Consider the following 60,948-nt stretch of genomic DNA (forward strand, 5'->3'; position numbering starts at 1 on the left):
ACACAGTCAGATATTTCACCAGGATGATCCTTGCCAAAGCAAGTGTCACAAATAAAATAAAAACGGTTGAAAATGGATAACATATAGCCTATACATTGGGAGGGGGAACAGCATTGTGTAAAGCTATGTCGCATTGTGACATTTTATATATTACAGGTAAGCTTTTGGAACAAATAACAGCATTTCTTCTCAAAATGCATTTAAAGGTAGCAGCTCTGTTTCATACTGTATGTGCAGGTGTCAATCCATGGTTTATTCAGTTTACTCTATTCACGTCTGTAATAAAAACAGCAAAATATTGTTGAACTCAAGTCTCCATGGTGTGAGTATAATCAATAGAAGAAAAGTCATTTTGAGGGTGAACTATGAAATACATTTTATTTTTTATGTGTTAAACGGACGAGGCTTGCTTAAAGGGGTGGTGACATCCAAAAATACATTTTGAGTTTTTTTTTATGTTTCCTGGCCTCAATTACACCAAAAAAACACCAACTTTTAACTTGCAGTCGTTCCCCTGTTATCTGTGGTTTTTTGACGATTTCTGCATAATGAGGCTCTGATGCTGATCATTGGCTCTCGGACAGTGTCGTCACTAGCAGTTAGTGCACCCCCCCCTCCTCCTCCTCCTGGGCTCTACTCTCTCCCTGTTTATATTTCTCCACAGCCCACGTTTTGAGGAAGTAATCTCTACATTATATTGTCCTTTAATCGTAAATATGGGCATATAAAATACATGTGTCCATTCAAATATCTTATTTACATCAATATCCTTCATATCAAGTAGTCAGTTTATGCTTTTGTGAAATAGTGAAAATCGCTATGTATCGCTATGTATTTTCCGCCCTGGCTGCGTCCTTGGACAGCGCCTCCCTCCTCATTACCGAGGCAGACGACAGCGCTCTGCTCCCGGAGCAGCAGAGCTCCGTGGAGAGCCTACTATAACTCCACGCTGCCCTGGGCTCCCCCCCACACACACGGGCACGGCGACCCGGCGAGCAGACAGTAAACGCTATGATAACACAAGCAATAGGTGGTTCTCTAAACGGAGGCATTTAGCCGGTAACCTCGGTCCCGGGGTAAGAAAAAACATTCGCGACTCTCGATGCTGTTCGTGTGTGCCTCTTCAGGGCTCAGCTCAGCCTCTGTGTGTCAGTGTGTGTGTGTGTGTGTGTGTGTGTGTGTGTGTGTGTGTGTGTGTGTGTGTGTGTCTGTCTGTCACAGTGTGTGTTGTACCAAAGCAAAGCAGCGAAACAAATGCATCGCGTCTGCGAACAATGCATGCATCTCTCGGTCAGTGTTGGAGCCGGGGCGGTCCTCTGTGTGTGTGTGTGTGTGTGTGAGTGAGAGAGAGAGAGAGAGAGCGTGCGTGTGAGAGCGTGACTGCGTGTGCGTGTGTGTGGCCAGTGCAAGGGAACGTTTGGGTACCATAGTTTGAGAACTGCTGGCCTAAAGGGCTGAAGTGAGTGATTTGTATTAATAATCAAAATCAAAATGATTGTAGTGGAGAGATAAAGTGCATTTGCCTCTGAGATGTAGTGGAGTAGAAGTATAATAATTGAAAATTGGAAAAACTCAAGTAAAGTACAAATATTCAAAATTGTACTCAAGCTATAATAATATTTGTTAGAATGAGTGGGAGAGAGAGGCTCCCCTAGTGGTGATTATAGAGTATTTCAGGTGACAGACCGTTTTTCATGACACCTGAACAGAGAAAGAGACCATGGCTCCATGGAGTGGATTTTCAAGTTTAAACATTTTAAAACATGTTTTTAGGACCAGGGCAAAAACTTTTATGATTGGTAAAAGGGTCAGTGACGTGACGCCCCAAAAAATGTGTTTTTAAAAAAACTTTAAATTGCAGGCATAAAAGTTATTTACTTTTGTTCTACTCACTCTCAACCTTATGGAAATACATTTTGTTTTTAGATATTTTATTGGAATCAGACTTTATTCAGCAGTTTGTTGTACTTGTGCCTAAAATCGTCATATGGTGTGACATGAAAATAATTGTTCATAAAATGAAAATGGAGTACATCTTTCTTAAGTTACTCACTTTATCAAAGTCCTTTATCATAACTAACCAGTGATCCACTATAGTTTTTTGAAAATTAATTATATCTGTATATTTTTTTCATAATCGACACTCTGTGTGAGGCCCATGTTCATGATCTTACAACATATTTTAAATGTATTCTCTCAAAACTTTCTCTAAAATTACACAAATATTTGTGACTCTTCCTGATAATATTATCTATGTAATCCATAAACATTTTTTTGGTTTAATCATTAATAAAGGTATGATTTCTCACTATTTGGAATGTCACACCAAATGATTTAGTGTCACACCGTATGATCATATCGTCATGTGTCAAAGCAAACTGTGTTTTAACCTACCTATTAGTGAGTACTGAACTTTACTGATTGATTAAACAATTACCCAGGATAACATGGCCTTAATATTTCTGAACAGGATATTATTGTAGGGCTTTAACATGGGATAAGAAAGAATTGTAGTAGTAGATGGATGATGAGGATGTGCACAGGAATGCTACGCACACCTAAGTCTTCTGCCGGCCCACGGCAGAAGGATCCTAAAGGGACAATAAGGCGCATAGCCACACTTGGAGCCAAGGCATTGAAGGCAACATTTTATTAACACCAATTAGTGGAAACAGAACTCAGCATTCAGGTAAATTGCTTTTTTCCGAAGTCTCCTGAACTTGAACACAGCATTTTGTGTTGAACAAATGTAATTAGGAATCATGACATTACACCACATCTCCACTAGCTAAAGAGTGCTGGGTTGCGCAACTCTGAAAATAGCTGATCTACAAGCTCTCGCAGCACAACGTCTAGTTTTGTCTCGGGTCCTACCTTAACACTGTCCACTGTCCAGTCCAGTGAGTGAAAGTACAAAAGTATTAGATCAGATTAGATTATACATTTAGACTGTATTGTACATCAGCCAGTCGTATTTGGTGAGGGTAGCAAACCGGCTGCCTTGTTGCGGTTCTGCTATGCCACAGACAACCTCCTGCTCTTCGTAGAAAAGGCAGTCTCGCCCCTTTGGCTCCTCTCTCCTTGCTGGGTCATTGTTTAGTTTCTCCCTGTACTTTCTCGTTCTCTCAGCACTTGTCATTTTCCAGCTGACAAAAGAAAATGGAATGTATAGTTTAAGACAAAGAGAAAATATTGTTTAGATTGAAACAATATGTTAAGGTTTCTGTGAAGGGGTTTCTGCTCTGTCTGATGAATTTGAAGTATCACTGAATGAAGCTAAATTACATTTTATGTAAAAATGTTTAAAACAAATGTTTAAATGTACAAAAGAAACATGGAACTTTGTTATTTGTTGTTATATCTGTAGTTAAATACAGTATAAATCATATGGTGTGACAGTCAAGTCATATGGTGTGACAAGCAGACATGTCACACCATATGATTAAGTGTCACACCATATTACTGTTTTCTCCATTTAGGTTTACCTTGAGGCTACTATGTACACATTAGCATGCTAACAGCATGCTAGCTATAACAAAGCAGCCTAGATCTACATGGAAATATGACCAAAACTTCAAATAACTTAAGCTTTTTTTAAAGAAAAGGTGTCACACCAAAAGACATCCAGAATGGTGAGTTTGTCAACGTTTCAACAAGATGGCATTTCATGAAAATGTTAAAATCATAACTCACCTCAGACACCTGTCTTGCAGTTGTGCTGGGAGTGCTGAATAGCCTTACAGAAGAAGGACCTCTCTAGCCAATAGGTGTCCAAATAATTGCCTGTTTAATTTTTCCAAACTAGTGTCACACCAAATGATTTTGGGTTGGGGGACAAAATGTTTTTGATCAGAAATGACTGAAAACATTATGCTTTGACTTTGAAAAGATATAGGCTCAAAATAGACATTTTTTTTTGCCTAAATTCATTTTCAAATGATTTTTAGCAATTCTTTTTCTTAGTTTTATTCAAGTTCCCACTTTGAGAAACAAGGTCAGGACAGTCACACCATATGAGTTTTGCCATGTTTGGTTGAAGATTCTGAAGAAATGAGGAATGAAATGTTTTAATCTTGAGTAAGTTCACATAAAGCTTAATGTCCTGCACAATATTCAGAAGGTTTTTGACAAATATATTTTTTATTTATACATGTTTGACACCGAGGACAGCGAAAACATTACGTCACGTCACCCACCCAAAAACAGAATGTCATTTAACCTTTAACGAGTTTTAATATGCTACAGCTGGAGAGACAACAAGACGAGACGACGTCAATTATCCAACTTCACCGCGGTTCTTAACCCAGCAGTGCTAGATTTAAACAACACAATAATCGAATCACGATCATCACATATTGTGTTTGGAAGCTGTTTACTTACTACATTAAGGACTTTATTAATTTGGAACAGAGGATATCCTACAGGTAGGAGGAAAGCAGAGTGGACTAGTGTGTTATTGTCTCTGTTGTTGCGACTTGAGTTAAATGGCCATGGCAGCCCACATTTACATCTCTAAAAGCATAACACTTTCTCAATTGCCCGGCCGCTTACTATAGTCAATGAATGGAACTGGTTGAGCGACATTCCTAGGCCTAGGTCCTCTCCACACTGTACTGTCCAGTCAGGTCTTTACACAATGGAAATAGAGATTTATTTATGTTTTAATTTAGGCGAGATCAGCTCTCAGTAGGCGGGCGCCTCGTTCGCCTAACGTTCCCTACGCTTCAGTTCATGATATATCCATCCATCGATCTATCCATCGATCTATCCATCCATCCATCCATACAGACAGACATAAGTTATGTCTGTGCTCACATGCTGTCTGCTCTCATTTAACACGGATCTTTGAGGGTGCGCAGCCTCTTTCATACAGGGTTGTCAACATTGGAATGTCAGAATCCAGGAGTTTTTTTTTTTGATGTGTGTGTGTGTGTGTGGGGGGGGGGGGGGGGGGGGGGCGGAACTCCCCAACCAGGGTCTGGGGGGGTGCTCTCCCCAAAACGTATTAATATTTTCCTGTGTTCTGTTGAATTTTGTGCATGTTTGATACATTTATCAGGCTTACTTTACTAGCATGTGTACAATTTCAGCCTAAAATGCCAAATGTAGTGTACAGATTTGATGACTGAAGCAAAGTAAGACATCTTTAATAATGACGTCTCATCTGTAAGTCATTACTTAAGTGAATATTTATATGATCTAGCATGCCCCTAAAGCGGGGGGTCTGGGGGTCCTACCCCAGAAATGTTTTAACATAGTAGATTTAATCTCCTGTGTTCTGGTGAATTTTGTGAATTCTTTTGTGATACTTTTATCAGGCTTTCTTTACTAGCATGGGTACAATTTCAGCCTTAAAATGCCAAATGTAGGTGTACAGATTTAATGACTGAAGCAAAGGACATCTTTAATAATGATCTTTCTTGGATGCATTTCCCCCACCCCTAAAACAGGGGGGTCTGGGGGTCCTCCCCCATAAAAAAATTAACATAGTAGATGTCATTTCCTGTGTTCTGGTGAATTTTGGGAGTTTGATACAAAATCCAGGAGAAATCCAGGAGATTTGCCAATCCAGGAGCATGCCAGGAGATGGGGTCAAAATCCAGGAGACTCCTGGGAAATCCAGGAGAGTTGACAAGCCTGCCATACTGTATGATAAGTTTGCGACAGAGCCAAATATCAATTGCTACTAGATATCTAGAAACGCTCGGGAAGAAATCGCTGAGCGATATATTTTCTTGCGGCCAGATCTTGTGATGATATTTAGTAGTATGTCCTTATTTAGTAGTACTAACACTAGCCCCATTAGAACCTCACCCGTCGCTGCGTCCTGTTGTGCTCCGAGATGAGGTCCTAGAAACATGGCCGCTGGAATCGGGCGACAGCCTCCAAATCACAGTTGGGAAACACACAAAACGAAATTTTGTCTAAAAAGTAACGGCAGTTCCGAGCTCCCAGACTGTAAAAACCTCACATCGGTACATAAAACATGAACTGTGGCATGAAACAACCCCTTAAAATCGCTAGTTTTGTCAGCCGGTAATGTTTACAAGCCTGGAAGTTGCAGCTGGAATGGTAGCATTAGCGGCCCCTCTGGTCGAATGTCTGTTCGAATGCAGCGACGGTTGGGGCTACGTTTGACCAGAGGGGCCGCTAATGCTGCCATTCCGGCTGCAACTTCCAGGCTTGTAAACATTACCGGCTGACAAAACTAGCGATTTTAAGGGGACAAAATTTAGACAAAATTTCGTTTTGTGTGTTTCCCAACTTAGTAAGGGAAAGTTAGCCTATTGCTACATCAATCTGGGAACTAAATCTAAATCACTAGCTTTCTTCACAAATGTGTTCATAAAGGTGTCTACTATCACCTCTGAACTTTGTCAAACCCAACTCCCTTTACATACTTTGTGGGAGCCAATCAAAGTTGGGGTTATCGGGATACCCAGGGCCTGGGATTAAAGGGGGAAAAATAAGAAACATGCCAATATTAACGTATGAGGTGTGTAATTAGGGTATTGTTGTGCTGCTGAATCCATTCCAACCATTAGTTATCAGTAAAAATGACTCCTTGGCCATAAAAAAAGGCCTAATTGGCTATAAGGCTTAGCCAATCATGTCATTCGAGTTCACCTGTGTCCTGTTAGTCCCTGTTTTAAACCCTCTGAGTGTTCCTTGTCATATTGTATCATGTTATTCTGTGTGTCATGAGGTGTGCTTACCCACCTGATCTTGAATAGTTTTCATGAATTCAAAACCTACTCCAACTTTTCTTTTTATTGCCAATATTATATGCTCATGGACAGACAAAAGTAGCTGTGGCCTATTTTATGGCCAAGGAGTCATTTTAACTGAAAACTAATGGTTGGAATGGATTCAGCAGCCCCAAAATACCCAAATTACACACCTCATACATTCATATTGTCCATTTTTTAGTTTTCCCCCTTTAATCCCAGGCCCTCGGGATACCCAATAACTTTGATTGGCTCCCACAAAGTATGTCAAGGGAGTTGGGTTTGACAAAGTTCAGAGGTGATAGTAGACACCTTTATGAATACATTTGTGAAGAAAGCTAGTGATTTAGATTTAGTTCCCAGATTGATGTAGCAATAGGCTAACTTTCTCTTACTAACTGTGATTTGGAGGCTGTCGCCCGATTCCAGCGGCCATGTTTCTAGGACCTCATCTCGGAGCACAACAGGACGCAGCGACGGGTGAGGTTCCATATGGGGCTATACTAACACTAACCCTATCAGTTAGTGTTGTGTTTTACAGTGAGCATTATTATCAGCTTGCGTATTCTCTTCCATGGGCCACGCTATTGTTGTTGTGACGTTCTACGTGCTTTCTGCCCGACAGCATGGAGGAGGGGGGCAGGGGGCGGAGTCACTGACAAGTATGAATCATAGAGTATATATAAAATAGAGAGCGGACGAGCCCCGCCCCCACTATCATTTCAATGCAAGTGCTCAGTGGCGTTTTGAAGCAACGGCTACGTGCTAGCATGTAGCTAAATCCAGGTGCATTCTGGGGATTTTGGAACCAGCGTGGTTCCAAAATGACGTCACGCTGCTCTCCTCTCCTGTCTGGAGTGGAGGGGGCGGGGCCAAAATGCGCGTTTAGGCTGCAGTTCCAACTTTGGCCACCATCGGGGTTGCTTCAAATCTGGGGGCTTGGTATGAATACATGAGAGACGAGCGTATCTGGGTATAGAAAACCTCAAGGGATTCGTCCATGACGTGTGTACCATGCGACCACCTAAACTTAAGATTTCCAATGCTAGCACTTTTGACTCACAGATGAAGTATATTAAAGTATATTGTAGGTAGTGTATCAAGATGACAGATATGACACTTTAAAAAGGCAAAATTAAACTCATGGGACACTTTATTAGAACACAAAAAAAAATGCTAATGCCTCAGTAGTCAACCACTGAAATTATGATATTTCACGATGCCTCTCATTGGGATAGAGACACACGGGCGCCTACAAATATGGCCGTCCTATTGTGATAGCGACCCCACTTCGGGTAAGGGAGAACGGTGCACTGCAAGCCAGCCCATAGAAAGTCATTGCAATTCAGCCTTGGTTAGCCTAATATTAAAATAATCATACACGAACTGAAGACTATCTTGATTTGAATAAAAATATGTTTCCAGATGTATGGCCTGACCCTGATAACATATCTTCTTGTTTTCTAAATACATGATGTGTGTCACATTTAATTTGCCACTTGAATGGGTTACCCATAATGTTAACAGAGAAGAGGGGAAACGGCAGACACAGAACCTGTCGCTTTTCAGTGACATCACTGTCTTTACTGCTGTGCGTTTATGAGCGCCGACTTTGAAGATCCCGACCTTTTCAACTTCAGAGTGGATTCTCCAGGTTAGTATTAACCAAAAATAGCCTGCAAGACTCCGTTTGGAAAAGGCGAGATGCGATCATTTCCCAAAAATAAACAGCCTAATTATACATGAGAGACGAGCGTATCTGGGACCTGGGTATAGAAAACCTCAAGGGATGCGTCCATGACGTGTGTACCATGCGACCACCTAAACTTAAAGTTGTACCATGTAACTTTTTTTATAAAACAAATCTTAAAATTGTCCTAACTGTTAAATCGCTAAAGTTTTAGAACACCCACTCCGTTATTTTCAGCTTCTGAAGCCTTCTCTTTATATGTTTTCTATGATCCTGGCCGTGGACCGGATTTCGCGCCAAAATGACGTAATCTGCATCATCTGTATACGTTGTGTATACGTTGCCCAATCACATCGCCGATCATGCACACATGGTACACTACCGGCCAATCACAGCGCATCTTGAAGTGGGGTCGCCATATTTGTAGTCGCCCGTGTGTCTCTTTACTCAAAAGGTAATCTCGCCTACCAGGCAGGGTGAAGTAGTCCGTTTCTCCGGAATGCCTGAACGCACAGGAACCAGGGACCCCTCTAAAGATAGCTCTCGGCGTTGTGGAGGCAGACGCGGGGGTGTGAAGGTACGAAAAACGGGCGAAAGACGCGAACGCGACCGCGGTTTGCTATAGGGCTACTGACCACTAGTTGAGCATCTTACACAGTATAGCTTTAAGATTTCCAATGCTAGCACTTTTGACTCACAGATGAAGTATATTAAAGTATATTGTAGTTAGTGTATCAAGATGACAGATATGCCACTTTAAAAAGGCAAAATTAAACTCATGGGACACTTTATTAGAACACAAAAAAAATCGCTAATGCCTCAGTAGTCAACCACTGAAATTATGATATTTCACGATGCCTCTCATTGGGATTGCATTGGCAGCTGCAGTTCACCGTTCATCCTTACCCGAAGTCGGGTCGCTATCACAATAGGACGGCCATATTTGTAGGAGCCCGTGTGTCTCTATTGCATTGGCAGCTGCAGTTCACCGTTCATCCTTACCCGAAGTCGGGTCGCTATCACAATAGGACGGCCATATTTGTAGGAGCCCGTGTGTCTCTAGCAACACAAGCCATTCGGGCGGAAGCAAGCGCTCTTCCTCGCCAATCAGCATTCGAGCTCAGGAGCTCTGTGATTGACAGTGCGCTTTGGCCAATCAGGGAATTCTATGACGTCGCTTCGGTGCGGAAGCGATCTGTTTGTTTTTCTCTGCAGTCTGCAGTCACCGTTAACACAGTAGCTTTTTTGATACACTCGGACTGAACGACCTGCAAAAAACACTCTCCCGTTTTTCTTTATGGATGTTTTTCTTCAGATGAAAGGCAACTGCAACAACGTTTAATTTCGAAAGGTACAGTAGACTAATAATATGTATGGCTTTGCAATCTCGGTTCTCTTGCTAATGTTTTCGGTCTGAAAACGATTTAATGGGACAGACTGTGCTAACATAGGTAGCCATATAGAGACAGTCATTCTGGCAGGAATATCGCCTGTGACTTGTGCTGTTTGTCCTTAAATATATCTGTAACATACATCTAGCCCTGAAGCATGGTCACTCATGACCGTCATGTTTCAGGGCTACTTTATATCAAACCTAGTTTTTAAGCCACTATACTGTTTGCATAATGGTGGATGTTCAGTTTCTGTTGTTGAATACTAATTGATTGGGCAATAGGTCCTGACACATCTGTGATCTAAATGCACGTATTCACAACTTAAATCACACCAAGAACTAGGCTACAAGTTAAATTTAAAAGACCATTGTCTGTTATTTTTGTTGTGATTGGGCCGTTCTTTGTAGATGAAAATACATGAATTGACCCATACAACTAATTAAATGTATCCTTTAGCAATGTAAAACATTTGTGATAGAATTGTAACTTTTGTGATACATCATTACCAAAACATTTGTGATAGAATTGTAACTTTTGTGATACATCATTACCAAAAACGTATGACAATCAATCTTGTCTCTTTCTCCTCTAGGAAATGGAAGCTGGCGGATGACTGCATCAATGGACAGAGTTTGATCCACACATGCATTGGCTGTCATCAACAAGTTTATTGACAATATTTGTATGGTCTCAATAAAATAATAAATACAATTACAGAAATCAATTATAGGAATCATTCGTTCCTCTTAGGAATACACAGAGATGATGTCTACTTTCTAATTTCATAAGAAGTTGACTGTATCTTTGCTTTAGTGTCATTTATTAAACACTTTTTTATAATATCACAGTATTAGAGGAAAAGAACATCAACACAGTAGTCAGTCTTCTAAAGAAATTATTCTGTTTTGTTTAATTAATTTTCTCAGTTATATCTAAAGTATTGATCACTTTTCTGCTACTTCTCTTCAGCATGTACATGTACAAACCAGTATACATTGTATACACTTATTATCTGAATACCCACTGATGGACTGTAAACATGTGTAAATATGCTGCTAACCTTATATCATGGTTGACAAGGTTTAAATGATTATTTTGATCAGCTGAAAATTAAATGTATATGTAATGATCCTGTAGTGTTTACTACACAATTACTTTGTCCTCGGCGTGTGAAACATTTACATTAGAGGAACCATAACTATTTAAAAGAAATGCAATAAGGGAGATGTTGCACGGAGGTCTGGAGTCTTCAAGTACAGCAAGAGGATGAGCCATTAAGATGGACGACAGACAGCAAGGAGATGTGTGCTCTCTCCAGTTCCATGTATTGGTGTTGACCTGTTAGAAAAATAAATAACAATGGGTGTTGTTACTCTTAAGGCAAAACCATTTTCTTAGATCGGTCATGTTGGCAGGCATTTCGCCTGTTGCTTAGGCTTTGTTATTCGTGTCCTTTATATCAATCTATAACAAACCATTATATAATTATAACCATTATAGATTTTTAAACCACTGCTGTGTTTATATTGGTGGACAATGGACATACAGTAAGTAGCCTCGTAAACCTAGACATACAGTTTCTGTTGAGCAGTAAAGGAGTTGCATAAAACACAGTGGTTGATATAATGACTAGTTAGTTATTTTACATTGATAAAAATAGAAAAGGAAACCCGCACACTCTGCTCCAAATGACGAGCGTTTATTGACGACATTTCGAGCTACAAGCTCTTCATCTGGTCTGGATGAAGAGCTTGTAGCTCGAAACGTTGTCAATAAATATTCAGTCATTTGGAGCAGTGTGCGGGTTTCCTTTTCTATTGTGATATTTCTCACCCAGCACCTCATTAAGAGATGTGCGTAATATTTTCTACTTTTGATCACATTGATACAAATGACATGGTTAACAAAGCGAAGTATACACAGGGAAGTTAGCAATATTAGCATTGCTAGATTCCATTAGCCACATCTTGTTGTAAAATGCAAAAGACATAACCTCAGCAAGGCAAAAGATCGCAAAGTAAAGCTGGTTGCACACTGCTGCGTTTTTCGGGCCGAATATCGGAGTGAATTTCGGAGCACGCAAATAAAAAAATCAACCTCACGTTATGTCAGTCACGTTTGCACACTGCCGCCCGTTTCGCGCACCACTCAGTCCCTTGCTCTCTCTATCTCCCTCTCTCTCCTTGTCCTGAAAAACGCATTTCGCAACGAAAAACGCAGCAGTGTGCAACCACCTGTCTCTTGACTATACCTTTTGAAATGATGTTGCCTTGGTTTCATCTGGAGAAGTCCATGGGTCCATGCCGGTCAAACAATATAAACATTAAAACGAAATGGAGGCGCAGGAGGGAGAAAGCAGTGCTTCAGCGTCTTCTTGCAAATATATCCGGCTAAACTAAGCAGACAAACACCAGGCGTCCCTGATTGGCTGAAGGGGTTGTCTGTCAACGCTCTACTCCCGCCCATGCTCCCGCCCAGCCCAATCGCTCTGACACTGCTGGAGGCCAGTCTCTCCTGCCCCTGGTGCAAAACAAGGAAATTAAAAACAAGGTAGGGACATATACGTCATTTTCGCTATCTTGCAATTCCAGACGGCAGATTCGTCTCACCATGGGAGCCAGCCCTGCAGCCGGACGTTTGGTGGCCTGCATTGGATTCCATGGAAGTCCGTGGAGAAGCTCATGAACAAACCAACAACAAACAATTATTCTGACAGTCTTGGACCTTTGTCAAATAATCACTTCTGGAAAATAAAAGACATCATATAACACTTTTTTTTCTGCTATGTTACTTTTCAATGTGCACACTGTGCAATTTTATAGAGGTATCTAAAGAGTACAATGTACGTTCTGAACGTGCCAAGGATTTAGTGTTGCCATGTTTGCTTATTATAAGCGACTTTGGGCTTATTTGTCTGTGAAGTTGCTTGTAAATATTGGTTGTTGCAGGTAGCGTCTTGGGAGTGTGTGTGTGTGTGTGTGTGTGGGGGGGGGGTACTGCAGGGGTCCGCGAAATTATTGCTTAATTGATGAAGAACGTGAATAAATAAATACATTTCATTTACTCTTTTCCCCCCCAAATGTCCATTTATCTTCAAATATCTTTTAAACCACTTTCTGTATCTCATAACATTGAAAGAGACCGATGGAGCACAGTAGGCTACTTTGCATAGGATATGCAGTAACAAGGGAATGGGCTTTTTATTGTTTTAACCAGTGGTTCTAAGTGGTGGTGGTGGTAGGCCTACCAACGTTTTTTACTTGAGTAAAAGTATCATCAATATTGTCAATGTTTCGATCAATTGAGTACAAAGGACCCCATGGAAACAAGCCATAGCTATACTTATACTGTTTTGGAAAATTAATTTTAGCAGAACTTGTACTGTACTGTAGCCTACTTCTCTGTACCTGTCTCTGCAAACTGTAAGTAATCAATCAATACAGCAATTTAGAAATAATCTCACAAGTTAAACTCAGGAATCAAAAATGAATGATATTAAAATATAATTAAAGTACCAATATAGAAAGTGCTCAATATGCAGAATGTCGCATTTGACAAGTTATCAAAATCTTGGCAGATCTATAGCTTGTTGATGGTTATTTTCAATACAGCAGTAAGTGCTCATAAAAGCCTAGTACCTGCCTGGCTCTAGTTGGTTATTTTGGTCTTGTTTTCCTAGGCCTGGTTGCTTATTTCTCAGAACCTGGCAACACTACCAGAAACGATACATGACGGAGGATGACGCTGTTTAGATACCTCAATAAAATTATACAGTGTGCACATAAAAAAACAATTGATTGGAAAACAACCTGTGATATGCATTCTTTTATATTCCTGGACCGATTAACTGACAAAGGAGACAAACGTTCAGAAATAATTTATTCACAAGCATGGTCCAGCTGGCTGTCATCCCACTAAACAATTTGAACTAGAAGTATAAGTTTATACGTATAAAAAATGGTCTACCAGAGGTATAGATATGCAAGTTTTTTAGATGTCTAAACTTAGACTAGACGTCTAATATACGTCTAATAGACGTCTAAGTTTATACCTGGGTCTAAATTTAGACGTCTAATAGACGTCTATATTTAGACCTTACGGCCGGACGTCTATTAGAAGTCTAAATTTAGACCCAGGTATAAACTTAGACGTCTATTAGACGTATATTAGACGTCTAGTCTAAGTTTAGACGTCTAAAGAACTTGCAAATCTAGATCATTTTTATACGTATAAACTTAGACGTCTGGTATAAGTTTAGATGTATATTAGATGTCTAATATACCTCAAAATGTTTGCTGGGATCCTTCTGCCATGGACTCCATTGCAGTTCACACAACTTCCGGTCCCAGTTTGGCTCCCATGAGCGTCAATGGCGGATACCCAGCCGTTTTGGCGACTCTACCTTCTTTATAGTTATCTTGGTGCAAAACAGGAACAGAAACGCATTGTGGTCAGAAGTTGTTATGGAAAATGTGCCAATTTCCTGGGGATCAATAGCCAGTTTAAATCGGTAAAAACATGTTAGGGCACTTTGAAGTACACCAGTATAAGAAATGTAAAAATACATACATCGTAAATTTATTATTTATAATAAATATACGCTCTTTTTTACATACATTAATTACTGACATCTTATTTTGAAGGTCTTCTATTCGCCATCTCTGACACCGGAAGTCCTATATTCGCCAATTTCACGTTGCTAGAAAAATAAATCTATTGGCTAAATAAACGTTTCTTAAGTGTGTTTGTCATTCAGGGCTTTTGGGCTGTATGTCATGTAAGACTTGACTTTACAGTAGTTAGACACATTAGCATTGAATCTGCATAAATACAAATTACAATTGAGTCCAGACCATGGTCCGCTCCACAGAGCCATCTCTCAGGTGTAACGCCGTACGGCAGACAAACAGTGGGAGGCAGCAACATACCGACTGGCGTCCAGTCAGCTGGGAAGAAGAAGAAGTTGGTCCCACGTGATCATTCCAGTCTCTCGTTTTGTGCTTTAGCATTTCTAACATTTATGTTTAGATAAATGAGTTCCTTTCGGACTGGCAGCTGAATGATCAGTGAAACTATGGACGACCGTGAACTAGACCTGACAGAGGAACAGAAAGCCACCAAAGCTAAATATCCTCCAATCAACAAGAAATATGAGTGTGAGTTTATTTTACTGTCATAAAAATTATGTAATCTGTGGTAAGAAGGTGTCCCTTTTAGGATGTGCTTCTGTCTATCTATAGCTGTGTCTGTCTGTGATGATGTCTCCTAAATATATTTATCTCCAACAACAGGCTAAGTAGAAGAATGCTCATTACAGAATCACAAATTGTAACACACACACACACACACACACACACACACACACACACACACACACACACACACACACACACACACACACACACACACACAATCTTATAATGCATTTGTTGATTTATATTTTGGCTGTAGACCTAACCATGAGTTAGGTCTGTAAAGTAACAGACCTAACTCATGGGACAGCAACCTTTTTGAAATAAAGTGCCATGTTTTTATGTTCTAGATAATCAGTGTGTCAACATGTCAACATACATTTTAATTACACATCTCTTGACATATTTTGATTGGCAGGACATTGTTATAACGATCTTTAGACCCAGAGAAATAACCACCTATCTCCTCGACTCCCTCCCCAGTCAGAGTTCAGAGTTTTAATGAATTTAGAATTATGTGCAATATGTAACTTGCTGTAAATTAGCTAACTTCATTTAACTGACCACGTTTAAAAAAGGTTTTGTTTTTAAAATAAGTGCCAGTGTGCCAGTGATCACCCTCACCTGTGCCAATGTTGGCACCCGTGCCTATAAGGTGGTTACCAACCCCTGACCTAACTTAGACCCCATTTACACTGGCAGCCAAATCCAGCCTGAATCAGATCTGTGTCACATCCAGATTGGAATCTGATTTGTTCCATGTGACCATTTAAACCAATCCAATTCCAATCTGGATGTGGCACAGATCTAATTCAGGCTGGATTTGGCTGCCAGTGTAAATGGGGCCTAAAGCTATCAAATACATGTAGTGGAGTAGAGATGACCTCACCTGTCCATTGAGTTCAATTGAGTTCTATGGACAGGTGGTGCCAGCTTGTGAGGTCTGCTGCTGTTACAAAACAGTGTATGAAATGTACTCAAGTACCTATTACCTTTGCCATCTTTTCAGATTTGGATCACACAGCTGATGTACAGTGAGTACAGTACATTCAAAGCAAATGTAGCAGCTGTCTAATTTCAGTCTGCTTTCTTTTCCACTGTCAATGTTAATATGACTTTTATTTTTTGTTGTAAGAATCCATTCGTGGGGGAATTCTCTGGAGGAGGCTTTTGAACAGTGCGCTATGGGCATGTTTGGCTACATGACCGACACAGAGACGGTGGAACCCCTCGATACAGTAGAAGTCGAGTCAGAGGGTGAGACCTGGATGGTGTTTCACTTCACACAGAAAAACCTATAGAAAGAAGTCTGTACCATTGGTTCCATTTGTGCACTCAGTTTATTCAACACTAGATTTTGTTGTGCACAAACCAATTGAGAGAGAGGGTCCAAAACATATTTAAAATGTATATTTGGCCATTTTGTTGGAATGTAAGATTGTTTATGAGATAGTTTACACATCACACGTCCCCTTGATAAAAGTAATATATATAATTTCTATTTTGTTATTAGAATGTTACTGATGCTGTTTTTCGTTCTACTTCTCCTGACCAGGTGACGACATGGAATCTCTTCTTTTCCACTTCTTAGATGATTGGCTGTTCAAATTTTGTGCAGATCTTTTCTTCGTTCCCAGGGTAAGTGTGTTAAAGAATGTCTGTCTAATATAATGCTTCATGTATAATCCGTCATACAACGGTGTTGCTCCCTGAAAATAGCAGGTCTACATTTGATGCATTGTGAGCTGGTAGACGGGACATGACAATATGTAGACTCAACGACGACTTCTTTAGTTAGTTTAGTTGTTTCCTGTACTATCAATAAAGGCAAAAAGCCCCCCATAAATAAAATAAAGTACTGGTAATTATTGTTTTCAAAATCTGAGAGAACAATGTGTAAGAGTGCATGCCTGGTTGTGTATAAGTTATGTGATGCACTGCAAAATATGCAGCGTAAATATCCACTGGCAGCATTTTTAAAATGACTTCAAACTGTTGTTTCAACTCATGACTATGTCCACACAGAACGTGAATATATATTACGTGTGATAAAACGGCACAATTTCTATTCAGAAGAACAATGTTGATATTACACGAAGCATCAGCCTTTATGAATGAAGCTGAGGCATCAACTATATGAGTAGTTTTTATGCTGAATATTCGCTGTCAATCGTTTATTGATTTGTCCCCGGTTTGCCCCCGGTGCGTAAAGATCTTTAGTTTGTATATCAATATATTGTCGGTGGGAAAAAAAATAAAGCACTGACTATGTGCAACTAAGTACAACACCCATGGCTTATGGTAGAGGCAATACTCAATATTGTAGATCTGCTATTTTCACAAGCATTGGCTATTTTCAATACTTCAATATTTTTTATAATTTATGGAATTTCTTTGATTTCTTCATGAAATAACTGAAAAAAAAGATAAAATTTTGTTTTTCATTCCGAATTTCTCTTGCTTTTTTTGGAATGTTTTTTGAAAATAAAAATAAAATATAACATGCACGTGCAGTGCACACAAGCCACACATAGACATCAAAGGGGGCTTGAGCCCCTGCCCTTTTAGCCGTCTGTAAAAAGTGCCCTATCCAGACCATGAATGCATTTTTTACTTTGGTGAAAGAAATGAAAATGCCTTCTTTCCGTGCCATACCTGAAGGCTAGCCTCGCAACAGCCAGACTCTCCAAAAGGAGAGTCTGGGAGTCCCCCATAGACAATGCATTACGCGATGACATAGTTACTTACTTTGACTGACAGGTCCATTCAGTAGTCATCAGCGCATCAAAACATCGTCGGGAGAACATCAAATAAGTCTTTTCCAGACAGAAATTCCAAAGGTGCAAACTGTTGTTCGTTTTTAAGTTATGAGATGCCGTTGATTTCAGATAAAACTTCGCTTAATGCAGCTTTTATTTGCGATTTGTGAACTCGCATCGGACATGGGGTCCGCCATGTTTGTTGTCAAAATGCGAGAGCTGTAGCAGCCGCTCGACCAATCGGGAGCGGTGTGAGGCAGGTTCGCTCGAAATGCAGCCTTTTGATTGGAAATTGAGAACCACTTTCTCATAAAGAGACTCGATGGGAGGGATACCAGACCGAGAAAGGAAGCACATTGGTGATGACGTAACTTGGGATGGCTTGCGAGGCTACCTGAAGGCAGCCTTCAAGAAGAATTCTCTTGTCCAAGCATCTTATGTTGAAAGAATTGCCCCCTCTGTGTAGAAATCTCCAGTATTGACTTGATTATGTTTAGTTCAGTGTGCAAGCAGCGAAAATAGCCGACCTCAAGCTAACAACGCGTTGTGAGCTTGGAGGTCTGCTATTTTCGATATTTTCACCAAAAGGCCCTTTTAGAAATTTCAGCCCCTGCCTCTCTAACATTCTCTGCACGTCCCTGAACTGTAATATACAAAATGTAGGAAACAAAAAAATAAAGGGACCCATACAAAAGTGTCCACGACCCACAAATGGATCCCAACCCAGTGTTTGGGAAACAGTGATTTAAAGTGAGACACACTGTCCCTTCTAGCCAATGTTTCAACAGCACAGTAATTAATGTATAACAAATTCAGACTATAACTTTATGAACAGACATGACTAGGTATATTGTCAAGTAAACACATGTTTACTTAAAATAAAGTCTCATATTGTCATTGTGAAACATTAAGACTTGGATACACATTTCTGGCATGCAAACCATCATAACAAAGTATAGATTATGATTCAGGCCATCATTGTGGTGAGGTGCAGAAATATTTTTTATTTCCAAACAGTAACTTGTACGTAGTGACATCATGTAGCATAACATGTTACTGATTATAATTGCTTTTACATCATACCTCATTATGAAAATATCTGTGATTTACGGAATATAGCAAGTAATTAGATAATGTCTGTCTTGTAGGAGGTGAAGGTTGTTCACCTTGACAGGATGCGCTTCAGGATACGTTCTATTGGGTAAGTTATTGCCTGGGCGACATTGCCATAAATGTTTTTTTTTTTTTTTCATCATGAAACAACAGGTAGATTCATTAAGTAAGCAATTTACCATGAGAGGGAGTGGGTTGTCAGCTGATTTACCACTGTTTCAGGGTTGTGGCACGAGCGAAGCCGAGTGCCAAACAACCGTGTCATCTTTTCTGTCTGACCTTTAAAAAAATGTTCTCTCCTTCTTAAAGGTGGGGTGAAGAATTCAATCTGGCCAAGCACCCACAGGTATGCTGATAGTGATGGAGATACATTACATGTTAACCACTTTCCACCTGAGGTCCTTATTTGGGGCATTTTAATCATACAGTATTTGAAAATGTTCAAACATGGCGTTCCTCAAGCTCCAATGGGATTCATTGTGATCTTGTTGATCGGCTATTTTAGCTATTTTTGAATTTTAACTTGTTACCAGTTAATGAACACTAACAAAGGCCAGCTCATTGTGTGGTTGCTTGCCTGTCTTCCGCTATCTGGCCATGAATAACTATTATGAATGAAGGAAAGTAACATAAAACTATTGTAACTGCTGTAAAACTATTGTCTTTCTGTTGTGTAGTTTTGGTATACAGTATGTGACTATAATATTTCAAATTTGTACGCCAAAAGGTGCTGAAAACACAGTGACACTCACATAGACAACTAAGATAATAGGCCTTGAGCCATACAGATAAACTATGCACATCTCTAAGTTAACCATGCTATTAAAAGCGTGGAGACCACCCACATCTCACAATTAAAAGGAGGTTGTTGGATAAAACGAGTAAAACTATTTAGAAGACAAGTCTGCACGCTACAAATGTATTGCCGCAGTGTTTCGGGAAAATATGACTGCACTGCAGTTAATACATTGGGCATAAGCGAACAGTTTGCAGACTTCGAGTTTTGTTTTTAATTCATTATTATTATTAACTCATTGACTGCCAAGGCACGAGTTTCACGAGTTATTACAGTACTCCCAGGATGCCACAGCCCGAGTTTCCCGAGTTGGAAGCCATTTTGAAAAAAAAAAGATTTTTTTTTTTTTCAAAAATTTCTTTTATAAAATTTTTTCTAAAAATGCCTCAAATGTATTAGTCATGATCGCAATTGCGAAATTGCATGTTTAGCCCCATAACAAACACATCTTTCAAAATGTCAAAAATGGCTGTTTTGTCTGACTTTGAAGGCTTGTATCTCATGAATGCCTGAACGGATTTCCAAGCGGATTTTTTTGTTTGAAAGCTGTTAAAAAGTACTACACATATGGTGCATGATCTAGGCATGGGCGTGCACGATCCGTGCACTAAAAATTGATACGTGCACTCGAATTTTAGGAAGGTGGCAGTGTTTGTTTTGTCTGACTTTGAAGGCTTCTATCTCATGAATGCCTGAACGGATTTCCAAGCGGATGTTCTTGTTTGAAAGCTGTTAAAAAGTACTACACATATGGTGCATATATGGTGCATGGGCGTGCACAATCTGTGCACTAAAAATTGATCCGTGCACTAGAAATTTAAGAACGTGGCATCCTGGTACTTGGCGGCCATCTTGAAAAGGGCATTCAATGAGTTAACCATGATAAAAATCAGTTTTTTTAGACAGTGAAAACTTAGAGGCTTATGTCTTTTTCACACTAACCCTCAATAGAATAATGATATAAAATTGATAACAATCAAATAAAGCCAAAGTATTCAAGCATTCTGCTTATATGCATTTAACTTGCTGGCAGAGGTTGATATTAAATGACACACATAATGGAAATGCATAACTCAAGGGATAGAGATATTAAATGTTAAATGGTTGTTTTTATTATTATTATTTTGTCCTGTATTATCTTTCCAGGGAACTGAGGTGAAAGCTATCACATACTCTGCAATGCAGATTCATGATATAGAAAAACCTGAGATCTTTATGATAATTGATATCTGAGGATGCAGTCAGCAGAAGAGGTTGGTGATTGAATGGAAAGGATTACAAATGAATGGGAAAGGACTACAAATTGAAAAGGACTACAAATGTTACCATCTTGCTGTGGGTGGTCACTTGACATTGAAAAAACTGGGGATTGGAAATGTTGTTGATTACTTGAAGTTCAGTTATTTTTGAACAATACACAAAATTAGGCTTAAGCCTAATTATAAAACAATATTTTATTTGAACTGTTGAAAAATCAAGTTGCAATTGTGATTTTTTTTCCAAAGATGAGGCTTTATCTCTACATTACATTTTGATAAGACTTTATTCTTTTATAAATAAATAAATTAAAACAAAAGTCTATGACTGAATAGTTTCTCTCAAATGTATCTTTTTCTTTTTTTCCCCCCACAATTTCTGGGGAGCCATGTCCAAGGAAGGAGCTCTGCCTCTGTTCTACTCTGCTCCATAGAATGTTTTCACAATGGGTGCATTCGGATATATAGTGCTGAGCGCACTGGCCAATATAAACTAATATGTGAGTGCACTCCCGAATCCCGATGGGCATATCCGACGCACCCAATATAAAAATAAAAGTGTCCAGAACACTAGCCGTGTCTAGTTTATCAACCTGTGGATATTTAGAACAAATAATACATTTTTAATAGTCAATAACTACCATAAGTGTCCTGTTTTTCCATAAATTATGTTAATTAATAATGCTGTTCCAATGCAACGATGCTGGTGTTACCTACCCGGAAAGACAAGTTTGGTTGTGGTGATGTCATGATGATTTTGTCATTACTTTCTTTGGTCTTTTACCCTTTCAAAGCATTGGATACAGTGAGACATTTTTTAAAACAATGTATGAATGAATGAACCATTGTAAAGCGCTTTGAACACTTGGAAAAGCGCTATAAAAATGCAATTCATTATCATTATTATTATAAACTGAAGATACTGTATTATGATTGTTTGAAGAACCGACTGATGACTGATGATAGACTGCATTGCTTGTGCCAATGAAGACAGCAGCTTGTACAGTAATGTGAGTACATACAGTATAGTGTGTATATATTATTCTGTGGTGGATGAATGCCTCCCAGGATTTGGTAGGACTAAATGGATCTACTTTATTCTGAATACCAGACAACATGGGAAAGATACAACTATGGTACATAGAATATTGTCCTCCACACTGTATAAATCCATTCAGATAATGGCATGATCTTATGTAAAGAATAAAATGCTATGCATCAAAGGGGTCTAATGGTATGTACACAAACAAGGATCTTATAGTCTCATATTGTACTTGTACACATCCAAAACAATGTCAACTGAGAGGGGTGCATACAATAGTTGTTGCCACATACTACTTTCCAGATGAAAGGAAAGTGACAATTTAAGGACTTTTAACATCTTTTTTTTTTTTTTTTTTAAACAATTTTTTTTTTTTTTTTTTAGAGGCACACAACAAATACAGATACACAACAATGAAAATGAAAATACAAACTGCAATAAAATAACTTGAATAACACTACACACAAGAAACAAAAACATCTTTTAACATCTTTTTAATTCCAGAAAAAGAAAAGTAAAGACCATTACTCCATAAAAAGCAATCAACAAACAATAGGCTACAATTCTCAAGAACAGACTCCGAGCGAGGCGTTGTGAGTGACCTTGTAGATCAGCTATTGTCACAATATTTATCTCTTGAACCTAAGTCAAATAAAATGTATGAAAATCCTGGGTTCCCGAGGCTAAACAAAATGTAATGCCTCAACTTGTCGCCAGTTCAATCATGATTATTTTGTGGGGTCACAGCCTGAAAAGGTTGAAAACACTAATAGCAAACTTCTTAGCTTGTGACCCAACAGAGAAACTAGACTTTTGCCCATACCCAAGCTAGTGAAAACAGCAGATCTGCAAGCTCACAACACGTCACTTCGTGTTAAGTAATTATAGACAACTAGAGGTTCGGATCTAGAGTTCGGGCCGCTACATGGCCCTCACACACCTATCTGACTGATATGCCCATATATGGAGATATCTATCTGTCAGCCCATGTCCCTTGTATGCCCATATATGGATATCAGCATTATGATTTTTGAATTCACATGTATTTTAGGTGCTGCTTTTTTTACCACTTGCATGCATGCCTCCAACCTGGGGGCATGCATGCAATCAATATAGTTAAAATCACTAAAACGACAGAAAGAAGTAAATGAAAACATTTGAACACTTATCTTTTCTTTTCTCTAATGACCATCTAAAATATGAACCCTTGTAAAAAACAACAAAATTGTCCTTTAAGCTCCATCTGGTCAGATGTGCAGCCATTTCAGCTACATAGAGTTTTATATACAGCAGACAGGCAGATAAACATGCATTGTACTCAAACTGAACTGTCACATCACATGTTTAAACCGTGTACTGCATGAAGGAGTGGGTGAAATACACAGAATGGACATGGTATACATAATGTATATACAATGCATGCAGATGTGAATGTTGGCAGACAGGCGGGCATACAGTCAGATTCACCAGACTGACATGGTCCAACATCCTGCTCTCCGGATCCTATTTGTCTTTAAGTCTCTCCCATCACTATCGACTGTGAGTGTAGGTTCAACTGAACAACTAAAACTCCATATATGGAGCTGACTGTAAAAGGTCTGACATCATAGACTCCATATTTGGGCATGGCTGACTGTGGGACTCCATATATAGATATAGCTCTTTGCCAAAAATAGCTGATCTACAAGCTATACTCCGACATGTCTCCTTTCCGACATGTCTCCATTCCGACACTAACCCTATCTCTAACCCTAACCCTAAACCTTAGGCCCATGGGAGTGTCGCCACTCCGACAATAAGAAGTCAATTTCGGAGTGGCGACATGTCGGAATGGAGAGAGCCTCCCGCATTGCGCAGAAGGCGAGCGGCATTTCCGGTGTCGCAGCCGAGTGTGATAGAAGCTCACAACGGTTGCATACGTATGTAGCATTATCTGCGGGACACTTCCGGTTAACAGCAGACATACAAGCTCACGTCGCGTTTCAGATGCAACCGTTGTGAGCTTGTAGATCACACTCGGCTGCGACACCGGAAATGCCGCTCGCCTTCTGCGCAATGCACGATGGGATGTCTGAAAGTTGTGGATAAAGACGGGTACGTCTCACAGAACATTCAGAAAGCATTCCTCAACTCTTACTCTATCTCCAGAACCACAGAAGCTTATAGTTTATCCAACCATCTCAAGACCTTCAGCTAATTCTCCCAGCAAGACCTTAGAGCCTTCCATACGATTCAAGACATCTCGGTTAAGTTCTTACCGGACACCACCACACCATCCAGAAATGAGACGTGCCCACTTACAAATCTGCTTTGGGAGAAGATTGATTCTACACTGCAGCAGAAGGAGAAACACCTCTAGGTGCTCCTAAGGCACCTAGTTTGAGGAGGACAGATACATGTGAATGGGCGAGGAGAGAGCAAGGCCTCCCCCTGCCCTCGTACCTGATCTCTGAGGCCTTCCTGGGGCCCACAACAGCCTCCCTGATCAACGGGGTCCTCAAGAGTTACTACAGGGGGTCCTCCTCCAAATCTTCTATCTTGTGATAGAAGCTTTTTTTTCTCCTTTTCTATATAACCACTTGAACCCTAGCCTCCAAATTCTAGGAACTTTAGCCAAAAATGGCAGATCTACAAGCTCACAATGCCTCGCGCTGCGAGGTGTTGCGAGCTTGTAGATCAGCTATTTTTGGCAAAGAGGTTTCGTGTAGAGGGGAAAAGAGCAGACTAAGTACAGAGTGAAAGGTCAAGTTTATTAAGTATTGACGGTTCAAGTGGTTAAATATCTGAAAACACAAATGTACATTAACCCAAAATACACAGATGATTGTGCTGTCAAACGATGAAACTATATGGTATCTATGGGTTATGGGGGTCCCTGCTTCATCTCTCTCTTGACAAGGGGTCCTTGGCCTGAAAACGTTGAAGACCCCTGCTTTAGGGCCTATAAGGGGGGGGGTGAGGAGTCTAAATTGTACAAATGGGTTCATTTGGTTCCTATCCCACTACCTAACTCGCCATTAGGTGGCGACAGCGCCCCGTCAGATCCACAAGTGAAGGATGAAAAGACGCATGTGCGGACATGAGATCACTTTTCAGCAGAGCATTGTGCGCACATTGTGAAGATGGCGGACGTAGAGGGTGAGTGCGTGTCAGCGGCTCCTGCGTGCATATTTTACATTTTAACCAAAATAACTTGTATTAATCTGCGGAGTGATGGTTACATAGGTAGTGCAAGTGCACTGCAAAGATAGTTTTAACGTTGTGTTAAATTGAAGCAGCATGTCGTTTATTGAAGCCTGTGTGCCATTAGAATGGGCTACTAGATGGACTGAGTCGCGACTCGTGCACGAGTGCAAACGTGTCTTTAGTTTTACAGCTCACTTTTTAAACATATTATAATTACACGTATCCAAGATGACGTGCTTTTTTCCCACACAACGATCCACAAAGAAACTTAACATTTCTGTTGTCAATGTCGGGGCTGCATTAATTCATTTTGAATCCCGATGCAATGTCATTAATAATGTCAAATAAACGGGTTGGTTGCAAAGTTATTCAAGTGGCTCGTTTGTCAGCTCGTTAAATTCCAGTTATTACTTAATCGTTCAGATTGTGCACAAGTTTGGTCCAGTTTGGCCTGCATGCCGCATGCATGTTGGCTCCCTCCTGTTAGCGCCCCATGCTAACCACGTGTCTTCTGACCGGACACGTGGGTCCCTCCAGAGATTTGATTGACTGATTTGAGACACGCTCGATACGCAAAATTATCTGATGATTCATGTTGATTTTATGATCTGATTAGTTTGGTATTTATCATTTTACCACTTACTGCGTGGAAATAACTTGTTTTTTTGTCTTTCACCAGTGTCAGCAAAGAAACAGAAAAAGAAAAAGGATAAGAAAGTAGCAGATAATGAACTGGGGGTAAGGCAGACATTTTGTTCACTGTTAATGAGTATAATTGACAGTGTTAACATTACGATTGTCAGTTTTTAACTCGTGTTGTCACTGCAATGTAACAATAAATAACTAGTAGTTATTACTCAATATCCACTCTTAAGATGATAAATGAGATGATCGTTGACCATTTTATTATACTGCTTTGAAATGAGTTTGATCGATTTTTTTTACAAATGTAACCACTTTTCACTTCACTGCATTAGGATTGTACAGTATACACACAAACCACTGTATGTCAGCTTATCACTGTTTGTTTATTTGTTTCAGGACATCCAGGAGAGTGAAGACTTCCTCATCAAACCAGAGTCAAAGGTGGCCAGTCTGGACACGTCTCAGTGGCCTCTGTTACTCAAAGTGAGTGTAAACGGTGCATAGTAAAAAGATTTGAATTTGCCAATCTGTTTTAGGCTAGATTAGCGATGAGAGGTTAATATAAACAACATAATCTGAAAAATGGTGCAAATGAGTTAAGATAGATGGAGACCTGGAGAGTTATTAATCCCTGTGGGGAAATGTAGCAGTAAGAGAAACTGAGTAAAAGGCCTATTTAACTAAAACAAATGTCAAATCGGTGCGAATACAGTGTTACCACAGCAATAAAATGAATAAAAGTTGGAAGTAAGCATGTGAAATGATGCAACAGTTTATCCATTCTATGAGTTTTGCTGAGCCCCGGTTCCGATACCTCCCCGGTGTTGTTCTGACATCGGGGGGTCTGGCTGCCTGGACCTCGGTACCGACCCAGTGTTCTACTGGGCCGGCTGCTGAACCGGGCATGCTGGGATCTGAACCCAACGGTGAGCTTCAACCAAGACTTGAAATGCTGACCTGATCACATGCTTCTGTCAGAATTAATAGATTTACCGTACATCCAACAAACTTGATTTAGAATATAAACGTAATATTTCCTTCTGTAAGAATCAAAAGGAAGAAACGCACCAATTGATATCCCTGTTCATTCACTACTGTAATTAAATGTGACCAGAGACGTAGACTGTTGGCCATGTTGATTCTGTAGGAATTTGTTAACTAAGCTGCTCTGTCTTGGGTCTGTTATCTTTTATTTTCTTGCAGAACTTTGATAAACTAAACATCAGAACAGCTCACTACACTCCCCTACCCAATGGCTGTAACCCTCTCAAAAGAAACATCCAGGATTACGTCAGGTAAACGCTGTTTTTAAACCCTGCATATTTAAACTGTAAAGCAACTGAGCAAGCCAAATGATTAGATATGTAGACTGCATTAGCACTCTGTGCAAAGATGACAATTATCTACCACCCACGTCTGATGGCTGCTGTGAAGTGTTGTTAAATTAAATATCTTGGATAATCTGTAAGCTTTTTGTCACATCACAACACATTGAGCTTGTGGATCTTTTTTTGATTATTTCTGACATTGCCTAAATGTGGACGCCACGTGATTATTGTCAAGTGTCGTTTTAGACATTTAATGTCAAGGTTTACGCCTGTGTATTAAACACCCTACCAGGTCCGGTTTCATCAACTTGGACAAACCGGCCAATCCCTCGTCCCACGAGGTGGTTGCATGGATTCGGCGAATCCTGCGCGTGGAGAAGACCGGTCATAGTGGAACCCTCGATCCCAAGGTCACCGGATGTCTGATTGTGTGTGTGGACCGCGCCACACGGCTCGTCAAGTCCCAGCAGAGCGCCGGTAGGTTGGAGGGGCAGGGCACAGGTTTGATGGTCATTTGAAGACAAACGGGCATTTCAAATGGGCATGGCTTTGAATCACTGCTTGATGTTTTGTTGCTGTTAAATATCAGTATATTTGAATTATTATGAAGATTGAAATGATGACGAGGAGGCAGTATGTACCCCAGAATAGTGGGGGACACGACGGCTGGGGTCAATTCTTGGTTAGAGGTATTGTTTTGCCAAAGTAGTTTTGATTATTTTGTTGGGGGAGGGTTAACCTGTAACTATGTGTTTTAGCATACAGATTGATAATCCTAAATAATATCAATATGAGGTTCAAGTGGGGAGGGGTTTTCAGTATTGCAACCAAAAAAAGAAGGGAATAAAAGACCCCAGCTGTGCTCTGCTGCCCCCTGTGGTCTGGACAGCCGTCTGTACAGTACAGTAAACATCAGCCTATCTTACTACTCTCTGCTGTGTGTTGCAGGCAAAGAGTATGTGGGAATAGTTCGGCTGCACAATGCTATCGAAAATGAACACACTCTTGCTAGGGTAAGTGTGTTTGTGTGTCTGGAATGAGGAAACTGTATCTGTTATCTGTTTTTAAACTAATTTGGCTTAAGATGTGGAATAATGTCTCCCAGTAATGTCATAACACTGAATGTAGAGATTAATACTTGCATGATTGGAAGCTGTTGAAATTGGTTTACAGTTACAAGTCTGAAGTGAAGTGCATCTACTAACTCTCAAAACAAACCATTTGTGTTGAGCAGTTTGTTTGACCTTTTTAACCCATTATTTGACCTCCTGCAGGGCCTGGAGACCCTAACAGGTGCTCTGTTCCAGCGACCGCCTCTCATAGCTGCAGTGAAGAGACAGCTGAGAGTCAGAACGATCTACGAAAGCAAACTGGTGGAGTACGACCCAGAGAGACGACTGGGTAAGACACCCCCCCCCCCCTCAAAAAAACAACACACAAACTGGCTTTAGCACATTTAGTTCAGGAGAGATGACATTTTGTGTTTGTTTGTTTGTAGGCATCTTCTGGGTGAGCTGCGAGGCAGGGACCTACATCAGGACACTATGTGTCCACCTGGGTCTTCTCCTCGGGGTCGGAGGTCAGATGCAGGAGCTGAGGAGGGTCCGTTCAGGTGTTCTGGGTGAGAAGGTGAGCGTAACGGAATAATAATCGAACATAAACAAATTCTGATGAACAGTTAACTTGTTATGACCTACACAAACGACTCATTTCAAAATGTTATTTGCACACTGTCAGAAGTCAGGCAAAATGATCATATATGAGATGCTTGCACAGTCTAGCGTCACTGTACTGAAGTCCAGTGCTTTTTATCTCTACTGTGTCCAAAGTGTTGAGTTCAGTTCTGGGTCGCTCCCTGGTTCTGGTAATTATACTTTGGTACAGAATGTGGCTCTTGAGTGACCCCTGCTGTCTGTCAACCTGACTGCAGACCTCACTCTGGCCTACAATTCATTAACCACCACTGACTAAGTAAGCAATTTACCCCGAGTGAGAGGACATTATGCTCTGATAATGTCCTGTGTTAGGGGGTGATCGGACGAGGCGAAGCCGAGTCCGATAACCCCCTAACACAGGACATTATCAGAGCATAATGTCCGACCCCGAGTGGTAAATAGCTTTTCTACCACTTTTTCCCATATACATGAAAGAAAACACATAGTTGTAACTTGCAAGGATCTTAAGTTACAATCATTATTGCCTATAAAACTTCCGCCATAACAACAAATAGTGCCACAAACAACATCTTCTACTCACCACCAGATGGCGCCAACTCCATGCTGAGACAGATGTCTAGCTTACGCGACCGAGTATTTCCCGGTGAATCTGTGCGCAAAGGTGGGGGCCGATGGGCAAGGAGGGTTGCGAGCTTATGAGAAACAACTAAAATAAGACCTTAAAACCTGGCGAAAACAGTTGCGTGCATTAGCGCAAATGGAAAACATTCAATTAACTTCTGAAAAGCCTACACGGCCTTTAAACAGCGTGCATACGGTGCATTAGATGAGGATAAATGAAATCATTAAATGGAAATCATTAAATTAACTTCTGAAAAGGCTTCTTCTAAGCCTACACTATATAGCCTACTAAAAACGAGTGAATCTTGCCACACGTGAATAATTGTGGTTCAGTGGTTGTAAACAATAACACAGACAATATAAAATCCTTAGTCTAGTTGTGGGAAGAAAAGGATATCATCATCATCATGGCCCCAAATAACTTTTAAATATCTTGCAATTGGAGACGAGTCTCTTACTAAATCGGCAAGAGTGCCTCTCATTTTCAATACATAAAGGCTAAGCTATAGAACCTCTCCATCATCAGCAATAGTCAGTGGTGGTGCGTGTCCCCCAGACCCCCACACTCCCAAGCCCCCACCTTTGCGCACAGATTCACCGGGAAATACTCGGTCGCCTAGCTTACAGCTAAGCTAACGTCAGTTAAAAGCACCGTTCCGGCCGTAAATAGAGGCTGTTCGCTTCCAGAAAGGCATAGGTTCAGAGAAAAGGGGCTTTAAAGTTGGCGGATTGCATTGGATCCAAATAAATCGGCGACGATAGTACGCACGTTAGTAAACAAAGGACCGCTGCGACCGTCATTTGTTGGTGGGGGGAAAGGTGTTCCGACCATAGGGTTCCGACTCCCTCCTGAAGTCCCCGGATGCGTTCATCGCGTATTGATCTCGGAAATGTGCCTCATTTGCATGTACATCCGGGCATTTCACACATTCCGGCTATTGTGGCCTCATTTACTACTGTTTTAAGCCAATCACAATCCAGTATTTGAACACGTGACTAGAAAAAGTGGTAGAATGCCTCATTCACACTACAGATATATAGTTGAACGTTTAGCTTGGTAATTCAATGTAATCTCAATGGAAACCAGCTTTAAAGATACAGGAGACGCTCCAAGCAAAGCTTTTAAAGCTGGTTTCCATTGAGATTACATTGAATTACCAAGCTAAACGTTCAACTATATATCTGTAGTGTGAATGAGGCATAAGACACATTTTGCAAAGAATTTTGATGACAAAATGGATAAAGCAAGCTCATGTGTTGCGATGAGTTGAGTGTTAAATGCTCAGCTGTAATTTTAGTGTAATGTATTGAAATACTGCCTGATCTTATGTCAGTGATACCTACATCTTAAATTAAAAGATCTACCACAGCTACTTATCGTTGAACCACCGGTTGTGGAAACTAATGCAAATTTTAGTCCCTCACAACTTGAATGTAGCAGTGTAAAGTATAACCGTGGACCTGTTCTGTGGCCTCTGTAGGACAACATGGTGACGATGCATGACGTGTTGGACGCACAGTGGCAGTACGACCACAACAAAGACGAGTCGTACCTGAGGAGAGTCATCTATCCTCTGGAGAAACTCATGGTGTCCCACAAGAGACTGGTGATGAAAGACAGCGCTGTAAGTCCACATGGAATTCTGCTGGTCTGCTACCAGATCCTACCAAAACTTTGAATCTGCTTTCCTAGGGTTTCTCTCCCACAGTCTCCCTTTCATTGTAGGGGAGAGACAGTTGGACGGCTGTCTCCCTCTCTGCTGTCCTACTTTTCCTCTCCTCTACGCTCTCCCTCATCTGTCCTGTCTGCCTGTCCTACATACACTGTCCCCTCTAAGCTGTCTTGGTCTCTCAGTAAACTAAAGTGTTGTACAGACTGAGCCAAATGATTAGATATATAGACTGCATTAGCACTCTGTGCAGAGATGACAAATATCTATCACCCACGTCTGATGGCTTTTGTCTGTATCTATATGGAGAAAAAAAATTGGTTTAATGCTCCCGTCCACAGTCGGTTAAATAGTTTCTTTAGGTAACTTTGGTGTGCTTGTGTTTACACCAGGTGAATGCAATCTGCTACGGAGCCAAGATCATGTTACCAGGAGTCCTCCGCTACGAGGACGGCATCGAAATGAACCAGGACATCATCGTCATAACGACCAAAGGAGAGGCCATTTGTATAGGTGAGTTGCTTTGACTCTAAATAAGCAGCAGTTATAATGAACCATGAAACCACATGATTAAAGTGTAGCTGTCAGGAGCACTATGTTGCCGTGGTGACCTGCTATCTATCACCCCCAGCTGATGGTTTCCAGTTTTCTCTAGGATGACGTGACCCATTTAGACCTGAAAAATGCATAAAAGTCTTCTAGATCCTAACAGTTTTCTGAAAAACCTCTGTTTCTAAGTCAGTGCTTCTCAAACTTTTTCATGTCAAGGACCCCCTAAAATTATGTATTTGACCGCGGACCCCCATCTGAAAATATTTTGTTCCAGGGACCAAGATCAAAGAAGGATTTGCGTTACAAATGTCTGCTATTAAATAATTTTTTAAAGATTTGCACATTTTCACGATTTTCCTAAAAATAGCAGATCTACAAGCTCTTTGAGCTTGTATATCTGCTGTTTTCTAATAGTTAAAGCATGACACAGATATGTGTACCCGGTCTAAATGGGTTAAAATGATAGAATTGCAGGCTAATTTAGTTGGACCACCAACTTAATATCTATAGCAATGTACTTTATATGAGATTTAACCAGGTCCCTTCTCTTGCTCTCCTGTGTAGCGGTCGCTCTGATGACCACAGCAGTCATCTCTACGTGTGACCACGGGGTCGTAGCCAAGATCAAGAGGGTCATCATGGAGAGAGACACTTACCCTCGCAAGTGGGGTCTGGGACCCAAGGTACATGTTCAGTACAACACTGGTACACACAGTAACATCAATCATAATAATGATTAGCATTTTGAAAGTTACGGTACCATAACATATGTGATAAAGCATGGTATGCTTTATGGCGTGGCTACCAGGGTTGACGTGATGATGATGAGAATTGGTTTCGCATACATTTCTGAAATAATTTGATGTCAGGATTCTCTTGGCTATCTGATCAACCACTGATTATAAAACACGTATGATGCTACCATTACAGAGGTTTGATACCTTTTTCTGCAAATGTTTATGAATGTTAGTTATGTTATGGTTTATAGGATGGTTAGTTTGTTATACAGTACACTTTATTGTTGGTGATTTTTGTGTCTGCAGGCCAGTCAGAAGAAGATGATGATCAAGTCAGGACTTCTAGACAAACATGGAAAACCAAATGGCCAAACTCCTTCAGACTGGAAGGAAGGATATGTAGACTACAGGTACTGCTACACCCCAAATAATCTAGGCCCATCACAATGATTATCACATGTATTTGAGATGATTCACAATTATTTGAGTCAGTCATCAGAATCGTTAACAATCTGTTAAATAGCGAAAAGAGCTGATTTACAATCTTGCAATGAGTTGTGAGCTGATAGATGGCTATTTTTGCCATGTTAGGCCCCAGAATAGGGGATGCTTGGATTCATGTGGTTGAGCTTTACTCTGGACTCAAAGGCTGAACTGTAAATCCAATCCCAAGTGATGGATGCAGACAGTTTATCCTTTGGTGGTCTGAGAGACGGTCTGCTACAGCAGATCTCTGACCACAGCTGGTAGTCTGTTCCTGGCAACAGTCATGGCCAGATGCTGACCTGAGGGCAGATTCTTGGTGGTTTAATTTCTGCCTGAGGAGTGAATCCATGTTCAGTTGTCTGCTGTATGTTTGGGTGTTGGGATCAGCTGGGATCTTATTGATGATGGATGTTTATTTTCACAGTGCTGCCTCAAAAAAGAAGGAGGCTGAGGAGTCGAGCGCCGCGCCAGGAAAGGTACGACACATCCATTACACAAGTTTAAACTAGGTGGTAACCAGGATGTCTAGTGCTACTGCTTTTCTATTCCATCTTGTAATTTTCTATACTACGAGGACCTCCAGTACTGCTGGTTTCCACTAGCTGGTGCTACTGCTGGTTTGCCAATATCCAACCAGGGTTGATGTGATGATGATGAGAATTGGTTTCGCATACATTTCTGAAATCTTGTGATGTCAGGATTCTCTTGGCTATCTGATCAACCACTGTTTTAATACTTAGAATAAATTATTTTTTGTAAATCGGAGACTGGTTAACCTACCAAAACTTGGTGAATGTAGTTAAACCTCTTAAGACAAACAATCTACAGTACTAGTGATCCATGAGGACCAGGGGTGATTACCAGCACTGTACCATTCTTACACACATTACAGTCGAGTGCTGAACTTAAAATTGATCTGTAATGCTTTTTATTTTATTTTTTCAGAGAAAGAGAGACAGTGAAAGTGACGGGGAGGGTGGAGCTGTTGCCCCTTCTACACCCACTACGCCTTCCGCTGAGGAGGTGAAGAAGGAAAAGAAAAAGAAGAAAAAAGAGAAGAAACAGAGGATTGAGGAGGAAGCGTCGGGAGCCGCAGAGGCCGTGCCGGAGGTTGCAGAGGAGGCTGCAGGAGCAGAGGAGACCGAGGTGGGTTAAGCTGTCATGATTTCAGTAATTAATCTGTATCGTTAAGGTTAATTGGTTTGACAACACACAGCAAATATGCACACAAATGTACATGCATGCACCTCACTGTCCTACCAGGACAACTAGTTGATGGTTAACTAATATCAAAACCAGGGTTGATGTGATGATGATGAGAATTGGTTTCGCATACATTTCTGAAATCTTGTGATGTCAGGATTCTCTTGGCTATCTGATCAACTACTGATAAAAGATGACTTCAAATAAATGGAATGATGTGATTAATCCCAAATCGTGATTTTGGAGAACTCTGCTCGCACTCAACTAAATGTTGAGGGACGAAAACTCGAGTTTATTTATCTTGTGTATAACTTGTAACTTGTACTGATGATGTAAAATAAATAAGGTACAACTTTTCTCTCTTCTTTCCCTCCTTCAAGGTGGGAGAGAGTGTTAAGAAGAAGAAGAAAAAGAAGAAACCGAAAGAGACAGAAGAAGCGGAGTGAACAAAGCTTGTTGCTACCAGAGCATCATGGACAGTATACTGCCCCTGGTCAGAACGGGCCAATCACTGCTCCGCTACTGATGGACAGTTTCTGCAACCAGTGAGTTGCAGAATAATAAATGAACGAGTGTGTGTGGGATTTCCCTCCACAGGACCACGGCCACTAACCCCCTCCTCAATGGATCGGAGGAGGATGAGCAGTGTGTATAACAGATGGTTTATGTTGTCTTTGTTTTATTTTTATCTCAGATATATTGTACTGTACAATGGCGTTATGCCTGGTTTATGTTTGTTTTGTTATTTGAACATTAAAACCAGAATCATTGTTTTCTTATGTGCGTTGTGCTCAATTGGGTTTATTCTTTATTGTGACGTACTGGCGTTACACACCTCGCTGAGAAACCTGTCCAGTCGGCTGCAATAGGGAACTTAATTTTAATGAGGAACATCATTTTGACCAATCCATATGGTATAGTATTATTACAATTCCTTAGTATCTAGTACATGTTAAACTCATTCACTGCCAGAGAAAATACATAAATAATCCAGCTCCTGCCAGCAAAATCAGCGTTTTCCTTATAGTCCAGGGGAGTTTTTTTCTGCAAAAGATATATAAAAGTTGATCGGCAGGGAACCCCCTAGTTAAATTGTTGATCAGGCAGTTGACCGGCAGGGACTGTTATGGGCCAACTCTGTTAATAATTTAAAAAAAACATTAATTCTTAACCCTTGGTAACCCTATACTGTGGGAACACTAAGTGCCCAAAATTGCATATCTACAAGCTCAATGCGATGAGCTGTTGTAAGCTTGTAAATGGGATGTTTTTGGTGATAAGATTTGGTGTACACTAAAAGGGTCCCAAGTACAATATGTAAAATATCTAGGTTAATGGCATACAAATGTATATGTCACAGTTTGAGATTCAGTTAGATTGAGAACAGGAGCGCTTGTTTTTGTGCACAATGTGGAGCAGGCGCCGCCTCCTTCGGGAACTAGGAATAATTTGACTGAGGTTAGGGTTAGGTTTAGGCATAGTTTTACTGAGGTTAGGTTTGGGGTTAGGTTTAGGGTTAGGGTTTAGGGTTAGGTTTAGGCTAAGGTTTAGGGTTAGGTTAGGTTTAGGGTAAGGTTTAGGGTTAGGTTTAGGTTTAGGCATAGTAGCATTCACCAGCGTGGGACTAATGCAGTCAAATGCTCTACCACTGGGACATGAGGTGAACAAAAACAAGCGCTCCTACCCCAATCTAACTGAGTTACCCAAACTAAGATGTCTTCGCTGCCTGAACTGTAAACTGAAGTCAGTGTGATACAGTATTAACCACCATGAAGACCTCATTGAAGGCTGACAGTCTCCATCTGGTTCTTCCATCTTGTTCCTCCAAAAGCTTGATGGATTATCGGGATCTTTTTTTAAAACTCATGTTTTCAAAAAGATGGCGGATTCTTTTTTTTAAATGCACGTTTTCAAAAATAAAGCTCAGAATGCACCTAGGAGATCTTAGTCTACATTCACACTAAAGAGTGATATACCCTTTCCTTGCCTCTTCCAAGCCTCATGGGGTAGGGTGTTGTCCCTTTAAGCCAAGAGGGATGAAACCATTTGACTTCCATAGGTAATGAATTGGATTCCACTCTCCCCCTCCCCTCATTCCACTAGGACAAGGAGATGGCTGGTGTGGTGTCTACTGTGTAGGAAGCCTTATTGGATGAAAAGTTTAGAATTTGACTGCTCAACAAATTGTTTTTAAATGCCATGGGTTTGAGACTTTGACTGAAAGACAGACAGGTTTCTTTGTTTTACAGTATATCATTTTGTACCAAGAGCATCCACCTTAAGAAGGCAGTTACATTATAACAGTCATAACATGACAATAACAGTTCAAGGGCAATTTTCAATTAAGCCATTTGATATTGACATATAGACTCAGCCCCCTCCTATAAGCCCATTCGACTTCAATCTCCATTTGAACCGTGCCTCATTTCAAGTCCCTGGTTCTGGTGACTTGTCTTATGTGTGAGGGGACCATGTGTTTTCAATTAATAAATTACATTTTGTTCATTTAATAAATAAAATAAAAGGGAAAATAATATCTAACAGCCCACTCACTCACCAGAGTAAATATCAGTCAACAGAAGTTAGACATGTTGATCGATGAGTAACATGGTTAAAATTGAATTGAAGTTGAATGGGCTTATATAGCACGGGGAAATTCATATCGAATATCTAGAGTATGCAAAATATTGAGTCAAGCACCTAAAACAAACTAACTGGGATGCACCCAAAAGCCAGTAGTAGACCCCAGTTTTAAACAGTTCAAAAGTGGAATAACCCTTTAATCTGACTGGTATATCATCCTTATTTAGCCAGGCTAGTATTGGGCTAAAAACATTTCCATTTACAGCTGCAGTCTACCCACTGGCAGCACCGCTACACCGTTTGGCTGTTCCAAGTGCCTTTTGAGTTGTTTTGAGGAAAGGGAGTGCAAGGAGTCTTCCTCAACGTGATTAGTGGCGATTGTTAATTAAAACGTCACTCGATACAGTTGCAGGTCATTGGATCCCTTGTGTTTTTGGCGGTGACGACGTGGACCCTGTGACTGGTCAAAGCCTGTAGCCCACCAATGAGGCCGAGGAGGCGGGGACTGGGCTGGTAGGTGATGTGGTCCACCAGGTTGCGGTCGGGCCAGTAGTACGGATCCAGAACCTCCAGCCTCTCTAGGGACCGGAGCTGGGACAGACCCAGAAAGTCACTGTCAGGGACGTTATGGTGCCTGCAGAGGGACAAAAATACAACGGGGTGAGGAGGATAGGTCAAAGTGACGATACATTGTGTATCAAAACAGTGCAAGAAATTCTACCTCCCTCCCTACCTCCAGTAGGAGATAATATTGTCAATGTGGTATTTACAGTATATGTTTTTTTTTTTTTTTAAGATATATTTTGGGCACTGAAAGTACAGTATAATTATTTCTTTGCATCGTGGTAGATATTTGGGATGAAATCTACAAATATCTAGCACAGAGATTCTCAACCTTTTTAATTTTCATATGCATTAGGGCTACAGACACCCATTTGATGTTTTTTTGTTCCCTTTTATCTCTGGGACACCAATCTAGACTGTAAATTGAGTTGTTTTAACTCTGAGAATGTATGAATGGAATCAATAAGTCATTTGTACATTCTCAGAGTTACAGAACTGTAAGGGTCCGATGTTGACAACCAGTGTTAGCTGACCTCATCTTAAGGGTCCTCAGCTGGGGAAAGAGTTCAGGCAGACGTCTGATGTGTCCCTTGCTGCCCCAAGGTTCCAAATGTAAATGTTGCAGGTTTGAAACCCGACTGGCCAAAGTCTCAAGGTCGTCCGCTGTCATGTCCACGCACAACGTCAGGCTGGTCACAGTGTGGGGAACGCAGTCTGCATACGCACCCAGAGGATGCCCACCTATACAAGACAACATAACATCTATATATTATAGCCATACACTGCAAAATCCTGAGCGCGATCAGTGTGAGAGAGAGAGGAAAAGAGTTGGGGAGAGGTGGAGTGAGGGAGGTTGTTTGTGATGTCATACCAGAGCTTCAGATCAGTGAGAGAGAGATACATAGACAGACAGAGAGGAGAAGCGAGAGGGAGTAAAAGTGAGATAGAGAGCCTATTTCACATACGCCTTGGCACAATATGCTGGGTACAGAAACGCTGATCATGATCGGTGAAAACATATGGCAAAGCAACACCATTTCAGCGCAATAACTCCGGCAATGGTGGGCAAGCTGGTAACACAGTTTAAATAAGATCTCCATAACGTATTACAATCTCACAACGAACTCACCGTGGATGTTGAGGGTTGTGAGGTTGGGCAGGGCGGTGAGCCAGGTCCTCAAGTGACAACGGGGCCCGGGCACAGAGTACAGATGGTACACAGACAGACAGGTGAGTCCAGACAGACGGACAAGTGCCTCCTCTGAGACCACTGTGTCATAGTTGAGAAGCTCCAAGCTGGAGAGAGGGAGATCTGCAGCCAGTCTGTCCGATGGCACCACAGCCGGTGAGAAATAGTCCTCAGGCAGGGTTTTGTAGCTGATCATCTCCCAGGACAGGTGCCTGAGTTTGGGCAAGCCGATGAGCAAGGCATGGAAGGCCTTGATGGGAACGCGCTGATTCCCGTCGTGGTGGAATAGGAAGGACGTCAAACTCGTCATCTTGGACACAGAGAGGATGAACTCTGTGACAGGACACTTGAGTTTGACATTGCAGATGTTCAGGTGTGTTATCTGTCAAAAACATGTTTTGTGACAAGGAAATAGACAGTTGTTAATTGAAGACAATATCATTATAGCCTCTAAATCACTGTTTCTCAATGTCGGGTCCGGAGACTCCCAGAGTCGAATACTGAGGATCTTACAGTGTATTGGTGGCCCAGAGATAAAAACAAATTGTATCAAATGGGGGTCCGTGGCCAAATTAGTATCAAACTGGTGGTCCTGGAAATGAAAAGGGTTGAGAATCACTGGTGTGACGTTATAGAGATGTCAACTACTCAGAGTTGTCAAAGTGAAGTAGCGTTACCTGTCTACTCAGTGGCACAAGGGCCCGGGACACCTCCAGGGGACAGTTGGACGGGTACTTGACGGTGAGACACCTCAGGTTGGGGAAGTGTCCCAGGTGATCCAGACTCTCCTCCGACCAGTTCTCCAGGGCGACGCTCCGGAGACACGGCAGCGTCGCCGCCAGGTGCTTGAGGTTCTTCCGCTTGCCGTTCCGCAGCACCGCCCCGCTGAGGTTCCGCCGGCCCAGGGTGGACCAGAACTGGCGGTTGTAGGAGGAGAACCTGCTCAGCAGCACCACGCAGAAACCCCTCCAGAGGCACGAGTATTTATCCAGCAGCTCTCTGAAGTACCTGCAGCTGCACCGCACGCTGTGCTTGTCCTCCGTGGACAGGAGGTCGAACACCTGGATGAACGGTGGAAGAGAGTATAGGGACTCAGATTAGGCCTAGAATTATTGAGTGCTTTAAACAGTGAAAAATAGCAGATATACAAGCTCACAGCGCGGCACCGAGTGCCGCGCTGCGAGCTTGTAGATCTGCTATTTTTTGAAAAAGTTGTGAAAATGTGCGCAAATCTTTGAATATATGTATTTTCAAAGCGAACGTTTGTAACTCAAATTTTGCTTCTGGGTGGTCCCTGCTACTAGATATTTTGAGATGGGGGTCCGTGGCCAAATACATATCATTTTGGGGGTCCTTCACATGAAAAGGTTTGAGAACCACTGACATAGTAGTCTCTCAAGAACAGACTAACTGAGCTCCAGTTAAGTGAAAAGGACCTTTTCTTTGACGATGGCTGTCCAGATTGCTGATATACTGTAGAAACACAGGTTTTTCAAAAAATCTTAAATACACTTATAGAATAGAATTTTTCAAAAATAGCAGATCTACAAGCTCGCAGCGCGGCACTCGGTGCCGCGCTGTAAGCTTGTATATCTGCTATTTTTCAATAGTTAAAGCATAAAATAATAATACACTATAATGTGTAGTGTACCCGTTCTAAATGGGCCATATCAGCTATTTCTGAATAGTTGAATAGGGGTTTTGTATTAAGAATATACAAATCTGCAAAGTAACTACTTTAGGCCTACCATAGTATCAAGGGCAATATACAGATTGGCCTAATCACCACCTGTCAGACTGGCCTGTCAACAGGAACACTTTCTCTTTGTGTTTACCTCCCTTCTTGTAGATATATGTTCCTCTATGTGGGCATTACTTTTCCTGTGGACCTGCCCAATGGATTTTACTTTAACCTTTGAAGTTTCTGCACCTTATCTAATCTCATACCACTATAATCACCTGCAGCTATGTAGACCTACTGATGTGTTACCACTTACTGTATGTTTAACCTCATGTAGATACTTTTTGTTCTCTTTGAAATGATTCTTTAATGTGTAAATCTGTAATAATAAAGGCGTAATAATCTCAGGCGTGTACCCTTTTTGCCCCTATACCCACTTCTTTACACCTGTAAACATTCCATTCCCATGGGCCATGAGTGACATCACAGTTCAGCCAAGACAGCGGAAGAGCGGAAGAGGAATCAGGATGGCTAGGAAGTGTTCTGGTTTCATCACTCCCTCCATAATTAAATCAGTTATTCATTCTTTGGTCTTGTCTAATTTAGAATACTGCCCTGTAATCTGGTCGTCAGCCACAAAATTGGATTTGGGAGAGTTGCAGATTGCTCAGAACAAAGCAGCCCGTTTGGCACTAGGATGTCCATACAGGACATATATGCATTATATATATGCATGAAAATCTGAACTTGCTAATGGTTGAACAGAAATTATCTGTGAGTCTGTTAATGCTACATTGTTAGCACCAATAAGCCATCTAGCTTGGCTCAACAGTTTGAAATGACTTCTGAGCATGGGTACAACACCAGAGGAGCAGTTTCTGGTAAACTAAGAAAAAAAAAAAAAATAGCACCAAAATCAAATTGTCTTAAGCTTTACTGGTATATATAGATCAATAGAACTCTGGAATGCCCTGCCAAAAAACATCTTGTCTATAATCCATAACAAGATAACTTTCAGAAAGCATATCAAGAAATATCTTGCCAAGTAACATATAACTATGCAACTTTATCTGTGTATTTTTAAATTTGACTGGACTGTTTTAATTTGATTTGTTAATTATCCTTTTTTTGTATTCATTTATTTATTTAATTTTTACTTTAATTTGTATTTTTTTAATTGTATATTTGTATTGTATTTGCCTGATTCAGGACCCCAGGAAGACTAGAGGCTCATTCGTGAGTCTCTAAAGGGGATCCTTTAATAAACATAAACATAAAACATAAACAGCCATGTGACAATAAAATTGATTCTTGAAATAATGGTAGAAGTGGTGTAAAAAGTGCAATATTTTCCTCTGACTCTGATTGAGATGTAGACTGGAGAAGTATAAATACATTATCGAAAAATAGAAATACACAGGGGGGTCTTCAACGTTTTCAGGCCAGGGACCCCCAAACTGGAGCAGGGACCCCCTACCTCGTAGGGTGGGGGTGGGGCTACAACATATATTGTATATTTATGTATAAAAGTGTGTTTCATGTGTATAAACATACCATGTTATTGTGCATTCAATACTATTCATATATTCATGCTTTTATTTTAAACATGCATGTACAAGTGGCTGTACCACTGCCATTTATAAACATACCTTATTAACTGAGAACCAATATCAATACTATCAATCCATCACTAACAATTTGTCTTCAAAAGAGACAGAATTATGTTTTATTAATATAGTAACTCTCTTGTTTAATATTCTTTTCTCCAACAATTTCGGGGACCCCCTGCAGTATCCCCGCGGACCCCCTGTCATGTGCTTATTGTAAATCGCTCTGGATTAAGAAGAGCGTCTGCTAAAATGCGTAAATTGTACTTTTTAGTAAGGTAATTTAGTAACTTTCACCACTGACCTGAACCCACACCTCCTCAGGCAGGGAGCGCTCCACCAGCGTCATGATGTCCCCCCGTAAAGCCCCTTAATCCGGTGAAATTGTGCCTTATTCTCGCAGAATGTGATTTAATAATCCTGAGGAATTTGACTTCACAGGACATGAATAGAATAGAAAGTAGATTCTGAGTAGAGACGAGTCAGACGACTCAGATTTCCCCGCTTCTCGACTCCCAGAGCCGTCTTCTCTTTCGGCTCCTGAATGCGTCATTCCCTGGTCATCACCATGGCAACCTGATAGTAAAGTCATTAACTCTTTTTCTTCATTACAGTACTGCTTCCTACATGTGTCTGCTGAGCAGCACGTCACACCGACATTGGTGACCCATCGAATTCTGTGACTCAATGGTTTACGTTTGTGTAATAATAAAACTAGAAAAATAATAATGCACATTTAGCACTTTTAAAAAACAACTGCAGAAATTGTGCGAGGAGCATAACAGTGGTTGAAAAGATACATGTGCATTGTGCAAGATTAATGAATTCATTTGACTATTATTCAATGAATCAATGAGTCAATGAATTATTAAGATGATTTTGCACTTTATTTTCTGTGAACTGTCTGCAAATAACGTATTCAATTATTCATGCAATGTGAAGACGGCGACAACTGACCAGTGGAGTCACACAATTCGATTGGTTTCACCAATGTCGGTGTAACAGCTGCAACATACGGATGTGACGCAGTTTGTCGTCACTGAAACAAAATATTTTATTCCATAACTATAATTATTCCTATATTTGGTCCAAAGTCCGTCTTGGCTCTGGTCCATAACATAGCTATAGAAGGAGAGCTCTTTCTAACGCTATGGACCAGACCTACCAATCTGACTGAAAAAGACCAGTTCAGCAACGATAGTTTATTTCTTTAGTCAAGAGACAGACAAATATACACAGAACTATTAGTTTTAGTTCTGTGTATATTTGTCTCATTGTCTGTCATGTAATCAATGTCTCTATACATTGTACAAAAGGACCCCAATGTTAACAAGCCATAGTGCTTTCTTGGGTTTAAATGCTACTAGACCTCGGGCTCCTTGTACTTTATCTGAGCTACACTGTACTGTCCTGTTCTGTGGGTTTCCTATGCGAACTTCAAAGTATTCAAACAATCACTCAATCAATGTGGTTTCCAATTGTTTCTCATACTGACCGCCAGGTGGCAGAGTCAGTTACAACATCGCTCCGAGTTCACCAGGCTCTGGAGGAGTTCACGAAGAAGATGATCCAGGAAGTTTTGGAGTGATATGGGAGGAGAGAAACGTGTTTAGAGGTTTGAAGCTATGATTTAGAGCCATATTAAACCCATATGGTTTAGAGAGAAGATCAAGTATCTGATATTAGCACAAAGCTATGATTGTGACATCACCATAACAATGCAAGGTAAGAGGCTTTGGAGCTGTCAAGAACAGCCAATCTGTTTCCAACCTGTACTGTCCTCAATTAACCAACTACAATTAAAAAAAGGAAAAAAAGTACAATGGTTCTTGAGCCATGTGGCCCATACCATAGTTCAGGAACCTACTGTATAGGCTTATGTCCGTGAAACTCAAGTAACCCCCCCCCCCCCCCCCCCCCCTGGACTAATTTCTAGTAGGCCTATGTCACTGGGACTTTCCCACAATGCATTCCCTGCTGAATGCCAAGCAGGGAGGCATTGGGTACCATTTCTTTTAGTGAGGGTCGGGATCAGGGCAGACACTGAGCCACAAGGCCACTGACTGAGCTGGTAAAAAATGTACTTTTGATCAGAAATGTTGTCCATGACTCAACAGAATAACTCTCTCTCTCTCTCAGCCCAGCCGTGTGACCCTGCAACGACTCCTTCAAGAGGAAACAGGAAGTGTTCTGCTGTGACAGGAAGTGCCAGGAAGATCAAAGACAACGCGGCTGATTGGCACAACCTGATCCTCAAATGGGAGAAACTCAACGACGAAGGCAGCACGGTTGCGACCGCCATCGTCAACCTCAGGACCACGTCTAGAGAGTAAGGTGACGTCACAGTAGACAGTAGTGTTGATATTGTCAACTGTTGTCCCCACCACCTGAAAATGAGTCGTCGGTTGTGTCTCAAATTGGTTCAGAGTGGTCAAAAACTACATATGGAATCAGACATTCTTGTATATAAAGGTTTTACCTTTTATTTCTTTAAACCCTTGAACAATTAGTTTTCATTGTATGATACAGATCATAATAGGAACTTAAATAATTCTATGTTAATTCCATTGACCCCTATCCGGAACACAATAATGGATTGATTGATCATTAAAATAAACATGCTTTGAAAATGTACGTGGCCGGGGGCACGGTGGCGCAGTGGTTAGTGCTTCGCCTCACAGCTAGAAGGTCCTGGGTTCGATTCCCACCGGGGGACGCTGTGGGTGCTGGGGGCGTGTTTCTCCCTCCGCGTCATCAGCGCCCACACCCTAGGTGGGGTCGGCGATAGGGCCTTTCTGTGTGGAGTTTGCATGTTCTCCCCGTGTCTCTTAGGGTTGATACCCTCACAAAAACATGCAGTAATCCTGGTCTCAATAATGCCTCCCCCCTGGCCAGCCGGGGCGCTTGATGGAGGGGAAAGGAACTGGTTGGAATAACGTGTTCCTTCCACGCGCTACGTCCATCCCGGGGAAATCCCCCCTGTCAGGTGAAAAGAAACAACTTAGACTACTCATGCATTGAAGGAAGCACGAGGTCAGTCCGTTGTCTCCCCAGGCTTGGCAGAGGGAGAGCAGAGCCCAGGATTACATAGGCAATTGGCACTGGGTGAAAAAGGGTTGCAAAATCCTGAGATAAAAATTATAGAAAAAGAAAATGTACGTGGCCCACTCATCTGACCACTTGACGTGGCAGCCAGTCGGATGTTGTGTTGGTCAGAGGGGTGGTTCCAGCCAAAATATGGTGATGATGTTACTTCATTATCAGGTGCTGCCTCCTAGTCCTGTCACACATGATCGACTCATCAGTATCCCAATGTTAAATGAATGAGTAAATTAATCTGCGCCTGAAATCCAATCATTCGTTATCCACTGAGCTAGTGAGTCACACACTCCCATCTCTCCTCTTTATGTCCCTTGTCCCAGCTCCCAGAAGGAGCAGCAGATGATCATGATGGAGGACCATGCCTCCTCTTCCTCCTCTTCCTCTCATCCCAGTATGGACAGACAGCTGGAGGAGCAATGTGGCCGACTAGTGGACATCGTGGACAAGATGGTGAGCCTGTTTTATATCTTATATTCTTAAACATGATGACATTAATGTCCCTCATTATAAAGTGCTGCCAAATAATTATGTCAGTTTATCAATCTACATACAGTAATATATACACCAGCGTCTGTTCATGTGAATCCCCCAGGATCATATTGTGTGTAAGATGGAGCGCTTGGTGTCCACGGTGGAGGGAGTGGTTCAGTTGGAACTGTTTCAGTTTGGACCTCAAGGCAGAACCGATCCACTGTTTCACAGCTGGCCTACTGCACGCTTTGGTAAGTGTGTGTGTGTGTACACACACACTCTCTCTCAGCTTTCCTAATGTCTCTCTCCTACGCGAGGAGCTAAATCGTCTGAGGTTTTGGACAAGGTTGACGCTCCCTTGCAGCTTGGGAGCTTTTGGCTACACCCCCTTCATGGCAGGGAACATTGAGTTTTGAGTGACATTTTCATAAAATACCAATAAGTGTTTCTTTTTTTATTTTATTTACACGTCGCCCACTTCCACTGTGCTTTCTGCGGAGACGGGCATTTAACATAGAATGACAGACAAATAAAACACAGTACTATGCAGAAAAAAAGGGGGAAAATACCAAATAAGTGTTTATTCTTTTTATTTTCACATAGCCCCCTACCACTGTGCTTTCAGCGGAGACGCCCTTGACACAAGAGGTCTCCCACTCTCCCTCTCCCCTTTGCATTGCGTGCCTAGGGGGGCATCAACCTTGTCCAAAACCTCAGCAGATTTTGCTCCTCGCCTCTCCTACACTGTCTCCCTCTCAGCTTTCCCACTGTCTGTCTCTCTTACACCGTCTGTCTCTCAGCTTTCTACTGTCCTACATAAAAATACAAAGTAACAGTAACAGCCTCTCTCTCTCATCTCCAGTGGAGGTGTCCCGCCATCTGTTTGACTCCTACAGTCAGGAGCTGAAATTAAAGCGTTCCATTCTCCAAGAAGTGGCCCACTGTGACACCTCCGACCTCTCCATGGTCCTCCTGTCCTGCTGGCTGTACCAGCCCTACATCCAGACGGACACCAGACTCACCCTGGAGTCCCTGCTGTTGGAGACGGGACACCGGCCGTTATAACAGTTTACTGGGTCTGTGCCCACTGCCCAGGGTGGGTTGGACTGTTGAACCAGCGAGGTTTTTGTGTACAAGAGCACCTCTCTGACAGTGAGTTCCTCCCTGTTAAATGTAGAGGAGATAATGAGACCAAGGTCATGAGCTGAATTCAAACCCATGATGATGTGACTGGACCTTTGCCTCAGATATTCAGTCCAACCAAACAACACAGCAGCTGATTTCTCAGGGACACTTTGGCAGTATTTAGATCAGGGGTGTCAAAAGTGTGGGCCAGGGGACTAAATTCATATTCATACTGCCCACTGCTTCATTCCTAAATTGTATTATAAACGGCCCGCCAGCACCGTCAGACAAGAATATTTTCCCAGAGTTTAATTTGTCAGGATTCCTTATTCCCTGTTGTCTCATCCTGAAGGGGTCTAAGAAAGGCTATTTTGTTGTTTGTTTTACCTTGCACGTCTGGTTACATTTGGTAATGTGAAATAAGGCTGAGTTATTTGTGTTTTGTTCAGAGCACACAAAAAGACCACCGATATTAAATATTGATGATGACTGTTAAATACATTTGTTTAAATGCGATGCATATATGTATGCGACTTTGTTATGGTCCGAAAGTACATCACATCAGGAGATTCGGCCCTTGGGTGTTTTCATATTTTCTAATGTGGCCCCTTTTGAAAAAGGTTTGGACACCCCTGATTTAGATGAACATGTGTAGGTGGAAGGAGAACTGGCGTTAAGCAGAATAAAAGTAAAGCTTACCTGTATGTCTAATGCTCATGTCAAATGAAGCAGCTTTGTTTGAATGTTGTCGCCGGGCAACACGGTAGAAGGTACAACATTGTGTTGAACTGAATCTTATTAGAGATTACTTGATACATGCATAACTAGATATTATATATCAGTCAGCTGCTCAAACACACTCTTTAGTTCTCATTTGTATTGTTACAGACCGTAGGACAATGATAGACAGTGTGAGGCTGTATCCACATGAAGCGCTTTGGAATGGATTGCATATATTTATGCCTAGTGTGCTTCCAAAGGGCACAGAGCGTTAAACATGGATGCCAGAGTTCTTGCTATTGGTCTAGCGGCAAAGATCCTGTTCCTGGGTGTGCACTGTGCACCTGCAATCAGCCTCCTCTGTATTGTTTGTTGATCTTTGCAAACCCCTCGATTCTTTTTAGACATTTTCTTCGGTCTGTCGAAAAAAGTGACTGAAGAGCAGCGCTCTTCTCCAAATGTTGAATGATTCTCTACATGAAGCATCTGGTGTGCGTCACTAAATAATGCTGGCCACATCGCTGAAACGTATGGTTGTGGGAAGAGGAGCACTCCTTGCGCATCTTTACAATAGATGCTTGGGATAAAGGTGCTGCAAGTCAAAAAATGCTTTCGGTGGACACTGATAGTAGGGAAGCTGATGACCATAGGACGGCTGATAGACACACAGTTGGGAAGCTGACATGGAGAGAGCTCTGGTGGGATTTGACCATAATATAGACCGATATGAAATGATGTGCTGTCATGTGGTTTCTCAGTTTCTTTATTGAGGGAACATGAGTAGAACTGTACAGTCCAGCTTATGAAACGTACTGCATTCAGCGATCCAACAGAAAACGACACGTAAAAATCAATAAAATCGCATCCCTCCTATGTTTTTGTTTTGACTTTCCATCTTTACATGTTTCCTGCAGTTACAAACCTAGCTTTACGTTCAGAAAATGTTACGCCAGGATTTCTCTTTTTTTTTATAAAAATGAATAATAAAATAGTGCAACTTCTTTTTCCTTGTTTTTGTTTTTTTAAACTTCCTTTTCGTATTTATCTACATATAAACATATCACAACCGACTAAGTACTGTTTTGTTTATCCGGTAAAGGGAGGGTCAATTCCTAAATATGAAAACACATTGAAAAAACAAAGTTTTACAAATATACAAAGAATATACGCCATAAAAACCACCAAGTTCAGTGAACAATTTGAAGCAAAGGATCATGGGAGATTTTCCTGGCGTACTAGTTCTCATCCCTCATTCCCTGGTGGAGTGTATGTGTCTGTACATAATGGTTTGTGGTTTCAAACCATTCATGGATGTAATTTATTTTGATATACAATCATACTAAATTCTATTCATGTTAGATATTTAAGAACAGAAAACTAAAAGGTACTTGTTGCCATTTGTCTTTGGATGGCTGTCCTGTCCCTCCGCGACAACGTTCATTAATTAAGACTTTGAAATAACTCGGGAGTCGTTCCATCTCGTGTCAGAAACCTCTTGTTCAATTTTTGATCATGTACAGATTTCCAAGCACTTGCTGTAGCAACTGAGACCTACACACAAACACACACCCCTGGAACAAACAAGTCTGGAACTGAGGATTTCACAAACACACTTTCACTATTTGACAAGCCAAGCGACATAAACATTAACCAGTATGTGTAGAGGTTCAGGGTAGAGAGGAAGCCGACAGGCAAGGGTTATAAGAGCCATGAGCAAAACAAACTATATACCGAACAGCTGTATTATCCTTTAACTGCTTCTCGGATACAATCGATAACATTCAACTTAGACACAATACTACCCTACAAAGCCGGACACGTCAACTACCTGCCTTGTGAAACTAGGAGTTCCGAAATGTCATTGAAATATAGCACAGTTGCTGCTAGTGCTGTATGTCCTTGTAAGACATAAACGGGACCAATGGGGTTGGGTTTGGTCAGAGCAGAAATGTCTGGTTAATTATGTTTGGAGCAGAGGTCAGAGTTTGCACAGATTAGGAAACTAATCTGGGAAACATGGGAAGCTTCAAGCTTAATCACAATCCCGATACATCCTTCGTGTGCCATATGTGGCATTATTTACCACTACAAAAACAAAGCCAAGACAACTTAGAAGAAGCAGGCTAGTTTGTTGCCATGGTGACCAGGAGGTCAACTCCATTCTTTGAGCTGCTCTGAAAGCAATAACTATGACATGACATATACAGAGACTGTCAGCACTGGCCGTACACGTTAAGACTGGAAGCATGAACCAGGCTTTAGAGTAACATCACACCTCCTGAACCCAGCTCTGACTCCAAACAAACTGACCACAGCACAAACCCTAACTGTAAGACAAACACTGTCCAGCCCTAACCCTTACCCATGACCTTATCTTAACCCTTGGTCCAACTTTGAACCTAAACGGTAAAACTGACATAGCACAATATGAACCATAACCTGAGCCTGTAGGCAATATGTAACAAACTGATCGTCCTCTATAGCCCAATAACTAATATACTATACTAAAGCTGATGGGATTGTTGAAAAGCTGATAATTGTTTTCAACTTCAATAAAGATGCACTTGAGAATCTGAAAGTCTGCCCAGCTTGTTGTTCTAAAAACGGAAAGATTTCGTTTTTCTAGAGATGTGTAAAATCAATGAAATGATAAAATAAAAGGGAAAAAAAAATAAAAAAAACTTTTCTGCCTCAATGTAAAACACAACTTCAGTCTCCACAGACTTCTGGTAAAAACTGGTCCATACATAAAGTGATTCATCATTTATATACATGTACTTCTCCACAGAGTAGAGAGAGAGAGGTGATCATATGTCGTCTCGGAAATATTTCAGGTCCAATGGTGGAAACATTTACTGGTTTAACTGTAGTTCATATGGGATCTGAAACGTAACTGATGACGTTTAAAAACATGCAAGTACTTTCTGCTGTTGGCTCTTGCAGGGTAGTGTGTTCGTATGTGTGTGGCTTGTGTATACTTGAGTGAGCATCGGTGTGTTAAAGCGCAACTTCGGCCAATTCTAATCGAGCTCAATTGTGAGAAGGATGTGAAAATCGGACACTTTGTTGTGTGTTGCGTCAACTCAAGGATCTATGTAAAACATGTTGTTTGGTGTTGGCTGACGTAGACATTTTGCAGAGCAGCTGCTCTTTAAAATACTGTAGTATGTATGGGTTCATTTATGCTTGTGTATTATGTATCTGTATGCGCGCACGTGTCACACACAGTATATAGACACACTCACACACGTGTGTATACTATTTATCAATGTATACACACAAATTACAGTATATATGTATATACAATGTACATATACATGCATACACAAAACACACGTGTATGTATGTATATATACACATTTTTATATACATATGCACAGTTATATACAGTATATATGGGTGTGTCTGTGTGACTTTTTTTGTATGTCTGTATTGCCTAATTTATGCTCTGTCATATAACAGTGTCATGCACCAAGAATACAGATCTATACGTTTACAACGTGTCGTGTATGCGCTGCGTTGTGTTCTTATTGATCTGCTATTTTCGGTGTGCGGCGCCGCCATACAACGAAGTGTAAATTCAGGTTCAAGTCCATGTCTATTGCGTCTTCTCTCCCTCCGCTGCTGCGGCCTCGATGCCCAGTAGGGCATGCACGGCCTCCAGGGGGACTCCCTCAGGAGTCCTGATGTGCATGGTGGTGCCGTCCGGCCCGTTCACCACCACTACCCTGTCCGTGCCCCCCCTGCCCTCCCCCTCCACGTGCATGGTCAGTCCTTCCGTCTGGATGTAGATCTCTTGGCCCTCGCAGGCCACTGTAGCGCCCACTGTGCCCGAGGACGGTGTGCTCTGCTGGGGCAGTGGTGTGGAGGTGGAGGTGGTGGTCGCAGCCGGCTTCTTTGGAGAAGAGATGGGTGGAGTTGCGGTTGACTTCTGGGCTGCGGCGGTGGTGGTGGTGGTGGTGTTTTGTGTAGCTGGGTCTTGAACTGACAGCCCCGTGTTCGGTTGCTGGGTCGATTCTCCCTTAGTAGACTCTTGCTTGCTCGCTGACGGGTTGGGATTTGAACTCAGAGCCTTCTCCAGCTCCTTCATCTCGGCTGCGATGTCGCTGCTACTCAGAGCCTGGTCCTCCACGCTCAGCAGGGGATCTGAGACCACGCCCTGCCCAGCCTGCAGAGGACCTCCCTGGGCATCGGTCTCCATGGGCTCTGCCTCTCCCACTGAAGGCTGCTGGGTCAGGTTGTTAGGGGCGGTATCCTGGGTCAGGTTGCTTTTTGGAGCTGAGACCTGGGAGACTTCCATGGGTGAGGCTATCGATGTGGGAGGCGTGTGGGTGGAGTTCTGTGGCTGGGTGGTGTTGGTGGCCGTGGCTGTGGAGGAGCTAGAAGCAGAAAAAGAAGGATCAGTGATTTAATGACACTGTGTGTTCATGTCCTGTTTACAGTGTGTGTGAGATGATGAAAGTACCTGACTGTGTTGGAGGTGGTAGTGGGGGAGAGGGTTTTGGATCCAGATGGTCCAGAACTTGACTTCAGGGTGGTAGAGGTCACAGTGGTTGTGGGACCACCGACTTTGGGTGGGAAGAGAACAGAATAAGAAGTTTGTCATTTGACGATTCAAGTAAAATTCATCTTGTAACATACAGGGTGACGTGTTGCACTAGTATATTGTAAAGTAGTTTTACATTTCTTATATTAAACCATGTGCTCCAGCAAATGGACTGGTGAATTACGCAGGTATCAGTCATTTAAATGTACATTTTAAGGGCATATTAATATGGGTTAGAATTAAATATAAGAATAGCATATGAGTGTGTGTGTGTGTGTGTGTGTGTGTGAGACGTGGTGGTTTTCACATAAAACATAGAAATAGAAATAAATAAAATAGAGAAAAAGAAATGTCATATAAAAGAAAACTGCACTACATTTAGCTCTGTTTAAATCTTGGAAATAGAAAACACATTGCAAAGCGTTCTTTCCAGAAGCTCATACCTTTCTCTATCCCGTTGAGGTGAATGGGAACACTGTTCTCCATTTTAAACCTTTTAGAAGGAGGCAGCATCTTGGAGTTCTAAAAAACAAAACAATTAGAAATGTCAAATTATTTTTGTGCTCTTCTGCATCTGCACCGGATTTCAATGCAGATGTAACTTACATAGGGATGGGCAATATGGAAAAAATATAATCACAATATTTTTCCAAGCTGTATCCCAATACATGATCTCATCACGATTCTTTTTCATGGTTCTTTTATGGTTATTTTTTCAAGTTACTTAACAGTTCAACCACCTACAAGGTAACAAAAACTAAAATAAAAAAGGAGTAAAAGACCATTTAGAACAAAATGCAGGTTTTAATGAATTCTGCAATGAATCTCTGTGTATTAACATTCAGGAATTTTTATATGGCTCCCTCATTGTACCACAATATACGGTGGAGACATTGTATGACCTCAACGATTTATCACCAAATCGCCCACCCCTAAACTCACACAATACCAGACTCACAGGTTTGTAGTAATACAGTGTGTGATGATAAAATATATTGAAAAAATTAGAGTAATGCATATAACTAAGGTTCTATGAATTCTGGTAGGTATGAAATAGAAATCAATATTGATTTGTATAGTCTTCAATTTCTTGTCAAATGAACCACTACCAATCAGTTTAATCATTTGCAAACCCGGTCAGTAAAACACAGCGTTATTGCAAATAATAGTTGTTGTTTACCTCCATGTAGCGGACATTCTTGGTTGCCATGTTTGTTGAGCTCTGAGGAGTTCCAGGAACAACTTTCAGCTTGTTCACCTCATCAAAGATCCCCAGAGATTTGGCAACCTAGACACAACCAACATGTTAGAAGTGAACCATGTTAGAAGTGATATTATACTCAAAAGTAATGTGTTTTCTAGTAGCACACTGGTTCTCAACATCTGGTTTGGTGGACCACCAGGGGTCCAAATGGAACTTCACAGGCGGGTCTGTAACTCAGTGTCAGCCCTGCCAACCTTGGGATTTTCTGTTGAGTACCATTATCCACACGTAATTTTGGGGGTTCCCACAAGCCTTTTTGGGTTGGACCTTTTACAGTTATGTTAAAGACATTTCACACCAGAAATGTAGTACATTGCTAGCCTCGCAACAGCCAGACTCTCCAAAAGGAGAGTCTGGGAGTTCTCCACAGACGATGCATTACGCAATGACGTCGTTACTCACTTTGACTGACAGGTCCATTCAGTAGTCATCAGCGCATCAAAACATCGTCGGGAGAACATCAAATACGTCTTTTTCAGACAGAAATTCCAAAGGTGCAAACTGTTGTTCGTTTTTAAGTTATGAGATGCCTTTGATTTCAGATAAAACTTCGCTTAATGCAGCTTTTATTTGCGATTTGTGAACTCGCATCGGACATGGGGTCCGCCATGTTTGTTTACTAAATGCGAGAGCTGTAGCAGCCGCTCGACCAATCAGGAGCGGTGTGAGGCGGGTTCGCTCGAAATACAGCCTTTTGATTGGAAATTGAGAAACTATTTCTCATAAAGAGGCTCGATGGGAGGGACACCAGACCGAGAAAGGAAGCACATTGGTGATGACGTAACTCGGGATGGCTTGCGAGGCTAGTACATTGCATGCCTTACACTAATGGAGGCTAGATGTTATAATAACTTAAAAATGTCCATTTGGTCTGGGGGAAATGTTGTATTACCAGGCAATACTTGCTTGAAAAGTTGCCATGGCAATACTGTAGATAAATCTTGACTTTATGAATTAAAATACGTCAAAAATAATCATGCTATTCAACATATAAATTGTGTAAAATCATGTGGTTTGGTATATTGTGTAGAAAAGAAACAGAGGTCACACAACTTGCAGCCACGATGAATTAAACCTTTTTTTGTATATTGTAACATAGCTTTTCATTGTCAAGTATTCACATAAACATGTGTCTTTGTTTAATTGAGTAGCCTAAATAAAACCACATTTCTGTGCATGACTTACATGTCTTACTTATTTAAGTGCACACAAAACAAGTATTCAACTGATGTAGGTTTCTATTCCATTAATTAATTGATATATTCATTGTGTATAAATTGATATATAGCTTAGTCTGTATATTCATTCATATAGGCTACTCAATGTTCATAGACCATACATGTATTGTATATTCATTCATATGCTACTCAATGTTGATAGACCATAGATGTATTCATACAGGCATACTTTGCAAAGGTGATAGATAATTCAGTCACTGTATATATATTTTTTTACTACATATTCACTACAGAAAGAAAGTGGAAATATCCAGCTCAGTATTTTAGCATGAATCATGGCTTCATTGTACTTGTATGACCGGGGTCACTCAGAGAACATACTGTAATTCCGACCTGTTGCTCGCCGTACAACACCATCGTGTGACGAAACATAAACTTGTTTATACACAACAAGCAGTCGTGGAGAGGAGACTTCTTAACTTTACCGAACATATTTAGCAATGTTTCATAACATTACGGTCACATTTTAAGAGGTACTTAGTTATTATTACTCTCCTGTGTGCAGTGTCCGTATGTATCCTATTTCCCTCTAGGCTCTGTGGTCAGTGCGACACCGACATGCGTGCCATTTTTCACGGTCTGTGAGTTTTACAGCTGATCAGCTGAGGGGAGGGGCAGGCACTAGGCAGGCGCTTTCATCATCACTCAGCTAAACTCCTGCGGCGGCGGCGAGCTTACTTGGATTTATGCAGAATGTAGCATATTTTTGGTTTGTTTAATTGTTACACCGCACGCATCAATCCCCTGAAATTGTGTCGTCATTGGGCATTTCGTACCTGCGTACCGAGAAGAATTGAACTGAAGAGAACAAAACAAAAATATTCTAATAGAAAGTCTCACCTCTATATTCCGGACCTCCAGGGCATCTCCAGTCCTCTGTGGGTTGGTGATGTATTCCTGGGCCAGCTTCCTCACCTGGCCCTGCAGGGTCTCAAACTCACGGTACATCTCTGGGAAGTGAGCCCTAGCAGGACGACCTTTCTCTACCTGGAGGGTAGACGGATAGTTTGGGGACAGAGACATCAGCTTAGAGAGAGAGAGGGACAGAGAGAGAGAGAGAGAGAAGAGGTAACAGGGTTGTGTTTGTGTGTTACCTTGGCCAGCAGCAGGTCCCAGAGTGATAAAGCCTTGGACAGACGAGGAAGAACCGCATCTACAAGCTCCTCATCGTCACACTGATCTATCAACTTTACACACACACACACACACAATTACAATTATAACATAAAACAAAAACATCTATAAATTCATTAAAAAATAACATGGTTGATGAGGTATGTTTCTTTACATCGTCAAGTCTCTCTCTCCTCCTCTCTGCCTGTAGTTCTGCGGATGCCCTTGTTGTGCCCCCTTGCTTTGGAGGTCTGCCTGGCCCTCTACGCCCTCGTCTGCCTGGATGGCCAACCACCACCTTAATAATAAAAATAATATGACTCATGTCAAGATATGTACTACACACAGTCAATATTGATTCATTTGTCTGATACTGGGTTGCAACCTTAGTAGGGGTGAAATTAATCAAATAACTAATTAGACAGATAATTTATCAAATTACATTTTAGTGATCCAATGATCATGTAAAGAAATCTAATATGTGATATTTACAAAATGAATTGAAAAAATTCAAAATGAAATGTTTGTTCCATATTATACAATGAAGTTATTTTTATGACTGGCATTGACTACGGAGTCAACATGATTTCTGGATAACTTACAGTACGAGGAGTTGACTACTGCTTACTATACAGTAAATACAATGGAATTTTGTACAAATCGATGCATGTTTCAGTTTATTAATAAACATGTTAATGTTTTACTTTACTTTTTTAACTTCTAAACATTAACTTGATAAAAGTGCAACAATATACAAAACCAGCTGAACATCAGAAAGTACATGCAGGTAGAATCATTTATCAGAGATGCCATGGATGTGCTGACTGTACGAGTACGTCTGTTTCACCACACCAGCAGTTCTGCTGCCCAGTACAGGTTTAGTATGATCCAATAAGGTTACGTGTAGGACCCAATACATGTACAGTAGGACCCAGGACGGTATAGCTTAAATGGTTAAAACGTGTCTAGTATCATAATGTTTATTGTATATTGAGATGCATATGGAATCGGTCCCACCGGGTGAGATGCATGCCCCTAGTCAGTGATTACAGTAAGCACTTTGCATGCATCTTGAGCTGAGCCGCACTGTGGCTTGATTGAAATTGATGCATTCAAGTTAGTCAAGTATAAATGGATGTCTACTTAAGCCACATTTTGACACTGCTGCAGCTGACTGGCTGCACTAAATAATGTTATATCATTGACCTAAAGAAAGTATGTATATATGGGCTCACAATACATTGTACCCACCTTAGGAGGGGGACCTCTACCACGACCTCTGCCCCGACCCCTGCCTCTGCCCCGACCCCTGGGCCTGCCGGGACCCCTGGGTTGGACTCTCAACCCTGCTGCTGCAGCTGATATGATCTCCTCATCCTGGTCGAGAGAAAAGAGTGGGAACAGGGAATAAACCAAAGCAGGGATGCAACAGTTAAATCAAACTAACTGAATAGAATGTTGGTTTTGCTAGTGCAAGTTACGCGAGTGGGTAAAATCTCGATATTTCTACAGCCCATTTGTTCGACAAAGGGTTAGGGTTATGTTTAGGCATAGTTTTAATGAGGTTAGGTTTAGTAGCATTCACAAGGTTAGCATTCACCAGCATCCTCAGGTCAGCATTCACCAGTGTCGAACTAATGGGACGTCGAACAAACGTAGAACTCACACACAAGTGTATATGGTGTGTGATATGAAATGTAAGCTTAGCATATAAACACAATGATTGTTAACATCATTGACTGTCTTCCAGCCCTTCTGGAGAAATTAAACTGTTCAGTTGCTCATCACTTCAGCTTTGCCATCAAGTGTAATAGGGCTGCAACAGTTAATCGGACTAATCAATTTAGTTTATTATTAAGAATATTGAAAAAGTAATCAATAGAATAATGACTAAGAAAATAATTGACAGTTGCAGTCCTAAACCACAGGTCAAGTTCTTCTTGTAATTTCATTGTCTATGTCAAACAGTCAGCCAAACAGCCATCCATCCAATCAGTGTGTTGGCATGATATGAGTGGAGAACATGGTCTTACTTTGTCCAGCGAGGTATCTGATGATGTTTTACTGGTAACCTTTTCTGTCTCAAGACTGCCTGTCTGTTTCTTCTCTCCACCTTCCTCCTTCATCGCCACCTCCTCTCCACCTTCTCCAGGGGAGGTGGGTGTGGTTGGGGGTTCGGGGTCCCCATGGGTGGGGTTAAGTTTGTAGTGTCTATTCAGACTCTTGCGGCCAATATAGCACTTGTCACAGGTCTGACACTTGAACGACCGCGACTTACGAGAGGAGGTTGATGAGGAGGAAGAGGTGGGGTCACTCACTTTCTTCTTTCCGCCCTCGCCCTCCTCTTCCTCCATGCTCATTTCAGAGTAGTCGTCAGAGTCGGACTGGTGGCTCTCTGCCAGGTCTTCATTCTTTATGAACTTGAAGTCCCTGGCTTTGTGTTTAGGGGGACGAGACACACGCCCTGACCTCGTCTGCACCTTCAGTGGCTTTTTCTCCCTCGCTTTTGCCTTCTCTTTTTTCTTTACTACTTTCCCCACTGGTGCGGACTGTTCGCCGGCCACCTTTGTGGTGGAACTGGTTGCCTTTGTGGCGGAACTGGTTGCCTTTGTAACTGCGGAATCAGCTGTGCCCGTGGCTGCGGCACCGGCGGTCTTAACAGGGGCCTTAACGGGAGTCTTAACAGGGGCCTTAACGGGAGTCTTAACAAGAGTTTTAACGGGGGTCTTAACCACAGTCTTAACGGGAGTGACAGTCTTAACAGGAGTCTTAACGAGAGTCTTAACGAGAGTCTTAACAGGAGTCTTAACGGGAGTCTTAGCAGGAGTATTAACAACTTTTGTGGTGCTCGATAGCGCAGTGCTGTTAGCCGGGGTTGCCGTTGCTGGCTTGACAACAGGCACGGTGACTGTTTTAACAGGTTGAGACGCCTGAATGCGAACTGGTGACGTTACAGTTTTCTGAATGTTAGCGGGTGTAGCGAGTGTAGCAGACGTCTGTACAGTCACCGCGGCTCCACTCTGCTGACCCGCTAGCTTCTGGACCATCGGGACCAGGGAACCGACCACAGGGGCAGTGCTTTGTAAGAGCAGCTGGATGGGTGGGTCCCCGGGATTCCCTTGCAGGAAGAACTGTTGGCCCTGCTGGCCTACCATTGGCTGGAGGGTGATGATCTGTGTGCTGCCTAGACCACCATTGGCCGAGACCTTGACCTGTGGCTGTCCGACGACCAGGGGCTTTGTCTGGGCGGGGAGGGTGATGGTGGTTACACCCCCTGCCTTTACTTCCTGTTTGGCTGGGGCCTGGAGCTGGATTCTGATTGGCTCAGGCTGAGAGAGAGAGTAAATTAGTTCAGTGTACAAAATGCTTTATAAAAATATAAATAAAAAACAGCAGAAAAGTACTGAACTTCAACAAGTGCCAAAATTAGGGGTTCTATCCACAAGTTTCCGCGGGAGTTTACTGGAGACCATCGGGACCAAACTTCCGGGTTTAACAGCAGACATACAAGCTCACGTCGCGTCGCAGATGCAACCCGTTGTGAGCTTGTAAATCGGCGCCGGAAGCTCGGTGCAGACGTCTGCGCAATGCACTATGGGGCGTTGGAAACTCGTGGATACCCTGTGTAGTTCTTCAGAGCAAAGGAGTGAACAGGTTGCATGGGCAGGGTTTCCCGTTTTGAATTAAGAATACATACAGATACTGTTGACCTAATTACCCTGCCTGATAATGATCAATAGCAGCCACAACTATGGAGATTTTTAAAAACTCATTTAGACCTGAGGCTGGTTGTAAAAAGGCCTTCTAAATTCTGACTTAAGTTTTCTGAAGAACTTCAAATATATATTCAAAAAGGTTGCTATATACTGTACATAGCAACGTTGCTATATACTGTATATAGCAACAACTACCCCAAAATGGGTTCCCAGATTGAAAGGTATTACGTAGCCTATAGGGGTTCCTGTAGTGTGCATGTCCTGACTCTACACTTGTACATTTACAGTACTACTGTGTACTACTATTCCTTCAATAGGCTACTTGCCTACTACATCTTACCTTTTTCTGAACAACACGCATTGGTGTGCTGCCCTGCCCCTTTGCCACTTTCTTCAGTGGTACTGGGGTGCTCTGTGGCTTGGGACTTCCAGACACCTCAGTGGCAGCGCGTACTGTCACAAACCCACTGGCATCCACAGTTGCCACAACCTGGCTTTCCCCTGGTTTTGCTGCTGCTTGGCTCTGCTGAGTGACTTGAACTATGGACACTTGTTGTGGTTGTTGGGATTTGGTGATTTGAGCAGACTGCTGCTGTTGTTGTTGTTGTGACTTGGTGACTTGAACTATGGACGTCTGCTGCTGCGACTGTGGCTGGGACTTGGTGACTTGGGCAACAGATGCCTGTTGTTGTGGCTGTAACTTAGGGACTTGGACTAAGGTCGTCTGCTGTGGTAGCGGGGGCTTGGGGACCTGGACCATGGATGTCTGCGGTTGTTGCAGGGGCTTGGGGACCTGGACCATGGACGTCTGCGGTTGTTGCGGGGACTTCGTCGTTGTGACCTGGACTGTGGACGTCTGCTGATGTTGGGACTTGGTGACTTGGTCTATGACCTGTTGGAGCTCGCTGGGGGCCAGCGTGGCGTTGGGAAGGAACTGAGCCCCGGCGGGGATGGTCTTGACCACCTGGTTCTGCTCAAAGAGACGGGCGGCCTCGGTGTCGGAGACCTGCACGATCTGCTGCTTGGCCAGCTGCTCCAGCAGAGCATGCTGCTCCTCGGGGGTCAGTCCGGAGCCCTCCACCAGGCTGCCGTCCGGCTGCACGTAGATGATGGTGGTGTTGGACAGGTCGGCGTTGATGTACTCGGCCCCCGACGACGTGCCGACGTATATGTTCTGATCGCCGCCGCCGCCTCCTTCAACGATCTGTGTGACGACCTGACACTCTCCCTCGCCTCCTTTGGCCGAGCAGCTCTGTAGGAAGTCCGCCAGCCCCTGGTAGACTGTCACGTCCTGGTGGCTGCTGGTCACGGTGGCCTCCGGACCCGCCGCCGCCGCTGCGGCCTCGTTTTCGGACGTTAGTCCCGAAACACATTGAACCTGTGTCACACTGACCGCGTCCCCCGCCACCACTGTTGTCATATTTGACGTGTTGACGGTCGTTTCATCCCCGTTGTCCGCCATTTTGGCAAGTCTGTATGTGTGTGTGTGTGTATGTGGAAGAAGCTAGCTACTGTTAGCCGTAGCTAAGCTAAAATATTTTTCATGCAGTGACTCGAGCCACTCGGCGGGATTATTTTTATTTTTTTTAATCCTTGACAAAAACAAATATCTTTCAACCGCAATTTCCTTGAAAATGTAACCGCAAAAAAACTATAAAATGTATCGCGCGAGAAAAATATATTAACCGCTGCAGTTAATAAGCGCGAAAAAAGGTAACGGTTCACGATGTATTTTTTTTACTAGCATAGCATTTTCTCCCAGCAGCGTCCGGGTCTTGATAAGTTGTGGAGTGGAGTTCAAACTGGAATGGAGCTTCATAAAATAAACACGCACTTCAACGTAATGATGAGCTCGAGCTGGACTCACCCCGTTTCAAAATCCTCACTCCTGGTTTTAGCGGAACCCAGTGACGGCTTTTCCGGTTCCTGTCATTAATGCAAAAACATTTGACCGA

At 41.8% G+C, this 60,948-nt stretch overlaps 4 protein-coding genes across 4 annotated transcripts; 3 read left to right on the top strand and 1 right to left on the bottom strand.

Moving 5' to 3' along the window:
* The first annotated feature begins 14,793 nt into the window (after positions 1–14,793).
* On the top strand, positions 14,794–21,199 carry zbtb8os (zinc finger and BTB domain containing 8 opposite strand). Its single transcript, XM_080751199.1, has 7 exons — positions 14,794–14,968; positions 16,014–16,038; positions 16,140–16,261; positions 16,560–16,642; positions 18,912–18,964; positions 19,186–19,222; positions 20,819–21,199. Exons 1-7 carry the CDS (start codon positions 14,872–14,874, stop codon positions 20,903–20,905), a joined length of 504 nt encoding a protein of 167 aa, XP_080607325.1. The 5' UTR covers positions 14,794–14,871; the 3' UTR covers positions 20,906–21,199.
* A 3,883-nt stretch (positions 21,200–25,082) lies between these two features.
* Positions 25,083–34,762, top strand: dkc1 (dyskeratosis congenita 1, dyskerin). The gene is made up of 15 exons (XM_080751193.1): positions 25,083–25,108; positions 25,836–25,894; positions 26,198–26,284; positions 27,005–27,096; positions 27,422–27,606; positions 28,078–28,142; positions 28,404–28,530; positions 28,628–28,758; positions 30,908–31,051; positions 31,489–31,609; positions 32,213–32,331; positions 32,692–32,795; positions 33,296–33,347; positions 33,817–34,017; positions 34,455–34,762. Exons 1-15 carry the CDS (start codon positions 25,093–25,095, stop codon positions 34,518–34,520), a joined length of 1,569 nt encoding a protein of 522 aa, XP_080607319.1. The 5' UTR covers positions 25,083–25,092; the 3' UTR covers positions 34,521–34,762.
* Positions 34,763–43,293: 8,531 nt separating this feature from the next.
* On the top strand, positions 43,294–47,608 carry cinp (cyclin dependent kinase 2 interacting protein). Its single transcript, XM_080751196.1, has 5 exons — positions 43,294–43,423; positions 43,838–44,027; positions 45,121–45,250; positions 45,393–45,522; positions 46,134–47,608. Exons 1-5 carry the CDS (start codon positions 43,417–43,419, stop codon positions 46,334–46,336), a joined length of 660 nt encoding a protein of 219 aa, XP_080607322.1. The 5' UTR covers positions 43,294–43,416; the 3' UTR covers positions 46,337–47,608.
* Positions 47,609–47,643: 35 nt separating this feature from the next.
* On the bottom strand, positions 47,644–60,700 carry znf839 (zinc finger protein 839). The gene is made up of 10 exons (XM_080751188.1): positions 59,334–60,700; positions 57,311–58,606; positions 56,529–56,654; positions 55,453–55,575; positions 55,259–55,351; positions 55,005–55,151; positions 52,843–52,950; positions 52,106–52,184; positions 51,582–51,684; positions 47,644–51,495 (listed from the first exon to the last, which is right to left on the bottom strand). Exons 1-10 carry the CDS (start codon positions 60,453–60,455, stop codon positions 50,715–50,717), a joined length of 3,978 nt encoding a protein of 1,325 aa, XP_080607314.1. The 5' UTR covers positions 60,456–60,700; the 3' UTR covers positions 47,644–50,714.
* Positions 60,701–60,948: the final 248 nt, after the last annotated feature.

Source organism: Nannobrachium achirus (genome assembly GCF_963921795.1).
Source record: "Nannobrachium achirus genome assembly, chromosome: 20".
NCBI classification, from domain to species: Eukaryota; Metazoa; Chordata; class Actinopteri; order Myctophiformes; family Myctophidae; genus Nannobrachium; species Nannobrachium achirus.

Excerpts from the sequence above, each read along its gene's own strand:
- zbtb8os (XM_080751199.1), top strand. The coding sequence starts at position 14,872 with ATGATCAGTGAAACTATGGACGACCGTGAACTAGACCTGACAGAGGAA. Across the intron at positions 16,643-18,911 it reads ATCTTTTCTTCGTTCCCAGG|GAGGTGAAGGTTGTTCACCT; the intron begins GTAAGTGTGTTA and ends TCTGTCTTGTAG. Across the intron at positions 19,223-20,818 it reads ATCTGGCCAAGCACCCACAG|GGAACTGAGGTGAAAGCTAT; the intron begins GTATGCTGATAG and ends TTATCTTTCCAG.
- cinp (XM_080751196.1), top strand. Across the intron at positions 44,028-45,120 it reads CTCAGGACCACGTCTAGAGA|CTCCCAGAAGGAGCAGCAGA; the intron begins GTAAGGTGACGT and ends CCCTTGTCCCAG. Across the intron at positions 45,251-45,392 it reads TGGACATCGTGGACAAGATG|GATCATATTGTGTGTAAGAT; the intron begins GTGAGCCTGTTT and ends TGAATCCCCCAG.
- znf839 (XM_080751188.1), bottom strand. The coding sequence starts at position 60,455 with ATGGCGGACAACGGGGATGAAACGACCGTCAACACGTCAAATATGACA. Across the intron at positions 55,576-56,528 it reads GTAGAGGTCCCCCTCCTAAG|GTGGTGGTTGGCCATCCAGG; the intron begins GTGGGTACAATG and ends TTTATTATTAAG. Across the intron at positions 51,685-52,105 it reads CCTCAACGGGATAGAGAAAG|TCGGTGGTCCCACAACCACT; the intron begins GTATGAGCTTCT and ends TCCCACCCAAAG.
- dkc1 (XM_080751193.1), top strand. Across the intron at positions 25,895-26,197 it reads TAGCAGATAATGAACTGGGG|GACATCCAGGAGAGTGAAGA; the intron begins GTAAGGCAGACA and ends TATTTGTTTCAG. Across the intron at positions 27,097-27,421 it reads AACATCCAGGATTACGTCAG|GTCCGGTTTCATCAACTTGG; the intron begins GTAAACGCTGTT and ends ACACCCTACCAG.